General features: G+C 44.9%; 1 protein-coding gene across 1 annotated transcript; it reads right to left on the reverse strand.

The window, feature by feature from the left end:
* Window positions 1–28,070: 28,070 nt before the first annotated feature.
* PRSS23 (serine protease 23) lies at window positions 28,071–57,000 on the reverse strand. The gene is made up of 2 exons (XM_070944030.1): window positions 56,719–57,000; window positions 28,071–29,988 (listed from the first exon to the last, which is right to left on the reverse strand). Exon 2 carries the CDS (start codon window positions 29,973–29,975, stop codon window positions 28,857–28,859), a length of 1,119 nt encoding a protein of 372 aa, XP_070800131.1. The 5' UTR covers window positions 29,976–29,988; window positions 56,719–57,000; the 3' UTR covers window positions 28,071–28,856.
* Between the last annotated feature and the right edge of the window lie 3,948 nt (window positions 57,001–60,948).

Genomic DNA, 60,948 nt, shown 5'->3' on the forward strand with positions numbered 1-60,948 from the left:
GAAAAATGAACCACCAGCACAGTTGGGTAGCAATGAGCCTCTTCATTCTAAGCTTATCTCCAGAAGTTGTGAGTACTCCATCATTGGAGGTTTTGAAGAGATTCCATTTGTCTGGAACGAAATAGGGTCTCCTCAGCAGTGGGTTTCACATTATGTTACTACCGGTTCGCTGTGCGCATGCTCACTTCGAGAGTCCACGCCTTCCACGTACGTGCCCGGCCTTAAAAATGTGCCTAAATAGGACAGCATAGAGCCAGGGCGGATGGGCGGATGAATGGGCCCACCCGCGATTTCCGCTACCGGTTCGGGTGAACCAGTCCGAACCAACTGAATACCACCTCTGGGTCTCCTGCTTGAGTACTAGCAGACCCAAGATCCCTTCTAAACAGGGGTGAAATCCAGCAGGTTCTGACAGGTCCTGGAGAACCGGTAGTGGAAATTTTGAGTAGTTCAGAGAACTGGCAAATACCATCTCTGACTGGTCCCAGAGTAGGGTGGGAATGGAGATTTTGCAGTATCCTTCCCCTGGAGTGGGGTGGAAGTGGAGATTTTGCAGTATCCTTCCCCTGCCACGCCCACCAAGCCACACCATGTCCACCAAGCCATGCCCACAGAACCGGTAGTAAAAAAATTTGGATTTCACCACTGCTTCTAAACCCTATTATCTATGTTCTATACTTCCTTGCTCAAACTGCGTTAGATGCTGGTAAAAATTGTGGGCTCAAGTAGAGACAGTCACTATATTCATATTACATGGCTTGCTTAATTCAAGAGTATTGGATTTATACATGTGAACTACAAGACACAGGAAGCTTTTAAGAAGAGGTTGGACAACCATTTATCTGAAATGGTAGAGGGTTTCCTTCCTGAGCCGGAGGTTGGACTAGAAGACCTCCAAGGTCCCTTCCAACTCTATTTTAGAGTTCTATTATTCTATTCTATTCTATTCTATTCTATTCTATTCTATTCTATTCTATTCTATTCTATTCTATTCTAATATGGGCATTCCATTCCATTCCATTCCATTCCATTAATATGGGCAGGCTTATAACAAGACATATGAATATAAACTAGGGAATTACTCCATCAATGGAATCGTTCAACATTTGCAAACCATGTTGGAAGTCAGTATTTATGGGTGAATACATTTATATTACCCAGGTGAATATAATGGTCGGTGATACAATGGGGAATCCAGTCTTGTTGATGAAAGAGGCTGTACGAAGGAGTCTAGACCAATCTTGACTCAACAAGTGGCAGCTCCTGGCTGACCTTGTTTGAACTAGGAAATACAATCAAGGGTGGGAAACCTGGAAACAAAAATATATGAAGAATGGTTGCAGGAACTGGGTATGTCTAGTTTAATTTTTAAAAAAAGGGTGACATGATAGCAGTGTTCCAATATTTGAGGGGCCACCACAATGAAGAGGAGATCAGCCTATTCTCCAAAGCACCTGAAGGCAGGACAAGAAGGAATGGATGGAAACGAATCAAGGAGAGAAGCAACCTAGAATTAAAGAGAAATTTCCTGACAGTGAGAACAATTAATCAGTGGAACAACTTGCCTCCAGAAGTTGTGAATGCTCCAACACTGGAATTTTTAAAGAAGAGATTGGAAGATGTAAAAAGATGGGGCCACCACAGCAAAGGCCCTATTATTGCCATGACACATATGTGCTAGTGAGTGACCAAGGCACACTTCTTTGATTTACAAAGACGTTTATTTTTATGTACAGAAAAGGGGACCAAAAAACTCCTGATCTAATGACAATTAAACATCTGGCTGATAGGTCATACAACGCAGGTGGTTTAAAAACATATTGATGGGGAGCCAATTAAGTAAAATCTGTCAAATTCTACACATTTCTAGGGTGACATTTCTCTGCTTTTACTAGCATTCAGTGTTTTTTGTGGCTTGCTCTTAAAATAAACATTGGTTTTAGGGCATATCTCTCGTTGAAAGCCCACAGGAAGGAAAGAATAAATAAGTAATAAAAATAAAATAAAAGCCCAGGGCAATCAGATGCCTAGATAAAATCTGGTACAGTTCTTTGGAAGTCAAGAATAGAAAAAGATGAAAGAGGCAGGGGTGGGGACAGAGAGTAGTGGGATGAAATTGACCAAGAAAGGATAGATCGGAAGCAATCAAGGTTTTGACTTCTACCTTTGAAAAGGAAAAAAAGAAAATTAAAAGGAACCAAACCTGGAATAAATTGAACAAACAAAGCTATAAAAAGCTTTTCTACCATAAAGGGTTTCTAATTTAATCAGCTGGAAGGTACAGTCACTCTTGATCTAATACGGGCTGCGTACTGGAAAAAAATTGTGACATGCAGTGTTAAATCTTTTTTTTTTAAGTTAGTGATTTTTTTTTTTAAATATGCAGCTAAATTCTCTGTGTAGGTCTCGGAAGCTTTCCAAAGAGTGTCAACTAGTTGCCATGGTAAATAACACCCCCCCAGCCCCCCCCCCAAGTTCTATTACTGAGTTATATCAGAGTTTCCTAACTTGGCTTCCCTCCCACCACAATTGTGGGCATTGCCGTCCAACCTTTCTAGAAGGACCTTTGCTTATAAATCAGCTCTCCACAGCTAGGCTCCAATTTCTAGTAATTCTGAGTTAGCATAAATATGGACATAAAAATGGACAGCTAACTTCAAAAACATCATCAAAAGAGCACAACAAAGAATGTTCTTTCTGCGCCAACTCAGAAAGCTCAAACTGCCCAAAGAGCTGCTGATCCAGTTCTACAGAGGAATGATTGAGTCTGTCATCTGCATCTCTATAACTGTCTGGTTTGGTTCTGCAACCCAACAAGACAGACACAGACTTCAGAGGATAATTAGAACTGCAGAAAAAACAATGGCTACCAACCTGCCTTCCATTGAGGACCTGTATACGGCACGAGTCAAAAAGAGGGCTGTGAAAATATTTACAGACCCCTCGCATCCTGGACATAAACTGTTTCAACTCCTACCCTCAAAACGACGCTATAGAGCACTGCACATAACTAGACAGAAGAAGAGTTTTTTCCCGAACGCCATCACTCTGCTAAACAAATAATTCCCTCAATTCTGGCAAACTAGTTACTAAGTCTGCACTACTATTAATCTTCTCATCGTTCCCACCACCCATCTCCTTCCACTTTTGACTTTATGACTGTAATTTTGTTGCTTGCATCCTTACAATTTATATTGATACTGTTTCCTGATTGCTTATTTGTACCCTATGACTATCATTAAGTGTTGTACCTTATGATTCTTGATGAACGTATCTTTTCTTTTATGTACACTGAGAGCGAATGCACCGAAGACAAATTCCTTGTGTGTCCAATCACACTTGGCCAATAAAAAATTCTATTCTATTCTATTCTATTCTATTCTATTCTATTCTATTCTATTCTATTCTATTCTATTCTATTCTATTCTATATAATATGAACTCTGACAAATCCTTATTTCTTCAGGATCGGGCCAAAATCCAATGGGTGATGCAATCCAGGGTTCCAGGTGCTAGAGTAGACTCATCTGCTGTGTTTTGTCCACCACAAAGCTTGGCTGAAGGATGGAAATCCTGTTAGGAAATAGTGGACAATACAATTTCTTTATTCTTCGGAGGACAGAATACTTGAGGATGGAAAGAGTCTTTTATTTCTCAAGAAAGAAACAAGAAGACAATAGACAGAACCCACAGGATAATCAGATACATAATATGAAGGTTGGAAGGACCCTTGATAATCAGCTGGATGACCAATGCCATCTATTACAACAGCGTCCCCAAGAGATGACAGTTTAGCTTCTCAACATATCCAGTGAAGGAGGAAGCATTCTCAACAGACTACCAGGCAGAAGTGGGATTCACTTACCTTCCCTACCGGTTCGCAAATGTTAGCATGCGTGCACACACACCACCTATGTGCATGCCCACGGCCTCCTGCACATGCGCAGTAGTTGCACATTACGTCCAGGCGGGTGGGTGGAGCCTCTTGCAGTCACCGCTACCGGTTCGCACGATCCGGAGAGAACTGGCTGAATCCCACCACTGCTACCAGGTCTTATTATTAGGAAAATCTTCCTGATGTTCAACCAAAATCTATTTCTTATAAGTTAAAGGCATTGCTTCTGATTTTCATATTCTGGAACGATTTTGAATTATTCTGCTCCATCTGGTACTGGTACTTGAAGAGAGCTGTTATGTAGCTCCCCACAATCTTCTCCAGGCTATTCATAGCAACACTTAACGCAGTGGTGGGTTCCTCCCGGTTCGGTCCGGTTCGGCCGAGCCAGTAGCGGTGATGATATGACGTCACCGAACCAGTTCTCCCCCCCGCCCTCCCACCCCCCCCACCCCCCCATGTTATTCTTACCTTTTATTTGGTCCCACCCCCAATCTATTGCTGCCTCCTGAGTCCCAGCTGATGACTAGAGGGAAAAAAAACTGTTTAAACTCTTGCCGCGGGGCTTCAAAGGGCCGTCCTACACCTGATCAGTGTTAAAAGCAAACAAATGAGTCAGGTCGTAAGTGCGAGGACTGGTCGTAAGTGTGAGGACCTTCCAGAAATGACTCTGACCAGCTAGCCACACCCACCTAGTCACATGACCTCCAAGCAACACCCACAAAATAAGCCACGCCCACAGAACCGGTAGTAACAAAATTTAGAACCCACCCCTGACTTAACGCCTCTTATCATCTAGATCAGGGGTATCAAAGACAAGGCCTGAGGGATGGATCTGGCCCGCAGGGCCGCCTGGAAACAGCGAAGGACCGGCCCGTGGTGCATCTGCCTAGTGAATCGGTTGTTTAACCAGTAGGATCCCACACCTGTCCATAAAGATAAAAAAAAATCCAATTGTTTATGTTTATAACTTTATTTTAGCAAAAAGCCAAGAACGAAACCCAGAAAAACTTTACAAAAAGGATTCTAATAAAAGCATCTTTAAAAAGCATAAAACCCCCACAAGAAAGGAAGCAAGTATTAAAAAAAAGGATTTCTGCCACCAGACGGTGATTTAAGGAACGTGGGCACAGTAAAAGCGAAATGACCAAAACAAAGGACAAAAGTGAATTTTGAGAAACACATTCAAAGGACCGCTTTTTGAATCGATAATAATAAAGGACACTGTTCTCAAAATCAAAGCTAGTTAGGGTTTGTTTGTTATTGTTTTTTGTTTTTTGGTCTATTTGCAAATTCCATGCAACGACGTCAAGAAATATCATACCTAATTAGGACACCAGAGAAAAGGCACAGTGGCCTTCTGGTGAAAAATCTATAAAAAAAATGGATGTGTTGTGTGCCGGAGAGAAAGTAAATACTTTGTGAATCCAGGCACAGATGGAAAGAACTCCTGGGTGGAATCTGACATGCAGCAGGAATGGAAAAGAGGATCTGGAGAACAAATTGACTGGTGAAAAGATCTGAGCATAATAAAGGAGAATATTTGTAGCTTGGGGTTGAAATGAGGGGTCCTTGGAGGTCTCTGAGCTAGGGTTTTTTCCTTGCAGATGTTTCATTACCCAAATTAGGTAAAATCAACCTGTCAGAGTTTCTTGCAGAAATCACATCCAGAAAGCACACACAGATAACTGATTCAGCAGGATTCATTAACTTCTCTTTATATACATAATAACACATACAATACCAACAGCAGATTCTTCCAACGTGGTAGAGAGTTACAGACAAACACAGGCAGAGGAGAAGACAGCAGAGATGAGTTTCAGTTTCAATTCAGCAGTCAGACTAGTTTGCAGCTTCAGAGCTCAGAGCGTAATACAGAGCCACGCCCAGGCTCCTTCCAGTTTCAGTTTCCAAACAGTCCTCATTAGCTGACTTAGTTGCTATGCCTATTTATTGGCTGACCTTGTTACCATGCTCTATTCCAGTTCATGAATATTCTGACACAGCCAACCAACACTGGTGATGTTGCAGGTAGCCCTTGACTTACAACAGTTCATTTAGTGACAGCCCTGAAAAAAAATTGACTTATGACCAGGAGTGAAATGCTCCCGGTTCGGACCGGATTGCCTGATCCAGTAGTGATGGCAGCGGGTGGTTCGGAGAACCGGTAGCAAAATCCCTGCCCCCCCCCCCGCTCAGCTGAGTCGCACGATCATCAGAGGCTTTTTTTTTTTACTTTTAAAACCATTTTTTCTACAACCTCTTCCGACGAAAAAATGCTTTTAAAAGTAAAAAAAAAAGGCTCCGATGATCGCGCGGCTCAGCTGGGATCCTCAGAGGCTTTTCAAAGCATTTTTTTCTGCAACCTCTTGGCCGAAGAGGTGGTAAAAAAAATGCTTTGAAAAGTCTCTGACAATCCCAGCTGAGTTGCCTGATCGGCAGAGGCTTTTCAAAGCATTAGAAAAAATGCTTTGAAAAGTAAAAAAAAAGTTGGCCACACCCACCCAGTCACATTACCCCTCCCACACACACACACCAAGCCACGCCCACAGAACCGGTAGTAACACATTTTACATTTCACTCCTGCTTATGACCATTTTCTACACTTACAACTGTTGCAGCATCTCCATGGTCAGCTGAACAAAATTCAGATGTTTGGCAACTGACTCATATTTATGATGGTTGCCGGTGTCCTTGGGGGGGGGAATGTCATGTGATCCCCTTTTGCGAACTTCTGACGACGGGGGAATCCAGATTCACTTAACAACCGTGTTATTAACTTAACAGCTGCAGTGCAATTGGGGCAAGAAAGGTCGTAAAACGGGGCAAAATTCACTTAATAAATGTCTTGCTTTAGCAACAGAAATGTTGGGCTCGATTGTGATCATATGTCAAGGACGGCCTATATCAGTGATGGCTAAGCTTTTTGCCATCACATGCCAGGAAGGGGGAGGGGCAGGGGAGGTTCGCATGCACGTGTGCCCATACCCATAATTCTATGCGCGCGTGACTACCCCTCCCCTCCCCCCCACCCTTCCCCCCCCCCCGCTCTTGGCATGTGATGGCCCGTTTTTCTTTCTCACCTGGCTCCAGATCCTCTCTATGCATCTGGGGAGGGCGAAAACAGCCTTCCCCACCTCCTTAGAGGCCCTCCGGAGGCCTGAAACAGCCCATTTCCCAACTTCCAGTTGGACAGGAAGTGATGTTTTTTGCTGTCCCCAGCCTCCAGAGACTCCCGGAGCTAAGCTGGCGTGCCAGGCGACATAGCTCCACGTGCCACCTGTGGCATGCGTGCCATAGGTTCGCCATCACGGCCCTATATCAAGTTGGGTAAATGGAACAAGAAAATAACCAAGCTCAGCAAGCACCAAGGACCCTTCAGATCTGCATTTGAGAACAGTCCGGGGGTTAGCAAGACCCTGGAGTTCTGAAAATTCAGTAAAGAGTTATAATTTTTTTCCTGGTTTCCATCCTTCTAAGTTAAAAGCAACCCCAGATGTGAAAGTAATGGAAGTTGCTGCCTAAGGCAGGGAGCCTATCAAAGTCAAGATAACCATAGTGATTTGCGCTGATCAAAAAATCAGGAGGAGTCTGGGAGCAGCTGTTCAGCTAAGAGGTTTTATTAAAAGGTAGAAGCTTTTGCGAACTGTAGCTCTGTTCATCAGATGCATTTGCTTCCGAAACAAAGCATACCTTTTAATTAAAAAAGAAAAAGAAAAACAACCCATTTTGAATAAAAAGGGTTAGTTTGAAAAGATGTTTCCAGACTATAGGTAGTCCTCGACTGAGCCCAGAATTTATGTTGCTGAGCGAGACAGTTGTTAAGTAAGCGGTGTTCCATTTTTACAACTTTCTTCTCGACGCTGTTAAGTGAATCAGTGCGGCTGTTAAATCAGTAGCACGGTGGTTCAGTAAATCTGTCTTCCAGTTTGACTCCGCTTGTCAAAAGATTGCAAAAGTGAGCCAATTGCCTGAATTTGGTCTGAATTTTGATCACATGATCATAGGGATGCTGCAACAGTCATAAGTGTGAAAAATATGGCATAAGTCTTTTTTTTAAAATGAATTTTTGTAAGTCCAGGACTACCTGTATTTATTAGAGATTAGCATAGTTCTGCTCCTACACTGGCTCCTCCTGTCTGGTTTCCCACAATCCCTTGTCCCATTTCCCACCTTCTCAACAAGGGCAGTGGTGGTATTCAGCCGGTTCTAGCGAACTGGTAGCGGCAGCTGTGGGAGGCTTCGCCCACCCGCCCGGATGTCACCCGTTTTTGATGCACTGCACATTTGCAAACCGGTAGTGAAGGTAAGTGGATACCACTCCTGAACAAGGGTCTAAATCACCCTCACAGAAGGAACTGCTCGGCACCCTCCCCATACTGATTTTATTCTAGCAGAGAATGGCAAAAAAACCACCCGTTGAATATGCTGGATTGGTTTAAAGAGCGTGTGATTTGCTTACAACCATATAATTCACTTTATGACTGCAGTGATTCTCTTTGCAACCATTGTAAAAACGGTCATAAACTCAAATCTGGTCACATGGTGCCCCAAGTTAGCATCACAATGACTTACAACCGAAAGTCTGGGTTCCACTGTAGCATAAATTGAGGACTACCAGAATTGTAAAGATCATGTGGGAGAGATTCATTCATGTCATATTGCAACTGAATAACAGAATAACCCAGTTCAAAGGGACCTTGGAAGTCTTCTAGTCTCTGTATCATTTCAGACAATTGCTTGTCCAATCATCTTCATTTAATGACCACATAATCCCTTGCGGGGTGCAGTCTGGGCAACTGAATGGAGCTAGCAGAGTGTTTTAATGGCCGGATCCTTTCCTGTCGCCAATGCGGAGTTTTGTTCGGCAGATATATTCTCAGTGTGTCCAGAGAGAGAAATATCTGCCTCTACCTAGGATTGAACTCACAGCCTCCTGATTGTGAGGCGAGAGCTCCACCTCTAGGCCACCGCATCACTTCCCGATTGCTTGTCCAATCTCTTCTTTAAAAACTCCAGTGATGGAGCATCCACTACTTCTGGAGGCAAAAGTCATTCCACTGATTAATTGTTCTCACTGTCAGTAAATTTCTGACAAACTTTTTTAAAGTTCTAGGTTGGTTCTCTCCTTGATTAGTTTCCATTGCTTCTTGTCTTGCCTTTTGGTGCTTTGGAGACTAGGTTGACCCCCTCATCTTTGTGACAGCCCCTTAAATATTGGAACACTACTATCATGTCACCCCTCTCACACAAAGTTGTGTTTCTCTTGTCCTTAGGAGAGAACACCGAATTACCAACTTTCTCAGCGACAGGAGGATTTCACTCCGTCCTGGAAGGAACAGTCTCACCAGCCTTTAGTGCCACGGTGATCATTATTGTCACCGTGATCATTTCCGGAAGTGCCTACTTATGTTTTTTGAAGTACATCTGCACCGGTTGTTGTAAATCCTTCCAAGTGGGGCCATTAAGGAGACCGGAACCGGAGCAAGTCTGAAGAACAAGTATGACTTGGTGAACTTTCAACAGCTGAGGATCCGGTCAAGAAGAATTGATACCTAGACAGTTGAAGAAAAAGAACATCAAATCTGATCTTGAAGGTGGGACTTGGGAACTTCTTGACTGAAACGTGGTTTTGCTCTTCAGTGGAAATTGGGAGCGTCTCCAAATGAGCAACACTTAGGAATGGTGGGGAGGTTTCCTCTGTCACCCTGAGAAAGTCAGAAGGTTGTGCATTTGGCTCTTTCGGTCTGCCAAAGACATATTGTTTGAATGACCGAGGAGAATGAGAGGTAGTATTCAAAGTAGGGTTGAGGAATCCAAACTCAATGATGCTGGTGGAAGAAAAGAACCTTTTTTTGAAAACTAGTCCAGTGGATTTAGAATGTTCTAGTCTAAATCTGACTTTCACACTCATGTCTCATTCAGGTGGACCATTGTCTTTGGTGGTATCTCACCATGGTTTCTTGTCAACCTTAACATCAGTAAATAAACTTGCTTTCTGAGACCACAACTATGTTTTGAATGGTCTAGATGCTTTCTTGGTGGGTTCAGGTGCTATTGATGCAGAATTTTGTATTGACCTTTACACTTGTGTCTTATTTAGGTGGACCATTGTCTTTGGTGACATGTCACCATGGTTGTGTCATCCTTAACATCAATAAATAAACTTGCTTTCTGAGACCACAACTATGTTTTGAATGGTCTAGATTCTTTCTTGGTGGGTCAAATGCTATTAATGATGCAAAATTTTGCATTGACCTTTACACTTGTGTCTTATTTAGGTGGACCATTGTCTTTGGTGGCATCTTACCATGGCTTCTTGTTATCCTTAACATTAGTAGATAAATGTTAATAACAAGGTCCACAACTACATTTTGAATGATCTGAATTCTTCTCTGATAGGTTCAGATGTTATTAATGATGAAGAATTTTGCACTGAAAATGTGCAACAGAGATTATGCCCAAATTTATGTGTACACACATACCATACTTGGAAGGCTGATCCCCACCCCCACCCCTGTGATACCACATCCTTTTGAACAGATTTTTAACTACTCCTAGAAGAGCTTTTCTCTTGCTTGGCTTAATGATTTGTCACCCTGTGTTCCCTTCCAGGAGGGGTCATCACAGGTACTGCCGAGCTGTCCAATGTATCTTTTAGGTAGTCCTTGACTTCCAACCACATTTGAGCCTAAAATTTCCATGTCTATGCAAGGCAGTTGTTAAGTATTGGAATTCATTGCTGGAATGTATTTCTATGTGACAACTACAGTAGTATTCAGCCAGTAGATGGCAGTAATATACTGTAGCTGAGCAGTAAAACACATTGTGACTGTACTCTTTGCTCTGTGTGGTGCTTTATATAAACAGAATTTCTAACATTGTGAATTGTGCCCCATTTTATGAGTTTTGCCACAATTGTTAAATGAATGAAATGGTTTGAAGTTGAGAACTACATGTATATGAGGCTCCCAGTTAACTTGTATCTGTCACAGGTGCTTTTATCTACACCTAAATCTCTGGGATCCCCAACCCAAGCCCCCTTGGCCGTGAGGCAACACCTACACAAAAGGTAGTATCCGCTGTTCCTTCTCACACACTTCCCCCAGTCTAAATGTCTATGGAGATTCTCAATCATCCAGGTCATGGTTGTCCCAAAGATGCATTTTGCAAAAGTCAACTGGACTTTGTTGAGGTTTTTTTTTCTTTCAGTCAGAACTGAAGAAGCTTCTTGGATGAGAAGCAAATGTTTTCAAAGGGGGAAAAAAGGGTCTAGTTGCCTTTTGGAAAAAACATCTTTGATTTCCCCAGGTCTATTTCTCCTCCTAACACCAGACTACTACAATTTGTGAGCCCCAGTGCTGAAGATCAGTATTTGCCTTTTAGACTTATAAACTAGACTTCCTCCAGTTAATCTGTTTCCACAAAGCAACAGAAACTATCTTCCTTCTCATTCCCCAAATACCCAACTGGCTTTCATGACAAAGGCAGGACTAGAACTCACAGTCTCCTGGTGATTGATTCAGAGTCCCCCACCTGAGTTTCATGCATAAGGCAGAACTAGAACTCACAGTCTCTTGGTAATTGATTCAGAGTCCCCCACCTGAGTTTCATGCATAAGGCAGCACTAGAACTCACAGTCTCCTGGTGATTGACTCAGAATCCCCAGCTGGCTTTCATTCCTAAGGTAGGACTAGAACTCACAGTCTCCTGGTTCCTAGCTTGGTGCTTTAACCACTACACCTGTATTTAAATTGGGCGGCCATGAAGATTTAGAAATAATTTTGGCTGCCAAAATTTGAAACAAATTATGAATAGTCCTGTTGGGTGGGGGGAAGAAACTTTGTTGGGCAGCTCATATTTAATTTGACATTACTTTTATGACTCAAAGATTTTTAATCAAGATCAAAACATGAATACAAAACCCGGCTAGCATTAGCTGTTCCAGATTAATGGAATTGGAGAATAATAATAGTGATTCACTCCATATTCCAGGTGAGCTGGCAGCTCTTTTTAAGTGCTACATAAAAAATTCATGAGCTTTTTTCACTGACAAATGAGTAATTTAAAAATGAGAACTTTTTGGAATAGGGCAGAATTATTCCAAGGTTTTAGCCATCCAAAAAAAAAACCCCTTCCAATGACAAACTTTTCACATTTCAGATTTGTTCTCCTTGTCTTAGAGAAGCCTCTCTTCCTATCAACTAATTTCTGGTTGACTTTTCCTTCCAATCTTCAGATATTTTCCTTATTGAATTTGTTGCCATTATAGTATGCCTCTCGTGTAATTTTTTTTTTTTTTAAATTTGATTTATATGCCGCCCTTCTCCGGAGACTCGGGGCGGCTTACAATGTGCTCAGCAATAGCCTTCATACTTTTGTATATTTTATACAAAGTCAGTTTATTGCCCCCACAAACTGGGTCCTCAATTTACCTACCTTAGAAAGGATGGAAGGCTGAGTCAACCTTGAGCCTGGTGAGATTTGAACTTGCAGTAATTGCAGGCAGCTGATGTTAATAACAGTGCTTTAGTCTGCTGCGCCACCAGGGCTCTTACATAATTTAACGTAATTACATTAAAGATGCTTGCGAAATCTCCCTGAAGCCACAGAAACTTTTTGACAACAAAATTATTTTGTTGGACCTACAGCAGGGGGCAGGGGTGGGCTTCAAAAATTTTAGCAAGGGGTTCTCTGCCCGGTTGCTGGATGGGCGTGGCCATGGTGGGTGTGGCCTAGTTGGCCTACTGCACCACGGCATGGGGGGGTGTGCTTTTGCCCTCCCCAGGTTCCGGAGGCTTTCTTTGAGACTCCAGGAGGGCGAAAACGGCCTCCCCAGGCTCTGGAGGCCCTCTGGAAGCCAGAAACGGGCCCATTTCAGGCCTTCCTGAACTTCGGGTAGGCCCGTTTTTCACCCTAGCCTCCGTGCATGCCCCGCACTTACCTGCATCCAAAACGGGCCGCGTAGGGACTCCTGGGAGGGGCAAGGTGGGGTGGGCAGGGCCAGCCAGGAGTGGAATTTGGGGGTTCTCCGACTCCGAACTGCACGGAATCTTAGCTAGAGGTTCTCCCGAACTCTGCGAACCCCCAGCAGCCCACCCCTGCCCAAGGGTTGGATCCGGCCTGCGAGGTGCTTAGATCTGGCCTGCGGGGCCACCCTGGAAACAGCAAAGGACTGGCCCACAGTGCAGTGCTGGGTTCTAACCAGCATTACTACCGGTTCTCTTTGTGCGTGTGCTTCACGCGCAATCGCCTCTTCGTGCATACGCTTCGCCGCTGTATTAGACTCTTCCATAAATGTCCTTGTTAAAAAAACAACAACCCAGCAACAAGAAACCCATCTTTATTTGAATAATAGGCTAGAAAACCATTTTTGAGAGCCTGACTAAACAGAAACACATTCCTTTAGCCCTGAGTAAATACAGTTGATATTTAAGAACTTTATTTATGTTTTATGTTTTATGTTTTATTAAATTTGTATACCGCCCTACTCCCGAAGGACTCAGGGCGGTGAACAGGCACAGAATAAAATACAGAAATACAAATACAAAAGTTAATTTTATTAATTTTATTAATTATTACTTAATTAATATTAAATATTAAAAATATTTAATATTTAAGATGTTCTTTAAGCAACTCTGTATATCACACTGTGTATCAGACATTAATAAGATTGAGCGGGATTTATTTATTTATTTTATTTTATTTTATTTATGTAATTTGAAGGACTCAGGGCAGCTTACAAGAACGAACAAAACATTACATAAACATTAAAATCAATTTAAAATTAATTAGAATTAATTAAAATTATTTAAAATCACCCCTACGGATTCAGCCCATTTGGTGAAAAAGCCACGTCTTCAATTCGCGGTGGAAGGAGAGGAGGTCAGGGGCTGTCCTGAGGCCGGTGGGCAGCCCATTCCAGAGGGTCGGCACTCCTACAGAGAACGCTCTCCCCCTGGGGGCCGCCAGCCGACATTGTCTGGTTGACAGCACCCTGAGGAGGCCCGCTCTGTGTGAGTGCCCCGGACGATGGGAGGATGGCAGGAGATGATCCTGCAGGTACCCCGGGCCTAAGCCATTTCACGAGAAGAGTCCTCCACTCCTCTGCTCACAATAGAATGTGGCTCTTTCACCCCTCTGCTGCGGCTCCCTGTCACTCAAAATGTCACTCACAGCTGCCAATGTGCGACACTTGCCAGCAAGTGATTTATTGACCTTTTCAACCCCTGGTAGGCCAACCATGGATAAATCCAAGAAAAGAAAAGTTTCAGAAGAAAACAGAACGTTTAATTCAACTACATATGCTAGTTTTGTGGCCGCTCAAGAAATAGTCAAGCACGGGAAGGGTTTTGTGGTTCCCGGTGTTTTCCTTTCTGTGGGAAACAGGTCCAAATGGCTCTTTGAGTGTTTAAGGTTGCAGACTCCTGGCCTAGCCATCTATTGGTGTTCAAAAATTTCAGGATTCAATCACAGTGCAATCATCTCTAGGTTTATTTGGGAGAAATCCAATGAAGTTCAGTTGAGGTTTTTTCTCTTCAAAACATGGAACATAGAACAATAGGGTTGGGAAGGATCTTGGACATCTTCTAGTCCAGTGATGGCTAACCTTTTTGCCATCGCGTGCCAGGAGAGGGGGGGCGGGGGGGAGGGTCGCGCATGCACGTGCCCACGTGCATGCGCACGCAACCCCACCCACCCCCGCTCCTGGCACATGATGGCCTGGTAGGCCCATTTTTCTTTCTTACCTGATTCCAGATCCTTTCTATGGATCTGGGAAGGTCGAAAACAGCCTTTCCCACTCCCTTGGAGGCCCTACGGAGGCTGAAAGGGCCCATTCCCAACTCTCGGTGGGACAGGAAGTGATGTTTTTTGCTGTCCCCAGCCTCCAGAACCTCTCTAGGAGTCTCTAGGAGCCTCTCTAGGAGTCTGTAGGAGCCTCTCTAGGAGTCTCTGGAGGCTGGGGACAGAAAAAAACGTCACTTCCTGTCCCACCGGGAGTTGGGAAATGGGCCCTTTCAGCCTCCGTAGGGCCTCCGAGGGAGTGGGAAAGGCTGTTTTCGCCCTTCCCAGATCCATAGAAAGGATCTGGAGCCAGGTAAGAAAGAAAAACGGACCTTCCCCACCTCCCCCAGGCCCTCCAGAGGCAGGAAACAGCCTGTTTCCCTACTTCTGGTGGGCCCAGAAGGCCCGAAAATCAGCTGTCCGGTGCGCATGCGCCCCAGAGCTGAGCTGGCATGCCCGCTAATATGGCTCCGCGTGCCACCTGTGGAACGCGTACTATAGGTTCGCCATCACGGTTCTAGTCCAACACCCTGCTCAAAGCAGGAGACACCCCCCCATATCATTCTGGACAAATGACTGTCCAGTCTCTTCTTGAAAACCTCCAGTGATGGAACACCTGGAGGATAAGCATAGAACGAAGAGGTCAGTTGCAAAAGTGGGTTGTACATATTTTTACCACTGATTCGCTTTGCGCATATGCGCACCTTCCACGCATGCACCCAGCCTCAAAAACATGGTTAAATAGGCCAGCATAGAGCCGGTGCAGATGGGCCGGTTCACCCGCAATTGCCGCTACTGATTCACCCGAACCGGCTGAATTACCACCAATGGTCACATTGCTACCCAGCCGTGTTGGTAGTTCGTTTTACATCCATTGTCCTCTTTCATGTTTCTTGTGATTCCCATTTTGGAAACTTCTCCATATTTGGGATGGCTGAAGTATCTAGGGATTGTTCTCAAGCTAGAAGCTGACGGGCTGCCAACTTTGAATGTCAACATTGTGGCTTTTGCTGTGCTCTCCTTTATGAAGAACCGATTGTCTCCAATCGTGGTTATCTGAAACAGCGCAGTTACACTGAAAAGTTGGCAGTGAGCCAGACAATTAATGGAGAGAGGAAGATAACAGTCGGACTTCCTTGTTTGTGTGTTTCTGCAACACTTGGCAGAACAATAAAGAGCCCCCCAGCTGAAATCTTTCCTTTAGGAAAAGCAAAAGAAGTGTTCACATTCATTAAATGAGCATTATTCATACTATAGGTAGTCCTTGGCTTACAAGTGAAGGGCCATTTGCTGTACAAATGCAAGGTTATGGCATAAACTAAGAAGGAAGGGAGGAGATGGGAAGGAAGGGTATTTTCAAGACTTACATAACAGAGATAAAGGAAAAGGGAGTGGAGACAGATGAGAAATATGGGAAATCTGTAATACTTTAGAAAACAAGACTGTCAGGCACTTCACACAAGACTGGGGTTACCACAAAGAAGAGGGAGTCAAGCTATTCCCCAAAGCACCTGAGGGCAGGACAAGATGCAATGGGTGGAAACTCATCAAGGAGAGAAGCAACCTTAGAACTAAGGAGAAATTTCCTGACACTTAGAACAATTAACCAGTGGAACAACTTGCCTCCAGAGGTTGTGAATGTTTCAACACTGGAAGTGTTTAAGAAGAGGCTGGATAACCATTTGTCTGAAGGGGAGTAGGGTTTCCTGCCTAAACAGGGGGTTGGACTAGAAGTCCTCCAAGGTCCCTTCCAATTCTTCTATTCTATTCTATTCTATTCTATTCTATTCTATTCTATTCTATTCTATTCTATTCTATTCTATTCTATTCTAAACAGAGTCAAATTAGTATAGGCAAAGTGACAATTTCATTCCAAAACGCTGAAACAGTTTGAGAACAATGGCTCAGCCCTGACAGGCATGGAGGCTGTGAGGGGATGAATAAAAAGATCTTTCAAAGTGGGTTGTCCCAAAAATGCTTTTTTTCAAGAGGACTTTCTTGGTTTTTCTTTGAAGACGTTTCACTTCTCATCCAAGAAGCTTCTTCAGCTTTGACTGGATGGGTAATCAACCCCCTATCTATCCTGTCAGAGATGAAAAATCTTCTGTTCTGTTCTGTTCTGTTCTGTTCTGTTCTGTTCTGTTCCGTTCCGTTCCGTTCCGTTCCGCTCCGCTCCGCTCCACTCCACTCCACTCCACTCTATTCTATTCTACTCTACTCTACTCTACTCTGTTCTATTCTATTCTATTAAGACATATTGCTAAAATAAGGAATACAGCTAAGACACAGCCAATAGAAGACTTGCTAAAAATCTTCTAGGATGCCTGTTAGTTAACTTTTAGAAATTGGGTTGAAATAGAGCCAATAGAATACTTGTTAGATAACTTTTGAAGTGTTTATTAGTTGGAATTTAGAAATGGAGATGGCATGTGGCCAATAAAGGACCCTTTAGATAATTTTCAGAATGCCTATTAGACGATGTTTGTTTATTCCGCCTTGAAAAACTGCATAAAAGCTTGTTGAGTCCTTTGTTCTGGGGTCCTGGCATTTTGCTGGCTGGGCCCCCTTTCGCTGAAGCGTTTCAATAAGAGGAAACAAAACCTGCACCTCGTGTTTGGTGCTCTTCATCATCTTTGGCACCGGGTTCAGACCCGAACTGGAGACAACACAAGCATTCGTCCAGCAACCACTCAAAGCCACAACGACACTGAAAAAAGTGACCCCCTGATCACCTTGGACTTCAGTTCATAGCAACACAGATTGTTTTTATTTAGAATTATTGGTCATGCTGTTTGGGGGTTGATATTATTTTATTTATTGATTGATTTGATTTGATTTATATACCGCCCTACTCCCGAAGGACTCAGGGCGGTGAACAGCCAAACGATAAAATACATAAATACAAAATTTAAAAACAGAATAAAACCGAATTAAACAATTTGGCCCAGACAGATTTAAAACACCCCAATCATTTAAAAACAGGTTAAAATTTTCATATTAAAAAGAAAAAGGGAAAAGATTAGGTCAGGCCCGCCTGGTGGAATAAAAAGGTCTTGAGAGCACGGCGGAAGGTGCGCAGATCCGGTATCCTCCGTATCTCTGGGGGGAGCTCATTCCAGATAGTAGGTGCCCCCACAGAGAAGGCTCTTCCCTTAGGAGCCGCCAGTTGACATTGTTTGGCCGACGCCACCTGGAGGGAGGCTATTGGTGCTATTGAGTTGTTTTTCCTCCTACCAACCACAAAGGTAGATTTTCTCCATGACAATCTATCACTAAACTAATCTTTCTAATTCTAGCCAACTGATTTTATGACCAGAAGGCCCCAGTCAGAAAGCAAATGCCATGGTCGTAATGCAAATGGGACGGTCATTAAGCAAACCCATTGTTTGCTATGTGGTGTAAATTGAGGTTCTACCTGTACTCAATTGCATTAATGCCAGTGGTGGGTTTCAAAACTTTTTACTACTGGTTCTGTGGGTGTGGCTAGGTGGGTGTGGCATGGCTTGGTGGGCGTGGCAGGGAGGCCTCACTTCCCCGCCGCCTTGAAAGAAGCGGTGGTGAGGTCTCTCCTCAAGAAGCCGTCCCTGGATCCGGCAATATTGGCCAACTATCGTCCTGTCTCCAACCTTCGCTTCCTGGCGAAGGTTGTTGAGAGTGTGGTCGCGCGACAGTTTCCACAATTCTTGGAGGAAACATCCTATCTAGATCCGTTCCAGTCGGGTTTCAGGCCTGGACACAGCACGGAAACGGCATTGGTCGCGTTGGTTGATGATCTCTGGAGGGCTCGGGACAGGGGTTGTTCCTCTGTTCTGGTCCTGTTAGACCTCTCAGCGGCTTTTGATACCATCGACCATGGTATCATGCTGCACCGGTTGGAAGAGTTGGGGATGGGGGGCACCGTATTACGGTGGTTCTCCTCCTTTCTCTCCGACCAGTCGCAGTTCGTGTTGGCAGGGGGGCAGAGGTCGACCTCAAGGCCTCTTATATGTGGAGTGCCTCAGGGGTCGGTCCTCTCGCCCCTCCTGTTCAACATTTATGTGAAGCCGCTGGGCGAGATCATCCGTGGCTTTGGGGTGAGATACCATCAGTACGCTGATGACACCCAGCTGTACATCTCCACCCCAGGCCACCCCAACGATGCCCTTGAAGTGATGTCCCAGTGCCTGGAGGCTGTGCGGATCTGGATGGGGAGGAACAGGCTCAGGCTCAACCCTTCCAAGACTGAGTGGCTGTGGCTCCCGGCATCCCGATATAGTCAGTTGACTCCATCACTGACTATTGGGGGCGAGTCGTTGGCCCCCACAGAGAGGGCTCGCAATCTGGGAGTCCTCCTGGATAGGCAGCTGTCCTTGGAGGAACATCTGACGGCTGTAACCAGGGGGACCTTTTGTCAGGTTCACCTGATCCGCCAGTTGCGGCCCTTTCTTGATCGGGATTCCCTGTGCACAGTCACTCATGCCCTCGTCACCTCTCGCCTTGACTACTGCAACGCTCTCTACATGGGGCTCCCCTTGAGGAGCACCCGGAGGCTCCAACTGGTCCAGAATGCAGCAGCGCGGGTAGTGACAGGAGCAGCCTGGCGCTCCCATGTAACACCGCTCCTGCGCGAGCTGCACTGGCTCCCAGTGGTCTTCCGGGTGCGCTTCAAGGTGTTGGTTATCACCTTTAAAGCGCTCCATGGCATAGGACCTAGTTATCTTCGAGACCGCCTGCTGCCACCGACGATCTCCCATCGACCTGTGCGCTCCCACAGAGAGGGCCTCCTCGGGGTGCCATCAGCCAAACAGTGCAGGCTGGTGACCCCCAGGGGGAGGGCCTTCTCTGTGGGGGCACCTACCCTCTGGAATCAACTGCCTCCAGAGATAAGGAGAATCCAAGACCTCGGTGCCTTCCACCGTGCCCTTAAAACCTTCCTTTTCCAGCAAGCCGGGCTGGCCTAATTTTTTAAGTGTTTTTAAGTGTTTTGTTTATTGTTTTTAATTAATGGGGCCAAATTTATATAGGTATATTTTAACTGTATTTTAATATTTGTACTTGATGTTTTTACTTGGCTGTTCACCGCCCTGAGTCCTCAGGGAGAAGGGCGGTATACAAATTCAAAATAAAAAAAAAAAAAAAAATCTCCATTCCCACTCCAATCCAGTGGAAGGTTACTGCAAAATCCCCATTTCCTCCCGATCAGCTGAGACTTGGGAGGCAGAGAATAGATGGGGGCGGGGCCAGTCAGAATTTTTACTACCAGTTCTCCGAACGACTCAAAATTTCCGCTACCGGTTCTCAAGAACTGGTCAGAACCTGCTGAAACCCACCTCTGATTAAAGCCATTTCTGACTTGCAGAGTTCATCGCCATGCAACTCAGGGCCATGAAATCAGGGATCAGTGGGACGGATCCACTGGTGGGATTCAAATTTTTCTACTACCAGTTCTGTGGGCGTGGCTTGGTAGGCGTGGCTTGGTGGGGCGGCACCTTGCTGTGAGTGACATCGAGTTGGCCACGCCCACTCAGTCACATGACGGATCCATGCTTGAGCAGAGGGGTGGACTAGAAGACCTCCAAGGTCCCTTCCAACTCTGTTACTCTGGGTTCTCTGTTCTATGAAACATCTGCTTCGGATTCGGAAAGAGAGGTCGGGTAGACACATGGGAAGGGGAGAAATGCTTGCTAGTAAATAGTTGGACCAGGGTCTGACTCTGATTACCACTGACTGGCTAAGTCCTTATTAAATAGTAGTATGCTGATTCCAAGCAAGCTGGAAAGCAAAACATCTCAAATTCATGTAATCTGCAACAGTCCTTAGCATGCTGGCTTCCAGAACTGTTATTAACCGCTGAATGAAAAGGAAGATATGTGTTTATGAAAACCAAAATTTTCAATAGATTTTAGATTATATCCTTTTCAACAAGAAATAATATTGTAAGAAATGAGATTCTTGCGTTTACAGCATGTGGCAGGAGATGCAGGGAAATTAATGTTTCCCGCCAGCGTTTCTCAACCACAGAGACTTTAAGATGTTTGGACTTCAAGTCCCAGAATTTCCAAGAAATGAAATGCTGGCTGGCTGGGGAATTCTGGGAATTCTAGAAGATGAAAGCCATTCCTCTTACAGCTGCTAGTGTTGTGAACCACTACGTTAAGCTAATATATCAAAAATAAGGGAAGGAAGGATTCAAGGAAGGAGGAAAAGAGGAAGGGAGAAAGTGAGAAAAGAGGAAGAAGGGGGGAACTGAGGGAGGGAAAGAAGGGGAGGGAGGGAGGGAGGAGAGAGAGGGGGAGAGAGGGAAAGAAGGGGGAGGGAGGGAAGGAAGGAAGGAAGGAGAGGGGGAAAGAAGGGAGAGGAAGGGAGGGAAGGAAAGAAGGAAGGAAGGAGAAGGGGAGGGAGGGAGAAAGTGAGAAAGGAAGAAGGAAGGAAGGAAAGAAAGAGGGAGGGGAAGAAGGGGAAGGGAGGGGAGGGAAGGAAGGAGGGAGGGAGGGAGAAAGGAAGAAGGGAGAAAGTGAGGGAGGGAAAGAAGGGGAGGGAAGGAGGAAAAAAGGAGAGAGAGAGGGAGAGAGGGAAAAGTAGGAGGGAGGGAAGGAAAGAAGGAAAAAAGGAAGGAGAAGGGAAGGGAGGGAGGATGGAAAGAAGAAGGGAACAATTGAGAAAGGAGGGAAGGAAGGAGAGAGGAGGAAGAAAGGGGAGGGGGGAGGGAAGGAATAAAAAAAGGAAGGAAGGAGAAGGGGAGGGAGGGAGAAAGTGAGAGGAAGAAGGAAATGAAGGAAGGAAAGAAGGAGAGAGGGAGAAGAAGAAGGGGGAGGAAAGGAAGAAAGGAGGGAGGGAGAAAGGAAGAAGGGAGGGAGAGAGAACGGAAGAAGGAAGGGAGCAATTGAGAAAGGAGAGAAGGAAGGAGGGAGGAAGGAAGGAAGGAAACCATAAAAAAGAATGATCCTAATCATCAAAGAAAGGTGAATGAGAGAAAACTAATGACCATTTAAAGTCATTGTATATAAATACATTACAATAAAATACATTCCTTAACCAGATATCTTTATCAGGAGCTGATAAATGCTGAAGTGCCCCAAGAATAGACGAGTTCAAAAGGCTGGAGTTCAAAAGGCTGGGATAGAGAAGCTTAAGATAAGATTAATCAGGAAAGATTTTGGAGGTCAAGTGTTTTTCCCCCCTGCCTTTGTAAAAAAAAAATCCTAATCACTTTATCTAACCAACGGAAGAGCTTTGCTAAGAAGCCTTGAGGCCAGATGGGAAATATGTCTAAACCAGAAGATAAAAGAGTTGAATACATGTATAGTTCAAATTAGGTTTAGCTGCATGTTGAGCTGCACACAGACTAAAGTGTATTGAGGACAGAACAAGCGATGAGGGACAAAAATGTGGGTTATTATTATTATTATTATTATTATTATTATTATTATTATTATTATTATTAATTTAATTTGTATACCGCCTTTCTCCCAAAGGGACTCAGGGCGGTGAACAGCCAAAAATTAAAATACATACAATACAAAAGTTAAGATAATTAAAAGAGATTAAATCAATCGGCCACCCAATTTAAAACCCCAAGTCTATAAAATTTAAAAATTCCCATTAAAAAAACCATTTAGGCTAGGCCGGCTTGCTGGAATAAATAAGTCTTCAGGGCCTTACGGAAGGTCCGGAGGTCCGGGATCAGTCGTATTCCAGGAGGTAGCTCATTCCACAGGGCGGGTGTCCCCACAGAGAAGGCTCTGTGAAGGCCCCACAGAGAAGGCCCCACAGAGAAGGCTCTCCCCCTGGTTGTTTGCACTGAGTGCAAACTTAATTAGTTTGCACTTAAAATTAATTAGTGTGAAATGTTCAAACCATGAAAACCTAACTCTCGTTTGAAATTTGCACTTTTCCAAATTCTAGCACAGTCTGCCCTTTGATGATAATCCTATTTATGTAAAAAGGGCATATGTTCTTGAAGATAATGCATTGTATGCAAGGAAAGTATTGACCCTCCCATGCTCCCTCACACCCCTGTGCATGCACATGTGACCCCCGTACTCCCCCCAACCCTCCGCGTCTGCACACATGACCCCCCTGCCCCCTGTTTTGGGCCTAGTAGGCCATTCTGCAGCCTCCTGGGCCCAAAAATGGGCACGCCACACACCCCGTGCTCCCCCTGCTCCCCCACGCATGCGTCTGTGACCCCCTGCGCATGCATGCGTGTCTCCCACGTGTGCCCTGCCCCCCCCCCGTGCATCCCAAAAAACAGCTGGCTAGTGGGCGGCACACGCATATGCATGGTGGAGCTGAGCTGGGTGATGGCAAGTATGCCCTCAGAAAGGGCTCTGCATGCCAGCTGTGGCACATGTGCCATACATTCGCCATCATGGAACTATAGCAACTTTATGACCTGTGGACTTCAACTCCCAGAATTCCTGAGTCTGCATGTCCAGGAAGCCAGGAATTCTGGGAGTTGAAGTCCATAGGTCGTTGAGTTGTCATAGTTCCCCTCTGCTGAGTTAGATGAATATTGTATGTTGTTCCTAGTAATCCTCCTTCTTTATGACACAAAACCTCAGATTTTCCTTAGGTCTCTACGGAAATGTGAACATCGTCCTTGTGCCGATTCCCTTGCTGTCAGTCTTCCTTATGTTTCCCCACTCCTCAAATGCTTCCCTTCTCAAGCACAGCCTGAGTGTTTCCCCGCAACGGCGGAGAAGAATTTCAAGTATGTCGTGTTTGCTGGCCAGTAAAATTCAAGCTGGACAATTTCCAAGCACCTCTGGAACAATAAATAGAGGCATTATGAATTCACATTATTATAATAAGGGGATTGGAAGTGGGGAATTTCTGATCTTACAGCTGATGGCCTGTCCTTCTCTTGGCAAAGCCCGGTCTTCTTGGGAAGGATAACCTACTTTGCACGTTCAAAAGCCAACAAATAGAGGTGAAAAGTTCATGGAAAGGTGCAAGGAAGAAAAAAAAATGAGAAAGCTTAGGTTCTTTTTAGGGAAAAAACAGTGAATTGTGGGAAATGAATGGAGCCATATGAAATTAGACACAGCCCGGAGAAAGTGGGCAATGAGAAAGTTTTCATCTCCCCAAACACTAGAACCAGTGAATCTGACGAAATAGTCTGTTTCCCCCAAAATAAGACATCCCCTGATAATAAGCCCAATTGGGCTTTTGAGTGTATGGCAATAAGGCCAAAAGCTTATTTCAGGGTTCAAAAAAATATAAGACAGGGTCTTATTTTCGGGGAAACACGGTATTAATGTTGAGAAGTTTACACAACCCGTGCCCTATCAGATCATCATTTCGCAGGTATTTCCTTACCTAGACAGAGAAGCAGAATGACCAAAAAAAACAGTTGGATTAGAAGCGATGTCTGATTTCCTGCCGGCTTCCCCATTGACTTTCTTTGTGGGAATACAGTAGAGAGCATCAGGAAACTAACTAACTTCTTTCCTTCCTTCCTCCCCTCCCCTCCCTTCCCCTGCTCTCCCCTCCCATTCCATTCCCTTCCCAAGTGGCTGCTGCTGGGTGTGGAAGGAGCAAGGGATTGTGAGATTGGCTGGGAAACTGTCACAGAATTTTGAAAATGGAGATCATGAGCAGCCACAGTAATCCCTGAAGCAGCCACAATTCCCCAAATTTCTTTACCTCCGGAATCACGGGTCCCCGGTTTTGTACACATCCTATAGGTTAGATCACTTGAGGTACCTTGGTTCAAAAATTATTGCTCTTTGATGTACCATTTTGCCCAGTTGAAGGTCACAAAAGAATTTGGCAGTATATAGATAAAAGAAGGCACTTCTTCGCAAAATGCATCACTAAATGATATCATGCATTCCCACAAGATCTGGTGATGATGGCCACTAGTTTGGTTGCCTTTGAAAGAGTTTTGGACAAATGAAGACAAAGTGATAGAGCAGGGATCCCCAAACCAGTACCAGTCTGTCATCCGTTGGGAACGAGGCAGGGGTGGGATTCAGAAATTTTAGCAACCGGTTCTCTGACCGGTTGCTGAATGGGTGTGGCCATGGTGGGCGTGTAAAATCGGCCTCCTGTGCCACCGGGGGGGGGGGGTTGCCCTCCCCAGACTCCGGAGGCTTTCCTCAAGCTTCCAGGAGGGTGAAAACGGCCTCCCCTGGCTAGGGAGCCCCTCTGGAGGCCGGAAACAGGCCTGTTTTCGGAATTCCAGTACTTTCTGTAGGCCTGTTTTTCACCCTCCTCAGGCTCCAGAGGCTTTCCTAGGACCTCTGGGAAGGCGAAAATGGCCTCCCCTGGGCTCTGGAGGCCCTCCGGAGGCTGGAAATGAGCCCATTTCTGGACTTCCGGAACTTCCGGTAGGCCCATTTTTCACCCTCCCAGAGCCTCCACACAGGCCCTGCAGTTACCTGGCATTCAAAACGGGCTGGGTGGAGACTCCTGGGCGGGGCGGGGTAGGCGGGGTCAGTCAGTCCTTGCAACAACCAGTTCGGCGAACCAGATTAAAATTAACATCCGGTTCACCCAAACCGGTCCGAACCAGCTGAATCCCACCTCCTGGACCAGGCTATGCAAGCGGCAGGTGAGCACACAAAGTTCCACTTGGGCATGTGTGGGATTGGGTTGTGTGTGCAAAACAATCCCCTCCCTCTCCTGCCGCTGCCACCACTACCCATGGCTGCTGTCTCTGCCAATCTATAGAACCGGAAAGGTTAGGGACCGTTGTTATAGTGGGCTACCTACCTTGAAGACCCAATGTTACCTCTAGGTTGTCTAGATCGGCCTTGCTTTGATCTAGCCGGGTTGTCCTTATCTCCTCAACTTTTCTCACAAGAAGAAAATGAGGAAGCAAACCAGGACACACAACAAGAAACAGACGAGGTGTTAAACACGTGCTGTATTTGAACATCCTTACAAAATGAGTAGAATTACAATGCATGTTTCCATTTCTAGCGAAGGTTTATAAATATTTACAAGAAGATCCTATGTAGGCCGAGGTGTCTTCGACCGTTTGTGTCACGTTTCAAAGCAGGAGGGCTTCAGGGGAACCGCTCAATACATTTCTAAATGCTTAGAAATAAAAGAAAAAGATTTCATAAAATACAGAGAGGCGTACTGTGGGTATTAAAGTGTTCCATTTTAAGGGTATTAAGAATGTCCCGTTCTAATGCAGTACAGGTAGTCCTTGACTTACAACAGCTCATTTAGTGATTGTTCAAAGTTGCAACGGCACTGAAAAAAGCGACTTATGACCGTTTTTTTACACTTATAACAGCATCCCCCATTTGAGCATGTAATCAAATATGTGTTTCAATACTGTATTGGATTTATTGCTGACATGACCTTTGAAGAAAGCTAATGCACATCAATGGTGGGTTTCAAATTTTTTTACTACCGGTTCTGTGGGTGTGGCTTGGTGGGTGTGGCATGGCTTCATGGGCATGGCAAGGGAAGGATACTGTAAAATCTCCATTCCCACCCCAATCCAGAGGAAGGTTACCGCAAAATCCCCATTTCCTCCTGATCAGCTGGGGCTTGGGAAGCAGAGAATAGATGGGGGCGGGGCCAGTCAGAATTTTTACTCCCGGTTCTCCAAACTACTCAAAATTTCCACTACTGGTTCTCTAGAACTGGTCAGAACCTGCTGAAACCCACCTCTGATGCACATCCAGAGCTCATATTTTGATAGGCCCTTAAAAAAGAAAGCAGAGAAAGTAATGGCACTCTACCTTAAAACATGTATTCAGGGTTCACTCAATTTGGTCAAAGGTTTGTATTTTGTTGACCACTTCTTGTAAAAGAGTACCAGCCTAAGTTCCTCTTGTCTTTTGCTTTTCAAGCACTTTTGGTGTCCCATTTCTACCTCTCATTGATTCTTATTGGGAATTGAAGAATGGAGGAGGAGCGGGGGAGGAGGACTGTGGGAAATCACCAACCACAGAGGAAGGAGAAATGGTGAGAGAAGGAGAAGGAGAAGGAGAAGGAGAAGGAGAAGGAGAAGGAGAAGGAGAAGGAGAAGGAGAAGGAGAAGGAGAAGGACCACTGTGGAAAATCTCCAACCACAGAGGAAGGAGAAATGGTGAGAGAAGGAGAAGGAGAAGGAGAAGGAGAAGGAGAAGGAGAAGGAGAAGCATCACTGTGGAAAATCTCCAACCACAGAGGAAGGAGAAATGGTGAGAGGAGGAGGAGGAGAAGGAGGAGGGGGAGAGGGAGAAGGAGAAGGAGAAGGAGAAGGAGAAGGAGAAGGAGAAGGAGAAGGAGAAGCACCACTGTGGAAAATCTCCAACCACAGACGAAGGAGAAATGGTGAGAGGAGGAGGAGAAGGAGAAGGAGAAGGAGAAGGAGAAGGGGAAGCACCACTATGGAAAATCTCCAACCACAGAGGAAGGAGAAATGGTGAGAGGAGGAGGAGGAGGGGGGAGGGGGAGAGGGAGAGGGAGAGGGAGAGGGAGAAGGAAAAGGAGAAGGAGGAGGAGAAGGAGAAGGAGAAGCACCACTGTGGAAAATCTCCAACCACAGAGGAAGGAGAAATGGTGAGAGGAGGAGGAGGAGGAGGGGGAGGGGGAGAGGGAGAGGGAGAGGGAGAAGGAAAAGGAGAAGGAGGAGGAGAAGGAGAAGGAGAAGCACCACTGTGGAAAATCTCCAACCACAGAGGAAGGAGAAATGGTGAGAGGAGGAGGAGGAGGGGGGAGGGGGAGAGGGAGAGGGAGAGGGAGAGGGAGAGGGAGAAGGAAAAGGAGAAGGAGGAGGAGAAGGAGAAGGAGAAGCACCACTGTGGAAAATCTCCAACCACAGAGGAAGGAGAAATGGTGAGAGGAGGAGGAGGGGGGGAGGGGGAGAGGGAGAGGGAGAGGGAGAAGGAAAAGGAGAAGGAGGAGGAGAAGGAGAAGGAGAAGCACCACTGTGGAAAATCTCCAACCACAGAGGAAGGAGAAATGGTGAGAGGAGGAGGAGGAGGGGGGAGGGGGAGAGGGAGAGGGAGAGGGAGAAGGAAAAGGAGAAGGAGGAGGAGAAGGAGAAGGAGAAGCACCACTGTGGAAAATCTCCAACCACAGAGGAAGGAGAAATGGTGAGAGGAGGAGGAGGGGGAGGGGGAGAGGGAGAGGGAGAAGGAGAAGGAGAAGGAGAAGGAGAAGGAGAAGGAGAAGGAGAAGGAGAAGGAGAAGGACCACTGTGGAAAATCTCCAACCACAGAGGAAGGAGAAATGGTGAGAGGAGGGGGAGGGGGAGAGGGAGAGGGAGAAGGAGAAGGAGAAGGACCACTGTGGAAAATCTCCAACCACAGAGGAAGGAGAATGGTGAGAGGAGGAGGAGGAGGGGGGAGAGGGAGAGGGAGAGGGAGAGGGAGAAGGAGAAGGAGAAGGAGGAGGAGAAGGAGAAGGAGAAGCACCACTGTGGAAAATCTCCAACCACAGAGGAAGGAGAAATGGTGAGAAGAGGAGGAGGGGGAGGGGGGGAGAGGGAGAGGGAGAGGGAGAAGGAGAAGGAGAAGGAGAAGGACCACTGTGGAAAATCTCCAACCACAGAGGAAGGAGAAATGGTGAGAGGAGGAGGAGGGGGAGGGGGGAGAGGGAGAGGGAGAGGGAGAAGGAGAAAGAGAAGGAGAAGGAGAAGCGCCACTGTGGAAAATCTCCAACCACAGAGGAAGTGGGAATGGTGAAAAGTGTGTCATGACATCCCAAAGTAAATTAATGCCTTATAAACTAATAACTGATGATAAAACACACATCCAGAAGCGCAGAGCTTGCACTGTGATGTCACAATCCTCTATTTGCTATTTTGGCATCACTGGATTTAAGAACAGATGCCCGTGTCTCTGTCCAGTTATCTTCCTATCAGATTTAACTAATCCTGCGCTACATGAATGATGTAAGAGCCAGCCAATCAGCATCCCCGTTGGCGAATGACGGCCCATCCTAAAAGAGGGTGCAAAAGGGAGATACAGATACTTTGCTTCAGCCCCAACCCTTTTACCTCAAGCTATTGCTTATCCTAAGGCACAAACTATGCAGAAATCCAGGATCTGTGTTATGGCATGGACACTGTGCTTATTGCCAAACACTAACACTGGTTGAGCTCTTGGTCAACTCCTGCAGCCTGGCATTTCTAAAAACAGAACTGTGCCCACAGAACAGTTAAGCGTATGCTTTCCACCATGCCTCTCCCTTTCCCTGCCCCTCCCCAGCAAGCCGCTGAAGCCCCTCTGGGACATCAATTGGCTCTATCCATCTCTACACTGTTGGTAGTTCCCCGTGATCCAGAAACAAATCTGTGCGTATTTGAGGGGTGTGATACGAACAGCTACATTGAAATCCTGGGGGGATCCATTGGTGTCCACCCACTGGTGCCCAGAGAATATCCCTATAATTTTACGCTCCCATTTGTGATTCTGTCTCTTCCACATCCTCACGTAGACTCCAGAACCGCTGGCCCCAGGCTGGGCGTCGCACTGCTGATACAAGAGATCGTAAGTTTCATCTTTGACATCGCAGAACCGGTAAACCAAGTTTCCAGGCCGATCATTGTCATAGCCCGAGAAGTGAATCCTTCCTTTGGGCAGCTGACGTGCTGCTGGGCTCACTCCGATCTTCATGAACTTTCGCTTATGGGGTTTCTTGAGCTCCAGCAGGGCGTAGTCGTAATCCATGCCAATGTCGTTAGCGTTCCCTTTGATCCATCCTTTAGGAACGTGTGTCCGTTTCACCCGAATCCACTGGAACTTCATTTTCTCAGGCTCAGGGGCACTACTGTTGTTGGTCCTTTTGATGCCATCTTTCGGCTTGGGTCTCAGGAACCCAACCCGTAGCTTCTTGGCTCCCTTGACGTAACTCTTCCCATCATGGATACAATGAGCAGCCGTCAAGACGTGTTTTTCAGCCACTAACGTTCCGGTGCATCCCGTGGACAACTTCACGGAAGTAGAAAATGGGTAATTCAGCAAGAAGTCCTTGCCAAAAATACTAAATCTGGTGTCATAGCCGTAGATTTGCCTCTTTGTCCGCGATCGGCTCCGTTCCCCTGTGCTGGTCCTGCTAACAATGTAGATGCCGACCTCGGTTTCAGTGCGGGATCCATTGGAGTACAGCGTCTCATAGGACAAATAATCTTTTGCTTCTTCGTATGTTGGGAGTGGGGAGCGTTTGTGGCAAGATGGGCCACATGGGGAGACCACTTCCAGTTGGGCTTCTGCGTCAAAGTGTGGTTTGTCCAAAGGGATTGTTAACTGGGGTAGAACGACGGGCACCTTGTAGGTTGGCCAAGTTGGCTTCCCATGAGGATGTGAGGGCACAACTCCTTTTACTATCCATAGGAGTAGGAGAAAACCTGGCAATGCCACCATGATGAGCAAGGATCTGGAGAAAAAGAAAAGAAGTCTTACAATTAATGAATAAAGAATTAACAACTATTCTACTTCGGTCCTGAAGAAATAAAATTTGGGGGGATCAGCAACAGAATAGATCCGTACTGGTTTTCCACTTCAGTTATTACAACCTGGAGCTATGATTTAATAGAATAGGATTCTTTATTGGCCAAGTGTGATTGGACACACAAGGAATTTCTCTTTGGTGCATGTGCTCTCAGTGTACATAAAGAAAAAATAAAATATATTCGTCAAGAATCATATTAATATACGTAAAAGATTTGAATTAAGAGATATATGTATGGGGGTGGAGGAAATGGGTAGATTATGAGTTGAATAAATGCCAAATTAGGATTTATTATATAATTTTACAGCTGAATGTTGCTCTGAAATGTATAGTATAGGGGGGATATAATAATAATGTTAGAAAGAAATGGTCAGCATATGGGGGGGTGTAAAAGGATGGTAAAGTATTATATAATCTGATATCAATTTGGATTTTATTTTGGAGAAGCCATGGGGGGAGGGGAGGGGGAGGGGGGGTTAGGGAGGAGGGGGGGAAAAGGGGGAAAAATCTGTATTTGAAAAACTTTTTCAATTTAAAAAAAAAAAGAATCATAAGGTACAACACTTAGTGATATGACTATCACTAAGATACTAATAAGCAATCAAATCATACTAGGAAACAAACAAAACAATATAAATTGTAAAGATACAAGTAACATGGATATAGCCATAAGTGGGAAGAGATAGATACTAGTAAGGATGAGAATAATAATAATAATACAGTCTTAGTAGTTAATTTGACAGTGTTGAGGGAATTATTTGTTGAGCAGAGTGATGGCGTTCAGGAAAAAACTGTCCTTGTGTCTAGTTGTTCTGGTGTGCAGTGCTCTAGAGCGTCGTTTTGAGGGTAGGAATTGAAATAGTTTATGTCCAGGATGTGAGGGATCTGTAGATATTTTTACAGCCCTCTTTTTGACTCGTGCAGTATACAGGTCCTCAATGGAAGGCAGGTTGGTAGCCATGTTTTTTTCTGCAGTTCTAATGATCCTCTGTAGTCTGTGTCTGTCTTGTTGGGTTGCAGAGCCAAACCAGACAGTTACAGATGTGCAGATGACAGACTCAATAATTCCTCTGTAGAACTGATGAATTAATTTATTTTAGTTTATTTATTTATTTTATTGGATTTCTATACCGCCCTACTCCCGAAGGACTCAGGGCGGTGAACAGCCACAGAATAAAACACATAAATACAAAAGTTTAAAATAGAATAAAAACGAATTAAATAATTTGGCTGAGACAAATTTAAAATGCCCAATAATTTAAAAACAAATTAAAATTTGCATTTAAAAGGGGAGAAGAATTTAGGCCAGGCCAGCTTGATGAAATAAGAAAGTCTTGAGCGCGCGATGGAAGGTGCGCAGATCCGGGATCCTCCGTATCTCCGGGGGGGAGCTCGTTCCAGATCGTAGGTGCCCCCACAGAGAAGGCTCTCCCCCTAGGGGCCGCCAGTCGACATTAATGAATAATGAACTAATAATAATAATGAATAATAATGAATAATGAACTAATGAAGGTAGAGACTTTAAATTCAAGGGCCTGAGGAAGAGAGGATCAAACTCATAATGGATAATCGCTTAAATAGGAGGCAGCAGTGTATGGTGGGACAGGTAACAAATAAAATAAAATAAATAAAAAACACGGATCCAGTTAGATAGTCACTGAAGGGCCCTCTTTGTTCTTAATATTGTAAGAGAGAAATTGCTTGCAATTATATTCAGAACACAGGCAGGGACATTCCTTTGCCAGGATGCTTACTTCAAGGCCTCTCAGTTGTCACAGATAAGAACAGTCTACGTGATTTACACCTTGAGGTTAAAGTGACAGAGATGTCCACTTTGTTGTTTCAACAAAAGATAAAAGATATGCTTCAGTAATCTACAAAAAGAATTATGACTGTTTTGCAAAGAAACTCTGTAATTAGGAAATGTCAACTAAAATTGATAAATGTATATGACCATATGAATTGCTGAGTTAACAGAATCCTTTGTCTAGAAGGGTATAAAACCATTGTACCTAATTCCTGTCTTTGTTCAACGCTTCATGTATAGAGCCTTGAACCTATTGCGCAATATATAAAATCTGTCTCTGATTAATCTAAAAGTTGTGTTTGTCTTATTAAATCCACAACAAGTGTGCTGCATCTCTCAAAGAAGCCAATGCAGTCTCAGGCTGCATCGACAGAGGGGTAGTAAACAATGGATTTGCTTAATGATTACACTGCCGGCTTAACAACCATGGTGTTCACTTTATGACTACAGTCTTCTCTTAACAACTGCTGCTGCAAAAAAAGATCCTAAAATCAGGCATGTGAAGACCTGCTTAACAACCATCACAACTTACAACGGAAACGGTAGACTCGTGTGTCCCTTCCTTCCAGATGCCTCCTACATCAGCTATTAACTAAAAGAATCAGAAACAATTCGAAACAATCCTCTGCAAATGTGTGTGTAGCTTACCCACTGCGGATCATAGCACATTCCAACTCCACCCCACACAGACAAACACACACTCACATACACACTCCCAAGCCACAAAATAGGCTGTAATCAAAGCGAAATTCGAAACTGTAAACCTTTTGGACAAAGCCATGTTATTTCAGCAGATAAATGTAAATGTTTTCTGTAAATTCACAAACAGAAGTTCATCTGAAAGTAACACTCTGTACCATAATAATCCAAGCATATACCACAGGTTGTTTTTTTGCAGAATTCTTGTTCTTCTTGTTCCATTATCTTCTCTATTGGTATCATTATCATTATTATTATTACTTCGATATTATCATTATTACCTGGTTGTTTTCCATGTAGACTTGAGAGCTCCTGCACCGGAGACAAATTCCTTGTATATCTAATCACACTTGGTCTATTCTATTCTATTCTATTCTATTCTATTCTATTCTATTCTATTCTATTCTATTCTATTCTATTCTATTCTATTCTCTCTCCTTTCCTCTATTCTATTCTATTCTATTCTATTCTATTCTATTCTATTCTATTCTATTCTATTCTATTCTATTCTATTCTATTCTATTCTATTCTATTTTCCCATTCTCTCTCCTTTCCTCTATTCTATTCTATTCTATTCTATTCTATTCTATTCTATTCTATTCTATTCTATTCTCTCTCCTTTCCTCTATTCTATTCTATTCTATTCTATTCTATTCTATTCTATTCTATTCTATTCTATTCTATTCTATTCTATTCTCCCATTCTCTCTCCTTTCCTCTATTCTATTCTATTCTATTCTATTCTATTCTCTCTCCTTTCCTCTATTCTATTCTATTCTATTCTATTCTATTCTATTCTATTCTATTCTATTCTATTTTCCCATTCTCTCTCCTTTCCTCTATTCTATTCTATTCTATTCTATTCTATTCTATTCTATTCTATTCTATTCTATTCTCTCTCCTTTCCTCTATTCTATTCTATTCTATTCTATTCTATTCTATTCTATTCTATTCTATTCTATTCTATTCTATTCTATTCTATTTTCCCATTCTCTCTCCTTTCCTCTATTCTATTCTATTCTATTCTATTCTATTCTATTCTATTCTATTCTATTCTATTCTATTCTATTCTATTCTCTCTCCTTTCCTCTATTCTATTCTATTCTATTCTATTCTATTCTATTTTATTCTATTCTATTCTATTCTATTTTCCCATTCTCTCTCCTTTCCTCTATTCTATTCTATTCTCTCTCCTTTCCTCTATTCTATTCTATTCTATTCTATTCTATTCTATTCTATTCTATTCTATTCTATTCTATTCTATTCTATTCTCTCTCCTTTCCTCTATTCTATTCTATTCTATTCTATCCTATTCTATTCTATTCTATTCTATTCTATTCTATTCTGAATCCTATTCTGAATCCTATTCTATTCTATTCTATTCTATTCTATTTTACCATTCTCTCTCCTTTCCTCTATTCTATTCTATTCTATTCTATTCTATTCTATTCTATTCTATTCTATTCTATTCTATTCTATTCTATTCTGAATCCTATTCTATTCTGAATCCTATTCTATTCTATTCTATTCTATTCTATTCTATTCTATTCTATTCTATTCTATTCTATTCTATTCTATTGAAAACAGACCAGTAAATTATTAATATTCAGAAGTCTGAAATGCCTTATGATGCTTAAGGTAATGTTTAAAAAATTTTGCAACCCACCCCTTCCCTTTTAAATTTCCCCCAAACGCACAATTTGAGAACCTCCACATGATTGGGTTGCTCGTTTCCAAGAGGCTGGAAAAACATCGTGAAACTCGAACCCGCTACCCACATTTCTACTCATCATGGTGGGGTGGGGTGGGGGGTGGGAAATCAATGCCACATTATCCAAAGTATTGTGAATACCCAAGAGGAAAGAAAACTGCTCAGTAGCAAAGAACGAAAAAGCATGAAAACAGCAGTATTGAGAGGGAGGGGAAATGAAAATTTAATATGAAAATTAGCCAGGCAGCTAAAGCACCGTAGGCATCCAAATTCCCACCGCAAAGCGGGAGGAAATCTCGCCCACTCCCTGGACAGGCTTATTCAAACAAACCATAGCTATTAGGTGCATCTTATGCATATTTAAACCCAGCTGGGGTTAAATCAATAATAGTTGGAGCGGCTTAGCTTCATTCTTGAAATGCCGCAAATGAATGGAATATACAGCCAGTTTTTAAGAAAGGGTCTCTGGCACTGGGTGAAGAAGGAAAAAAATTCAATGTACTCATTGGAGTGTGGTAAGCAGTGGTGGGTTCCTCCCGGTTCAGTCCGGTTTGGCCGAGCCGGTAGCGGTGACGATATGACGTCACCGAACCGGTTCTCCCCCCCCCCACACCCACGTTATTCTTACCTTTTATTTGGTTCCACCCCCAATCTATTGCTACCTCCTGAGTCCCAGCTGATGACTAGAGGGAAAAAAACTGTTTAAACTCTTGCCCTGGGGCTTCAAAGGGCCGTCCTACAGCTGATCAGTATTAAAAGCAAACTAATGAGTCGGGTCGTAAGTGCGAGGACTGGTCGTAGGTGTGAGGACCTTCCAGAAATGACTCTGACCAGCTAGCCACGCCCACATAGTCACATGACCTCCAAGCCACACCCACAAAATAAGCCACGCCCACAGAACCGGTAGTAAAAAAATTTAGAACCCACCCCTGGTGGTAAGGTGTATCATATTACATATTACATATTAACAGAGTTGGAAGGGACCTTGGAGGTCATCTAGTCCAACCCCCCACCCAAGCAGGAGACCCTACACCATTTCTGACAAATGGCAATCCAATCTCTTCTTGAAAGTCTTCAGCGATGAAGCTCCCACAACTTCTGAAGGCAACTTCTGTTCCATGGGTTGATTGTTCTCACTGTCAGAAAGTTTCTCCTTACTTCCAGTTTCCATCCATTATTCCTTGTCTGGCCTTCACGTACCTTAGAAAATAGCTTGATGCCCTCCTCTCTGTGGCAGCCCCTCAAATATTGGAAGCCTGCTATCATGTCTCCCCTGGTCCTTCTTTTCACTAGACTAGCCATGCCCAGTTCCTGCAACCGTTCTTCATGTTTTAGTCTCTAATTCCCTAATCATGAAATGTAGAATAATAGGGTTGGACGGCACCTTGGAGATCTTCTAGTCCAACACCCTGTTTGAGCAGGAGAGCCTAAACCTCCAGGGATGGAGCCAGAGGTGGTATTCAGCTGGTTCATACCAGTTCGTGTGAACCGTTGGCGGAAATTTGGCCAAGGTCACGGAACTTGAGGACCCAGTTTGTGGGGGCAATAAGCTGACTTTGTATAAATATACAAAGTATGAAGGCTATTGCTTAACGCATTGTAAGTCGCCCTGAGTCTCCAGAGAAGGGTAGCATATAAATGAAATTTTTAAAAAAATGGTAGCGATGGTCGGCTGGCCACGCCCCCAAAGTGGTCCCCCGGTCGCCACTCGGTTACCTCACCCGCCATGTTTGTTGCTGCCATGTTCTGGGGAATGCAAGGATTTATATTCCTTGCAGACAGCTGGTCATTTGTATCCTTTTAGCGGATTGTTGAAGTACTTGGAGGTTTATCTATGTCCTCAGGGGCACCTGAGTGGTGCTCCTGGTTCCTGTAGTCTGCAATTTTTTCTCTGGAAATCCATTCCTACTCCTACACCATTCCAAGGGGGCTCATCCCAAATTCCCTAAACCTCCAAGTGCTTCAACGACCCTCTAAAAGGATGCAAATGACCAGCTGTCTGCAAGGAATATAAATCCTGACATTCCCCATTGTCCTGTCAAAGCAGAAGAAGGTTCTTGGATGCAAAGCGGGGAAAAAAAAAACAAAAAACCCCAAGAACGTCCAGTTGCCTCCTGAAAAAGCACCTTTGGGGTAACCATGACCTGGATGACTGAGAATCTCTACAGACTTTTAACTATACAATTTGGGATGAACACCTTTTGAATGGGGTGGGAGTAGGAATGGATTTTCAGAGGAAAAATTGCAGACTACAGGAACCATTTGCACTACTCAGGTGACCCTGAGGACACAGATAAACCTCCAAGTGTTTCAATGACCCACTAAAAGGATGCAAATGACCAGCTGTCTGCAAGGAGTATAAATCCTTCCATTTCCCCGCTATCCTGTCAGAGCTGAAGAAGCTTCTTGGATGAGAAGTGAAACATCTTTAAAAGAAAAAAAACCCCAAGAAAGTCTAGTTGCCTCCTGAATACTACTGTAACGCTCTCTACATGGGGCTCCCCTTGAGGAGCACCCGGAGGCTCCAACTGGCGCAGAGTGCGGCCGCGCGGGTGGTTATGGGAGCGACGTGGCGCTCCCATGTAACACCTCTCCTGTGCGAGCTGCACTAGCTCCCGGTGGCCTTCCGGGTGCGCTTCAAGGTTTTGGTTACTACCTTTAGAGCGCTCCATGGCTTAGGGCCTGGTTATTTACGGGACCGCTTCCTGCCACAAACGGCCTTCCACCGGCCGGTACGCTCTCACAGAGACTCCTCCAGGTGCCGTTGGCCAAACAATGTCGGCTGGCGGCCCCCAGGGGGAGAGCCTTCTCTGTGGGGGCACCTACTATCTGGAACGAGCTCCCCCCGAAGATACGGAGGATCCCGGATCTACGCACCTTCCGCCGCGCTCTCAAGACCTTTTTATTTCACCAGGCTGGTCTGGCCTAACCTCTCCCATTCTCTTTTTAATGTAAATTTTAATGTAAATTTTAATTTGTTCTTAACCTGAGGTTTTAAATTTGTCTTGGGCTAAAATGATTTAATTCGATTTTACTTCTGCTCTTAAATTTTTGTATTCTATGTGTTTTATCTTGTGCCTGTTCACTGCCCTGAGTCCTTCGGGAGTAAGGCGGTATATAAATCAAATAAAATGAAAAAAATGAAAATGAAAAAATAAAATCACCTTTGGGACATAAGCCTGAAAAATGGTCATAAGTCACTGAATTCAGTGCCGTTGAAACTGTCACAAAATGAGCTGTCGTAAGTCGAGGACTACCTGTAATATTTTATGCAATGCCACAGCTTTCATTTTGATGGGATTTTTTGGGGGGAGGGGGGGACGGGGGGGACGGGGACACTGCTGTAAAATACGTGGCTTGCTGCAGAGTGATCTACAGAATTTCAGGCACCGTTCCAAATGATGACGGCATCCTCCCTTCGTGATGGAAGCTCCACCCACTTTCTATAGGCGTGACATGCCCCGTGTACAAAAGAGTGGAATTTGCATAAGAAAGGCACCGTGTTGCCTTATTCATTGGCATCCCCTTGACCCTACCTGCGGTTCTGCTCCAATATTTCCCAAAGTTATGATAAAAGTTGTTACGATTACTTCTGCCTTGCCCCAGGCATCTATCGCCTTGATGGCGAACGCAATTTACAGGATGAATAATATCAAATGTGTCAAGTATTTGTAAGCCATTGGCACATGTGTCATATAGACACCAGTGGAGGCAGAGAGTGTCTCCACCCCTGTGTGGAAAGGAGGGGCTGTTCTGTCCCCAACCACATGCACACACACCAACAGACGTTCAAGAGTTAAAGACCAAACCAGCCGGCAAAATCCTTTTCCTTATGATAACGGAACTTGGCAACAACCTAGTGGCTGCCTGCCAAGAGTTTATTATTTACAAAGAGGAGAGATAACTTCTCCCCACTTCTGATACATCAAAAGAAACAGCTCAATAATTACGGAGTTAATCAAGTCCAGAGATAATCCAGCAAAGTCTATAGCGAAAGTCCGGCAATGCAGAATGGCGTGGAAGCTTTCAGCTTTGTTCGTCACAAGGTTTGACTGGCCACCACGCTCCCTTTTATATCCTGTGGGGTGTGGTCCAGTGACTCAGCCTAATCTCGGGCAAGCCTTTTCTTCTGTTGCGTGCGCTTATCTCTGTGACGCTGGCGTGGATCCAGCCAAGACTCATTACCCTCATCACTGTCCATCTGTGGCTGCGTGGACGTGCTTGGCCCCGGCCCTATCTCTTGCCCTTCGGCGGACACCGAAGGCATTGCCAGAGAGGAGGGTCCTGGAGAGGGAGGCCTTGCCAACTCCTCTTCTTCACTCTCAGAGTCCTCTCCTGCCGATGACACAGGCTCAGGTAACAGAGCCACAACAGGCACTCTCTAGCTTCTTTTTTGTATCATCACTTATTATTATCCTTTCTGAAGTTTAGCTGTGAGCGCCAAGGCTTATGAGTAGACCAAACAGGAACACCTGCAGTCCAGGGAGGGGTCTATTAGCATATGTCAGAACCAGGGGTGAAATCCAGCATGTTCTGACAGGTTCTGGAGAACTGGTAGCGGAAATTTTGAGTAGTTCAGAGAACCAGCAATTGCCACCTCTGGCTGGCCCCAGAGTGGGGTGGGAATGGAGATTTTGCAATATCTTTCCCCTAGGAGTAGGGAGGGAATGGGGATTTTGCAGTATCCTTCCCCTGCCACACCCACCAAGCCACGCCCACCAAGCCACACCACGCCCACCACGCCATATCCACAGAACCGGTAGTAAAAAAATTTGGATTTCACCACTGGTCAGAACCCACCACGTCCAAGCAGTAGTTCTCAGCTGTGGGTCAGGAGCAACCCAGAGTGAAAAGGTCATACAAGCAAAGCCCTGTGTTAATTCATTTGTTATTTGGGGGTTATGCAGAAGTGGGATTCTACCGGTTTGGACCGGTTTGGGCGAACCGGTAGCTCCGACGATCAGTTGGGAGCGAACCGGTTCTCCCCCATGATCAGATGGGCCCACCCGTCCGCCTGCACTATTTTCCTACCTTTATCTTCTCAGCTGATTCATGCGGCAGAGCAGATTGCCTCGCCTCAGCTGTGTTTCTCCTCCGAAGAAACGCGGAAGTGAAGATTTCTTCAAACTGTGCGCGCGCGCAAAGCACACAATCACCGAACTGATTGTTAAACCGAGAGGATCCCATCACTGGGGTTATGATACAGCAAGCATTGAGAACCCACTGTAGTGGAATGTAATCTGGATTCCTAGGAGGGAGGGGGTGCATTCCAGAGGAGCAAGAGACAATGCAGCTTAGATACTCTGTGTGGGAGAAAGAGAGTGAAGATGGTTCCTCCCTAATAGTTCCCAGAGTATGCGTTCAATGGGGCAGGAAGTCTACTTTAGTTTGGCAAGATCTCTGTCTATAAGTGAGGAGTCTGCTTAGAAGAACTTCAACATCTCCTTTTGATTTTCAGAGCCCAACACCCACAGCCTAAAAGCTATAAGTCAGTGAAGGATCAAAGGAAGAATTCAAAAGATGGGTGGATACAACTGAACTGAGTTTTTTGGAAGCTATCCATCTGTCCGTCCATCTATCCATCATCCATCCATCATCTATCCATCCATCCATCTATCCATCCATCTATCTACCCATCTATCCATCCATCATTTCTCCATCCATCCATCCATCATCTATCCATCCATTCATCCATCATCTATCTATCTATCCATCCAACATCTATCCATCCATCCATCCATCTATTCATCCATCCATCCATCATCCATCATCTATCTATCTATCTATCTATCTATCTATCTATCTACCCATCCAACCATCTATCCAGATAGATAGATAGATAGATAGCTATCATCAATCAATCGATTGATCGATCAATCAATCTAATGTGTGTGTGTGATGATGTTATCTAGTTTGGATAATGAAACTAGGGCCTTGGATGGGACTTCAGAGGTCTTCTAGTCCAACCTCCTGCTGGATGGTGGGCCTGGTGGCTCAGCAGACTGATAGCATTGTGATTAACACCAGCTGTCTGCAATTACTGTAAGTTCGAATCTCACCAGGCTCAAGATTGACTCAGCCTTCCATCCTTTCTAAGGTAGGTAAGTTGAGGACCCAGTTTGTGGGGGCAATAAGCTGACTTTGTATGAATATACAAAAGTATGAAGGCTATTGCTTAACGCATTGCAAGCCGCCCTGAGTCTCCGGAGAAGGGCAGCATATAAATCAAATTATATATATATATAAACATCTCAAGAAAACCAGCAAGGGACCCATAATCTCACCGCCCTGAGTCCCTTTGGGGAGAAGGGCGGTATATAAATTCAATAAATAAATAATAAATGATCTCTCTCTCTCTCTCTCTCTCTCTCTCTCTCTCTCTCTCTCCCTCCCTCCCTCTCTCATATTCATTGTCTGTCTGTCTATGTATCTACCTACTTCAATCATTCCATGAATCGCTTTTCAACAAGGGACAGCATGTTGTGCGTCTGTTTTCTTTTTTTTTAAAGTCATTCTTTAGGAGGTCCTTTTCCAAACCCACCCCCTGGATAGATAGGGGAAGGGGTCTGAAAGCCATAATCTCCATTACAGCTCACGACAAAGGCAGTTTTTCTATGGTAAACGGTAGAGGAGAAAATGGATCACGAAGGGGACGAAAGAGAGATTCCTAAAATCAACGGCAGAGTGTACACCGACCCCCAACTCTCTTCTACCTTTGCCAAGTGAGACAGACCTTTACTGCAGTTAGTTAAGCGTGCAATCAACGGAGCCAAATCCCCCTTTCTAAAATCTGGGAGGGTGGGATGTTGCATTTTTAAAAACATAAGCTGTATCGATTACAACCGATAGGAATGATGCTGAAAAGCAGACTCAACTGCTTTGAGGGTTACAAGAGGAGACGAGCCAGGGGGTAAAAACACCCAAAGCCGTCTGGAAGTGTATGGGCTACGTGCCAGCAAATACAGTAGCCGCACAGCAGATATATAGGGCTCAACTGCACCCCCACCACACAAAAATAATAGGATCATGATGTTATTGGGTTAGCAGTTGGCAGGGCAAGTTGAATGGCTTAGTCTGGCTTGCCGTCCTTCTCCCCTCCTTCCCTTTGAAAAAAGAGCTTGGATATGCGCTGGAAAAGACTTGGATATAATAGAAGATGGAAATGTTTAACGATGGAGAAACCTTCATGTCTTATGAGACGATTGACAGTGATGTCTGCTTGTCAGCTGTAATAGATTTCCTACCAGATGCCGGGAGAATCTAACTAGAGACTGATCTCCAGCATCCTCTGAATGGATATGTTTGGGGATTGTTATGTGTGTTGGACCTAGTCTTTGGGTATTAGGTGAATTTCGTTGTATGGGTATACTGTGTATACACGTACAATAACAATAAAGTTATTTATTATTTATTTGGGGCATTTACCTGCCCCAAACTCATCAATTTAACAGAATAACAGAATAGCAGAGTTGAAGGGAACTTGGAAGTCTTCTAGTCCAACCCCCCCTTGTTAAGTGAACGTTGCCCCGTTTTAGGACCTTTCTTGCCACGGTGGTTAAGCAAATCACTGCAGTTGTTAAGTTAGTAACACGGGTTGCTAAGTGAGTCTTGTCTTCCCCACGGACTTCGCTTGTCAGAAGGTCGCAAAAGGGGGTCACATGATCCCAGGGACATTGCAATCGACATAAATACGAACCAGTTGCCAAGAGTCTTAATTTTGATCGCATAACCAAAGGGGATGCTGCAGCGGTCGTAAGTGTGAAAAAGTGGTCAGGACACTTTTTTTCAGTGCTGTTGAACAGTCACTAAATGAACTGTTGTAAGTTGAGGACTATCTGTAGTAGTAATATTATTATGATCAGTATTATTCTGTTGCTTTGCCTGTACACTGAGAGCTTCTGTACTGGAGGCAAATTCTTTGTCTAATCACATTTAGCCAAATAAAGTGTTTTGTTTTGTTCTGTTCTGTTCTGTTCTGTTCTGTTCTGTTCTGTTCTGTTCTGTTCTGTTCTCTTCTCTTCTCTTCTCTTCTCTTCTCTTCTGCTCTGCTCTGCTCTGTTCTGTTCTGTTCTGTTGCATTTTTTCTGCATTGCATTGCATTCTATTCTATTCTGTTCCTGTTCTATTCCTATTCCTATTCCTATTCCTATTCCTATTCCTATTCCTATTCCTATTCCTATTCCTATTCCTATTCTGTTCTGTTCCATTCCGTCTATTCTATTCTATTCTATTCTATTCTATTCTATTCTATTCTATTCTATTCTATTCTATTCTATTCTACTCTACTCTACTCTACTCTACTCTACTCTACTCTACTCTACTCTGCATTTTCTGCATTGCATTCTATTATATTCTGTCCCTGTTCCTGTTCCAGAAGTGGGCTTCATATTCTGTCACCACCGGTTCACCCAACACCGGAAATGTAAGCACATATGTGCGACTTCAAACAACATGGGAATTCACTCTCGCGCGCCATCCACCCATACATGTGATGTCAAATGACACGAGAATTCATGCGTCCACACATGCATACACAATCAAAACCACAGCGTATAGGACGGGATTGAGCCTGGGTGGGTGGGCAAATAGGCGGGGCCACCCGCAGGTCGCTACTACCAGTTCACCCGAACCGGTCCGAACCAGCTGAATACCACCTCTGTCCTGTTCTTGTTCTATTCCATTCCATTCTACTCATATCATGCTTTCCTTACTACTGTTGTGACCTAGGCTTACTGAGTCATTACAAGACAAATTAGTCCCAAACAAACCTATTTTATTGTAACAGCTGAGAATTACGTTCATTCCCAGCTGAGTCCCAATTAGTTGCAAAACAAGTCCTTCGGAAGAAGTCCTTCCGGACAATCACCAACCTTTATCTTCTTTGACACCCTGCCAAAGGCCTTACTTGGCAAAGCCCCACGAAATTCAGAAACAAACAAGAGATGCTGACTGGAAACAGAGTTAGCAACGTTACTTTCCTGCAAAAGGCCCAAGTGCCTTTGTTTCTCTTTTAAGCCTTATGGGAGGGGCCAATCATCTCCTGGCCTTACTCCTGAGTCGACCCTTTTGCTTTAGCTGCTCTTGCCTTCTGGCAGCTCTGCGCATGTGTGCACTAGGAACAGGCTCCTCCTGTTCCTTTGCCTCTCTGCTGTCAGACCCTGGGGGCTCCGGAGTTCGCGCATCATTCCCAGATGGCCCTGGCCCCATCTCTGCCTCCGAAGCAAAGCCCTTGTCCTGGCTTTCCCCAGACTCCAGGACTGTCCCAGGTTCCTCCCCATCCTCCTCACTGTCCGACTCCGCTGCCAGCTCTGCAGGCTGCTGTTGGACCACAACAACTACTCAGCTACAGACACATAGTTTGTTACCTCATTAAATGGGCAAATTTTACCTCTTGACCATAGTTTTTCATCTCTTATCTAACCTAGAAACAAGGATATTTTCCCGACAGCGAGCACAATTAATCAATGGAATAGCTTGCCTCCTGCAGTTGTGGGTCCTCGATCACTGGAGGTTTTCAGAAGTAGATTGTACAACCATTTGACCCAGATGGTATGAGATTCCTGCCTTTTTTCTTTTTTAAAATTTTTTTATTTATATGCCGCCCTTCTCCGGAGACTCAGGGCGGCTTACAATGCGTTAAGCAATAGCCTTCATACTTTTGTATATTTATACAAAGTCAGCTTATTGCCCCCACAAACTGGGTCCTCAATTTACCTACCTTAGAAAGGATGGAAGGCTGAGTCAACCTTAAGCCTGGGGAGATTTGAACTTACAGTAACTGCAGACAGCTGGTGTTAATCACAATGCTATCAGTCTGCTGAGCCACCAGGCCCACCAACCAGCAGGAGGTTGGACTAGAAGACCTCTGAAGTCCCGTCCAGCTCCATGATTCGTTCTCCTATTGCCTCAGCCGACCTCAGTCAGCAACCAAAAACAAAGAAAATGCTATTTGTTTTTTGGGCCAGACCAAAAAGGCAGTTGGAGAGAATGGATTGGAGAACGAATCCGGGTGTGCGTTCACGGTCATTCAGATAAGAAGTTAAACATTAATTTCTCTCCAAAAGGAACCGTTTTATGTAACGCTCTGTAAATACCTAAATGAAAAACAGAACCCAGCGAAATTAAACCTGTAAGCCGAGCTTCGCCCTCAACTTCTCAAACCACAAGGATATATTCCCACCCCCCACTCCCCACCCCCCCCAAATCTAGCCATGCCAAAGAAAAGTCCACATTTATAACCAAAGAGCAAACTGATTCCATCACGCGTCTAATGTATAGCTTGGAAGCTTGGGCCATTTTTGAATAAATACGGTTGTAAAAATTGGAAAGTTATTTTGGAGCGGTAGTAGTAACTTCTTGAGCGCCCACTAGGAAAAGAAAAACCACTCGGCAGAAATTTGGCACGTCAGAAAGATCAGGCAAAAATCCAAACCTGCTAATGGTGGCCCAGTTCCCACAACCACATGGTCACAATGCTTTAACCGAGAGTTAGGTAAGCCAGAAATGCCTAGGTTTGCATATTGTTCTAAGCCATAATTTATAAATTTATTTAGTTATTTATTTTATTTCCAATTTATATACCACCCTTCTCCCTGAGGACTCAGGGCGGTGTACAGCCAGAATTAAGAACATGAAATACAAATATTAAAAAAACAATTAAAATTATATAAATTTGGCCTAAAAATTAAAAATCACAAACCAATTAAAACATTTAAAAATTTCTTCTTAAGCCAGCCCGGCTTGCTGGAAAAAGTGGGTTTTAAGGGCACGGCGGAAGGCACCGAGGTCTTGGATTCTCCTTATCTCTGGGGGCAACTGATTCCAGAGGGTAGGTGCCCCCACAGAGAAGGCCCTCCCCTTGGGGGTCACCAGCCTACATTGTTTGGCTGATGGCACCCTGAGGAGGCCTTCTCTGTGGGAGCGCACGGGTCGATGGGAGGTCGTCGGTAGCAGCAGGCGGTCTCGAAGATAGCTAGGCCCTATGCCATGGAGCGCTTTAAAGGTGATGACCAACACCTTGAAGCGCACCCGGAAGACCACCGGGAGCCAGTGCAGCTCGCGCAGGAGCGGTGTTACAATGACAAGAGTTGCATTGAGGGGCATCAGCAACGAGCTAGAAACTCATCAAAACAATGAGATTGCATCATGACCCAACCATCCTTTATGTATAGGCAGTCCTCGACTTACGACCGCAACTGAGCCCCAACATTTCTGTTGCATGATTCATGTTTATGCTTGTTTCAGTGTCCTGGGGCCATGGGATCGGTCACCTTTTCCGACCTTCTGATACGCAAATTTCAATGGGGAAGCCACTTTACAACGATGTTACTAACTTAACAAGTGCAGTGATTCACTCCACAACAGTGGCAAGAAAATTTGTAAAATGGGGCAAAACTCACTTAACAACTGTCTCGCTTAGCCACGGAAACTTTGGGCTCAAGTGTGGTCGTAAGTCGAGGACTACCTGTAATGCAACCCACTAAGAAAGTCTCCGTTATAATGATCTAAAACTGCAATTACAGAATTGGAAGAATTCAATCCCAAGGGCTCTGGGATTCAATATTCATTTGGTACAAAATTCCAAGTGAAAGCATCTCCGACCAGGTTTCTGTCCAACTTCTACTTGAATACATCCAGTAAGTAGGAGCTCCTCACTTCTTTCACTGGTGTCAGAAAAGCTCAATTGTGGTCGTAAGTCAAGGACTACCTGTATACCCATGTTTCCCCAAAAATAAGACCCTGTCTTTTATTTTTTTGAACCCCGAAGTAAGTGCTTGGCCTTATTTTCAGGGAGGTTTTGTTATTTTGGGGTGCGTGGAGCAAGATGGGGCTCCTCTTGCCATCTTACCTGATTTCCAGCTCTGCATTTAAATATTTTCGGGGAGGGCTTATTTTCAGGGGGAAGCTTATTTTAGTACATGTGCTCAAAAGCCCGATTGGGTTTATTATCAGGGGATGTCTTATTTTCGGGGAAAGAGGGTAGTTTTTTGGAAGACTTAACTCAAGGGTGTGAAATTGTGCTTGCCAAAGTTGCACTCCAAGATCTGGCGAGGCTAAGAGGTTTGGGTGTGTTCCGAGGGTGAAGTGGGTACCTTAAGCGGTTGCAAGGCTTAAGACGCCCATTTAGCCCTAAAGGTCTTCAGAAACAGAGCCTGGATAGCTCAACAGACAGAAGCACTGTAATTTAACACCAGCTGTCTGTAATTAAAGTGAGTTCGAATCTCGCCAGGCTCAAGGTTGACTCAGCCTTCCATCCTTTCTAAGGTAGGTAAATTGAGGACCCAGTTTGTGGGGGCAATAAGCTGACTTTGTATAAATATACAAAAGGATGAAGGCTATTGCTTAACGCACTGTAAGCCGCCCTGAGTCTCCAGAGAAGGGCGGCATATAAATCAAATTAAAAAAAAAAAAAGAACAAAAGCAGAGGTGGGCTGCTGCCGGTTTGGACCGGTTCGCCCGAACCAGTTGTTCTGATTCTGCGCAGTTCGGAGAACTGGCAAATTGGACCACCAGCTGGCCCTGCCCCCACCCATTTTTCGGGCTGTTTTCGGGACCATTTTCAGGTCATTTTTCTGGCCAAAATCAGCCTGAGAACGGCCTGAAAACGGCTCGAAAAACAGCCTGAAAACAGCCAAAAACCAAACCATTTTCCTGGCCAAAAGTGGCTTGAAAAAGGGCCTGAAAAACAGCCCGAAAAATGTCCCAAAACAGGTTGTTTTTTTGGGGCCGTTTTCAGGCCATTTTGGGAAACGGCCTGAAAACGGCCCCCAAAAAAGCCTGAAAATTGCTCAAAAAGAGCCTTGGTAGTACAGTGGTCTAGGGCACCCTGTTATTAAGCTGGTTATTAAGACCAGCTGCCTGCAATTACTGCAGGTTCGAATCTCGCCAAGGCTCAAGGTTGACTCAGCCTTCCATCCTTTCTAAGGTAGGTGAAATGAGGACCCAGTTGTGGCGGCAATAAGCTAACTTTGTATAAATATATACAAAAGGATGAAGGCTATTGCTGAGCACATTGTAAGCCGCCCTGAGTCTCCAGAGAAGGGTGGCATATAAATCAAATTAAAAAAAAAAAAAGCTGGCTGCGAGAGGAAGAGAAGCCAGGTGAGCTGGACTCAACATGTCCCCTCATCCCAGAAGCAGCAACCTCGCACTTGTCCCCTCTCTACTAGCCCCCTTCTTCACACTGGATCACCCAGCAACGGAGACGGAGAGGGAGAAGGGGGTGGCATTTTTGTGTGCTCCTGTTTCTGTGTGGCGCTCTCCCCTCAATGCTAGCGGCCGCCGCTGCCCCCTTCTCCAAAGAATGGGGCTAGCAGAGAGGGGAGTGTGAGAAGTTGCTGATTCTGGGATAAAGGGACCCGGGAAGCGTCTGGGTCCAACTTACTCAGCTTCTCTTCTTCTCTCAGCCAGCTTTCCCAATCTAGCTTGACGCAGTCTCTCTCTCACACACACACACAAACACACACACACACACGGACACAAACAGGTTGGATCTTTCTTTCCTCCCGCTCCACCACCACCACCAGAGACCCCTGGATTCCATCCCCAACCCTGCCTGTCCCATACAGGTATCACTCACACAAGTGACGTAGAGTTGGCCACACCCACTCAGTCACATGACCCACCCAGCCCCGCCCACCCAGCCAGTCATTAGGGCAGAGAACCGGTTGTTAAAAAATTCGGAGCCCACCACTGAACAAAATTGACTTAAATGTGAGGCCCCACGCATTCTAGAGTTTGTAGGAAAAAAAGTCATCATAATCCAGAATCAGGAGAAATCTGGTATCACCTCTTCTAATGTGTTTCCCCAAAAATAAGACCCTGTTTTATATTTTTTTTGAACCCTGAAATAAGCGCTTGGCCTTATTGCCATGCGCTCAAAAGCCCGATTGGGCTTATTATCAGGAGATGTCTTATTTTGGGGGAAACAGGATAACAGTTTTCATTTAAAAGCATACCTTTTGTGAGGTAGGCCTCACTTAATCCCTGCCCTGTTGAGCAACCATTTTGAATTATAACGGTGCTGAAAAGCTAACTTTACAACTGGTCCTCATGCTTAACACACATTTTGATTTTTTTTATTCGTTTATGTTATAACATACAAAAATACAAAAGCAAATAGTAGGAAAAATAGGGAAGGGGAAAGGGAAGGAGAAAGGGTGAAAAAGGGGAAAAAAGAAAGAAAAAGAATTGACTTCTGATTCCTTTTGGTGCAGTAGACTAAGGCATTAACATCAAACCTCATTTTTTTTACTTTTCCATAATAGTTTAAACTAGCCATTTCTATAACAACAAATCTATCTAATTGGTAAAACCCAAAATCGAAGTTTCGGTTGTTTTTCCATCTCAAGCACAAAGTCCAGAAGTGGTTTCCAAGTAGAAATAAAAGTATTTGTATGTTTTTTTACTTGGATCAAAGCCGTCAATTTAGCCATCTCTGCTAATGGTTTGCTATACACTTACAACCATTGTAACATCTCTGCGGACAAATGATTGACATTTGTACTCTTCCAATAAGCGTCAATGGAGTCAATGGAGAAGCCGGCGGTAAAAATGATAAGACACAGTCGTGTGATGTCTCGCTTCACGACTACATTGCTTAACAGACTCCCCATTGTCATTAAACAAGGACTACCTATAATTCATTCTCTCAGAAGCAGTGGAGAGCACCTCATTTATCAGATCTGTCGCATCAGATGAAAATGAGCAGGAGCTCACAGAAGCTTATGCCTTCAAATAAAATCTGGTAATGTTTGAAAGTGTGCTTCTTAGACTCCTGATTTTTGGAATCCATTCTCTGAAGATCACTACAAAGAGTCTTGCACTCTGGACTTTTTTGTACCCAACTAAGGTAAACACTTTCCTGTGTTTTCCTGGCATTTGGCTCACTGCCATAAATGGATACCAAGTGGGGTGACAAATGATAAAATCTTTCCTTTTTCCACCACTACACAAACAGTTGTTATTGTTCAGTCACTAAGTGGCATCTGGCTCTTCACAACCCCACAGATCAGAGGATACCAGGCTTCCTTGCCCTCCACTGTTTCCCAGAGTTTGCCCAAATTCATGTGCATTGCATTGATGACACTACCTACAAAACTACAAAAACAGATGCTGAGACTCTAGAAAGAGTTCAGAGGAGATCAACCAGGATGATTAGGGGACCGGAGGCTAAAAGATATGAAGAACGGTTGCAGGAACTGGGCAGGGCTAGTCTAGTGAAAAGAAGGATCAGGGGAGACATGATAGCAGTCTTCCAATATTTGAGGGGCTGCCACAGAGAGGAGGGGGGGTCACACTATTCCCTAAAGTACCTGAAGTCCAGACAAGGGCTAATGGATGGAAACTGAACAAGGAGAGATTCAACCTGGAAATGAGGAGAAATTTTCTGATAGTGAGAACAATCAACCCATGGAACAGAAGTTGCCTTTGGAAATTGTGGGTGCTTCATTACTGGAAGCTTTCAAGAAGAGACTAGATAGCTACCTGTCAGAAATGGTATAGGATCTCCTGCTTGGGTGGGGGGGGGGGTTGGACTAGAAGACCTCCAAGGTCCCTTCCAACCAGTGGTGAGTTGCTACCAGTTCGCCCTGGATCGGGCGAACTGGTAGCGGCGGTGGGAGGCTCCGCCCACCCGCCCAGATGCTTCTGCGCATGCAAACTAACCGGTAGCAAACTAAATTGAAACCCACTACTGCTTCCAACTCTGTTATTCTATTCTGTTCTGTTCTGTTCTGTTCTGGTCTGGTCTGGTCTGGTCTGGTCTAGTCTAGTCTAGTCTAGTCTAGTCTAGTCTAGTCTAGTCTAGTCTAGTCTAGTCTAGCCTATTCCATCCTCTGCCATCCCCTTCTCCTTTTGTCTTTGATCTTTCCCAACATCAGGGTCTTTTCCAAGGAGTCATTAAAAACATATGAGCATTAAAAGTTAAACCATTACAATTAACAACAACAACTGAGTGAAAGGGACCAATACTTTAATGGGAAGGAGGTGGGGTCTACCAACCATCGCTCTGTAGTTTCTATCTGCTCCACTACCATTGAACTGGCTGCAGGTGATATTTTAATGCCCTTCTCCGATTAAAGAAGATAAGCGGGATGAGACCTGGAGACTATTTGAATGGGAGACCTTCAAGGGTTCTCAGGGCTTTAGACTAGCCTGACAAGTTGGGGAAATCTCCTGGAAGAAAGAAATATTCCGTATTGTCATAGAACATAGAATCATAGGGCTGGGAGGGACTTCAGAGGTCCTCCAGTCCAACTTCCTGCTCGAGTCAGGAAGTTTCTTACTCAATCAAATGGTTGTTCAGTCTATTTTTGAAAACCCCCAGTGTTGGAGCACCACAAACCCCAGGAAGCAAGCTATTCTACTGATTAATTGTTCTCACTGTCAGAAAATGTCTCCTTATTTGTAGATGGTCTCTCTCTTTGACCAAGCTTACATTCATTGCTTCTTCTTCTCCTGCTTTCTGGTGCCCTAGACCAGTGATGGCTAACCTTTTTGCCATCGCGTGCCATGAAGGGGGATGGGGGAGGTTCGCGCGTGAGCATGCCCACACCCATGATTCTATGCGCCCCGCCCCGTGCATGCGCGTGTGACCCCCCTCCCCCCAGGTCCTGGCACGTGATGTCCCGGTAGGCCCGTTTTTCTGTCTCACCTGGATCCAGATCCTCTCTATGCATCTGGGGAGGGCAAAAACAGCCTTCCCCACCCCACCCGCAGGCCCTCCAGAGGCAGGAAACAGCCTGTTTCCCTACTTCTGGTGGGCCCAGAAGGCCCCAAAATTAGCTGGCCAGCGCGTGCATGCGCACCCTAGCTGAGCTGGCGTGCCAAGCGACATGGCTTTGCATGCCACCTGTGGCACGCGTGCCATAGGTTCGCCATCACGGCCCTAGACAATAATAGAATAACAAGAGTTGGAAGGGACCTTGGGGGTCTTTTAGTCCAACCCTCTGTTCAAGCAGGAGACCCTGTACCATTCCAGATAAATGGTGTACAGTCTCTTCTTAAAAACTTCCAGTGTTGGAGCATCCACAACTTCTGGAAGCAAGCTGTTCCACTGGTTAATTGTTTTCACTGTTAGGAAGTTTCTTCCTTAGTTCTAGGTTGTTTCTCTCCTTGATTAGTTTCCATCCATTGTTTCTTGTCCTACCTTCAGATGCTTTGGAGAATAACTTGACTCCCTCTTCTTTGTGGCAGCCCTTTAGATACTGGAACGCTGCTATCATATCACCCTAGTCCTTCTTTTCATTAAACTAGACCTGTCCAATTCCTACAACCATTCTTCGTATGTTTTATCCTCCAGATCCCTCATCATCTTTTCTGCACTCTTTCTAAAGTTTCAACAAGAGCCTTGGTAGTACAGTGGTCTAAAGCACCCTGTTATTAAGACCAGCTGCCTGCAAATACTGCAGGTTTGAATCTCGCCAGGCTTAAGGTTGACTCAGCCTTCCATCCTTTCTAAGGTAGATAAATTGAGGACCCAGTTGTGGGGGCAATAAGCTGACTTTGTATAAATATACAAAAGGATGAAGGCTATTGCTTAGCGCATTGTAAGCCGCCCTGAGTCTCCGGAGAAGGGCGGCATATAAATCAAATTCAAAAAAATATATCTTTTTTTTATAGTGGTGATGATAACTCGATCTCCTTTTCTTTGTGACAACCTGTCAAGGACTAGAAGACCGTTCTCATGTCTTCCCCATCATTCTCTTTGATAGACTAGAACTATACCTAGTTCCCTCAACTGTTGATCATACAATTTAATCTCCAGACTGTCTATCACCCTTATTGTTCGGGAAGTCACAAGAACTTCACTTGAACTGGAAGGAGATTTTATGTACTCTTGAAGTACCTTTTCTCAAACCTGTATTTTGAGAACTTCAGCAAAACACCAACGAGAGAGAGAGAGAGAGAGAGAGAGAGAGAGAGAGAGAGAGAGAGAGGGAGAGAGAGAATGATTTCCTGGGCAAACATTCATGATCCTGCGGCCAAAAGGACTCATTTAATTAATTGCTTTGAGAACTTGCCAGATTGGAAAAGCAGGGTGTAAATCAAATTAGGAAACAAACAGATAATATAACTCAAATGGGTGGGTCAAACGGGACATGTCTCCTTAAGTGGAAATAATCTCAAAATCAGTCTGCATGGAAACTGCAAGATCATACAGTGGCTTAGAATCCCATTGTGTGCAGAAGTTGTGATTGGCAGCAATTAAACCAATAGACACTTCTTCAAAGAAATAAGAATAATTGTGTATTTCATCATCTGTAAATCTTGCCCTTTTTTTCTTGAGCTGTGGTTTTTTGTTTTTTTTTTAGTCTTGGCTTAGTATAATTAAACTAAAATAAGTACACAAATTATTCACATAGAGAACATATGTTTCCGTAGAAAGCCCTTATCTCCAGGAAGGAAAAATATGCTGTCGTGCCTCATTAAAAACACATTTAAAACAAGCACTCCCAAATAAACCAAGAAGTTCCAGACATACTGTATTCTGATGTAAGAACCCAAAGACTCAACCAAGATAAACGAAACCACATCATTTAATGTGAGCTGTAAGAGCACGAATTAGACAATAGTTTCAAATGATCTTTTTTCTGAAAACTGACTGGTTAGTCATCTTGGTCACAAATAACATTTGTTGCCATGTTGCAGTATTGTGCTGGCCTACTTTACAGGGCTGTTGGAGAAGAGCAAACCAAATTCCAGAGAGATTACAGAATAGCAAGCAATCAGCTAACAAGATAAGGACTAAACATCTGGTGGGAGGTGCCTAATTTTGTGCCAATTTTTAAAAGGATGAAAGACTATCTGGTTCATGACTTAGCAATCATCAGAAGCATTCCTAATTTTAATGCAACACTCTTTAATTTAATTTCCAGTGTACCTACTAAGTCTTGCTGGGTGAGTCACTGGGCATGCACAGAGCAACGTTGCTTTCTCACAGAGAGAAGGAGGGTAACCCAGAGCAAAATCTAGATTTTGCTTGCAAAAGTTTCCCAGTTGAATACGCGTCCTGCCCACAAGACAGGAAACTCAATAAAACAATCCTAGAGAGACCAAAACTTTGATCTTTACAGAAGTAGCTTCTTAAATTCCTTAGCAAATTCAAAGAATAATAAGGGGAAAAGAGCAAATTCATACAAATCAGGTACCCTGAAGTTTAGATAAGTGGAAAGAGAAGAATGTTATCCAAGATGAAATACGTCTCTGCAGGTTTCTCCATTCTGGTGCCGTCTAAACATCGCAGCTTCCAGAATTCCCAGGCGTGCTAGAGGAATTCTGGAATGCTTGCCTTAATCAGGATGGGGGAGGCTAAAGCCTGGGTTATGAGATCAACCGCTTTTAACTTTGGCAAGTCACATTTTTGGACAATTAAAGGTGTGTACACAACCTAAGTTCAGGCAGGCAGGAAAGAAGTACAGGTAGTCCTCGACTTTACAAACATTTGTTTAGTGACTGTTCATGGAACATCAAATATAGAATAGAGTTGGAAGGGACCTCGGAGGTCTTCTAGTCCAACCCTCTGCTCAAGCAGGAGACCCTGGCTTATACCATGTCAGATAAATGGTTGCCCAGCCTCTTTTTGAAAGCCTCCAGTGGTGGAGCACCCACAACTTCTGAAGGCAAAGCTGTTCCATTGGTTGATTGCTCTCACCGTTAGGAAATGTCTCCTTTGTTCTAGGTCGCTTCTCTCCTTGGTAAATGTCCATCCATTGTTTCTCATTGTGTGTATCTATCTACGGTATGTATCTATCATCTATCTATCTATCTATCTATCTATCTATCTATCTATCTATCTATCTATGGTAGCTATCTATCTAATCTATCTATCAATCAATCATCTATCTATATATCTATCTATCATCTATCTATGGTAGCTATCTATCTAATCTATCTATCAATCAATCATCTATCTATATATCTATCTATCATCTATCTATGGTAGCTATCTATCTAATCTATCTATCAATCAATCAATCATCTATCTATATATCTATGGTATCTATCTATCAATCATCTATCTATCTATCATCTATCTATCTATCTATCTATGATATCTATCTATCAATCATCTATCTATCTATCATCTATCTATTTATCTATCTATCATCTATCTATGGTAGCTATCTATCTAATCTATCTATCAATCAATCATCTATCTATATATCTATCTATCATCTATCTATGGTAGCTATCTATCTAATCTATCTATCAATCAATCAATCATCTATCTATATATCTATGGTATCTATCTATCAATCATCTATCTATCATCTATCTATCTATCTATCTATGATATCTATCTATCAATCATCTATCTATCTATCATCTATATATTTATCTATCTATCATCTATCTATGGTAGCTATCTATCTAATCTATCTATCAATCAATCAATCATCTATCTATATATCTATCTATCATCTATCTATCTAATCTATCAATCAATCATCTATCTAATCTATCAATCTATCAATCAATCATCTATCTATCTATCTATCTATCTATCTATCTATCTATCATCTATCTATATATCTATCTACATCTATCTACGGTAGCTATCTATCTATCTATCTATGGTATCTATCTATCTATCTATCTATCTATCTATCTATCTATCTATCTATCTATCTACATCTATCTACGGTAGGTATCTATCATCTATCTATCTATCTATCTATCTATCTATCTATCTATCTATGGTATCTATCTATCTATCTATCTATCTATCTATCTATCTATCTATCTATCTATCTATCTACATCTATCTACGGTAGGTATCTATCATCTATCTATCTATCTAACTATCTATCTATCTATCATCTATCCAATCACCCAGCTCACCAAAAGAGACTCTGGGCAGTGCACAACAATGAGATAAAACAACTTTGCTGTTGTTCCTATTCATTTTCACGCTGTTAATTTCAGCCCACTGAATAGTCCAACAACCTACTGAAAACTTTGGAAGTGCCCTTTCTGTTTTCTAGAGCATTAGCTGTGCCACCAAGTTTGACCCTGTCTAGTTCCTTGGATTCGTTGTCCACGTTTCCTTGATACCCACTAAGTAGCCACCTTTCCAATGAATCGAATACAGCCACTTTACCAAAAACGAATTTTGTTTCATCCAGAAGTCGCACCGGCAACCATCACCGGTAGCGGCCGAAAGGAAGGACCCGCCTTCGATCGGGGGTATTTTGTCCTCCAGTGTAGCCCCTGGAAAGACTTCCTCCCCATTGGAGGCTTCCAGCTGCTTTTTCAATGCAAAGAGGGATTTCCCAGTGGGAAGACTCAGGGCGCCCCAAGGGGCTTCGGTGCCCCCGCAAAACCCGCACGGGAGCTGCAGCTGTGGTTCAGACGGCGGGGGCGGGAGAGGGTCTTTTCATCGCGGTTGGACCCTACCTCCCATTATCCCTGATCACTGGCCATATCGCCCGGGAGCCTCGAGGGATGGGGCTTTCCAGAGCATCAGCTGCGGGGGTCGCCGGTCCCCTCCGCCCATACTGCGCGCTCTCTTTCTCTCTCTCTCTCTTCCTCCTTCCCCCCCTCTCTCTGTATCTCTCTCTCTCTCTCTGTATGTATCTCTCTCTCTCTGTGTATTTCTCTCTCTCTCTCTCTCTCTCTCTGTGTGTGTGTGTGTGTGTATGTATCTCTCTCTCTCTCTGTGTATCTCTCTCTCTCTGTGTATCTCTCTCTCTCTCTCTCTCTCTCTCTGTGTGTGTGTGTGTGTTTGTGTGTGTGTATGTATCTCTGTATCTCTCTGTACCTCTCTCTCTCTGTGTGTATCTCTCTCTCTCTGTGTATCTCTCTCTCTCGCTCTCTCTCTCTCTGTGTGTGTGTGTGTGTGTTTGTGTGTGTGTGTATGTATCTCTGTATCTCTCTGTATCTCTCTCTCTCTCTCTCTGTGTATGTATCTCTGTATCTCTCTCTCTGTATCTCTCTCTCTCTCTGTATCTCTCTCACTCTCTGTGTATGTATCTCTGTATCTCTGTATTTCTCTCTGTATCTCTCTGTATTTCTCTCTCTGTATCTGTGTGTGTGTGTGTGTATGTATCTCTGTATCTCTCTCTCTCTCTCTCTGTGTATGTGTGTGTGTTTGTGTGTGTGTATGTATCTCTGTATCTCTCTGTATCTCTCTCTCTCTCTGTGTGTATGTATCTCTGTATCTCTCTGTATTTCTCTCTCTGTATCTCTCTCTCTCTCTGTATCTCTCTCACTCTCTGTGTATGTATCTCTGTATCTCTGTATCTCTGTATTTCTGTATCTCTCTGTATTTCTCTCTCTGTATCTGTGTGTGTGTGTGTGTATGTATCTCTGTATCTCTCTCTCTCTCTCTCTCTCTCTGTGTGTGTGTGTGTGTGTGTGTGTGTGTATCTCTCTCTCTGTATCTCTCTCTCCCTCTCCCTCTCCCCCTCCCTCTCTCTCTCTCCTTCGCCACTTACCTCTGCCGCAGCTTTTAAGGGCGCCGAAAGTTTTCTTCTGAAAGCAAAGTTTGGTCAGAGTTGAAAAGTGATGATAACAAAGATCAGGCAGGTGGGTACCGACAGCCCATCCCGTGCAGGTTTCCCCGCACTGCCGATCCCGGCTCCCTCTTTCCCCAAAATAAGATTTTTTAAAAAAATAAAATAAAATCAGAGGGTTTTTTTCTCCCCGCGAGCGCAGGGAGAGCCCAGTTCCCACGCGCGAGGGAGTCCGAGGGAGTGGGCGAGCGCTTTTCTCCCGCGGGTGGATTTCTTTTTTTTCCTGGGTGGGTGGGAGGGAGGGGAGCCCCCGGAGGGGGAGGAGGAGGAGGAGGAGGTAAGAGGGCAACGCGATCCGCGGAGGTGCGAGCTGGGAGCCCCGCCGCGCTCCTTCTGCGAGCTCCGGGCTTGAGCCCCGCTTGTCAAGGCGAGGAAGGCGGAGGCGGAGATGCTGGGCAGGCGGAGGAAAAGTTCAGGACTGCTCGGCAGCCGGCGGCGTGGCGCAGGCGCCTTGTGACCCAACCCAGCCTTTTTGTCAAGACTTTTTTTTTTCTTCCCGGCCGGGCAAATGCCCCTCCCCCGCCCCCCTAATAACCCCCCCTTCCCCTTCCCCCTTCTCCCCTCCCCATCTTGGTGCACCGCCCGCCCCTCCCTCTGCGCATCCAGAGGCGGATTCGGAGCCGGCGCTTTCAGTCGCCGCTTTTCTCAGGTCCCCAAAACTAATCCAGGCGTGTCTGGGGTGGAAGCAAGAAAGAAATGGATGCAAAGACTCTGATCCCCCTCGCTCAGAAGCAACAGAAAGTAGCCCTCCCGCCCCCGACCACTTTCTCCGACTTTCTCTCCCATCCACCCCCCTTTCTCTCCCCCCCATCTCCGACACACTTTCTCCGACTTTCTCCGACTTTCTCTCCCATTCACCCCCCTTTCTGTCCCCCCATCTCCGTCCACTTTCTCCGACTTTCTCTCCCATTCACCCCCCTTTCTCTCCCCCCATCTCCGTCTACTTTCTCCGACTTTCTCTCCCATTCACCCCCCTTTCTCTCCCCCCATCTCCGACCACTCTCTCCGACTTTCTCTCCCATTCACCCCCCTTTCTCTCCCCCCATCTCCGACCACTCTCTCCAACTTTCTCCGACTTTCTCTCCCATTCATTTCCCTTTCTCTCCCCCCATCTCCGTCTACTTTCTCCGACTTTCTCTCCCATTCACCCCCCTTTCTCTCCCCCCATCTCCGACCACTCTCTCCGACTTTCTCTCCCATTCACCCCCCTTTCTCTCCCCCCATCTCCGTCTACTTTCTCCGACTTTCTCTCCCATTCACCCCCCTTTCTCTCCCCCCATCTCCGACCACTCTCTCCGACTTTCTCCGACTTTCTCTCCCACCCCCTTTCTCTCCCCCATCTCCGTCCACTTTCTCCGACTTTCTCTCCCATTCACCCCCCTTTCTCTCCCCCATCTCCGACCACTCTCTCCGACTTTCTCTCCCATTCACCCCCCTTTCTCTCCCCCCATCTCCGACCACTCTCTCCGACTTTCTCTCCCATTCACCCCCCTTTCTCTCCCCCCATCTCCGTCTACTTTCTCCGACTTTCTCTCCCATTCACCCCCCTTTCTCTCCCCCATCTCCGTCCACTTTCTCCGACTTTCTCTCCCATTCACCCCCCTTTCTCTCCCCCATCTCCGTCCACTTTCTCCGACTTTCTCTCCCATTCACCCCCCTTTCTCTCCCCCATCTCCGTCCACTTTCTCCGACTTTCTCTCCCACCCCCCCATCTCCGACCACTTTCTCCAAGTTTCTCTTTCCCCCACCCCCGATTTCTCTGACTTTCTCTTTCCCCCACCCCGACCACTTTCTACGATGGTCACTCCCCCCCCACCCCGACCACTTTCTTCGACGTTCTCGTCTCCCTCCACCCCACCCCTCCGCTGTTTCACTTTCCCCAGCCTGGTTCACCTCCCACCGCTCCATTGACAGCCTGAGCTGCCTTAAAAGAACGCACGACATTTGGGGACCCTTCCCTGCTCCGTCTCGACTCTAGGAGGGTCGCCGGAAGGGGGAATGCTAAGGGAGAGAGAGAGAGAGAGAGAGCGAGAGAGAAAGGAAAAGAGAGAAGGACAGGGAGAGGGAGGGAGGGAAAGAGAGAGAATAGAATAGAATAGAATTCTTTATTGGCCAAGTGTGATTGGACACACAAGGAATTTGTCTTTGGTGCATATGCTCTCAGTGTACATAAAGAGAGAGGGGGGAAGGGAGAGAGAGAGAGAAGGGCAGGGAGAGGGGGAGAGAGAGAAAGTAAGGGAGAGAAGGACAGGGAGAGGGAGGGAGGGAGGGAAAGAAAGAGAGAGAATAGAATAGAATAGAATAGAATAGAATAGAATAGAATAGAATAGAATAGAATAGAATAGAATAGAATAGAATAGAATAGAATTGAATTGAATTGAATTGAATTGAATTGAATTGAATTCTTTATTGGCCAAGTGTGATTGGACACACAAGGAATTTGTCTTTGGTGCATATGCTCTCAGTGTACATAAAGAGAGAGAGAAGGATGTAGGGAGGGAGAAAGAAGGACAGGGAGAGGGAGGGAGAGAGAGAGAGAAAGAAGGACAGGGAAAGGGAGGGAGGGAGAGAAGGACAGGGAGAGGGAGGGAGAGAGAGAAGGACAGGGAGAGGGAGGGAGGGAATGAGAGAGAGGAAGGGTGGTAAAGAGAGAGAGAGAAGGACAGGGAGAGAGGGAGGGAGAGAGAGAGAAAGGAAAGAAGGAGAGGGAGAGGGAGAGGGAGAGGGAGGGAGGAAGGGATGTGTGTGGGAAGCAGCCTTTCGTCTTCTATTTTAAGGAACCGGGATCGGGATCGTTAAAAGGGGACATTCCACCAGGAGCGACGGGGGGGGGGGTGCGAAGAGGGAAAGGAATGAATGGCGCTTGGAATGCCATTCGGATCCCCTTCCTTCCCCAAGGACGCATAGGACGGCATCGGGGTCCCCAGCCTTGCTGCAGGTTTACTGGGAAATAAGTCCCATGGAAATGGGGCGGGGGGGGGTAAATAGGCGCTGGGGTTGGGGGGGCACTACTAATGGAAAGTCACGCGCCCTTGATCAACTACTAGGCCAATGGATCAACCGCCTGGCTGGGGAAAAAGAGAGGGAGAGAGAGAGAGAGGCGACAATGCGCATCTACACTTGCGGTTGCAATTTTGGGAAGGGGGACCGCGATGGCGGGGCGGTTCACCCTTCCAGGGTCTCTAAGGAGGGGAGAAAAATTCGTTGCCGGAAATCCAGAGATGGGGCTGGGGCTGCGGCTGCGATCATTGCTTGTCGCTGCTGCAGCGCAACCTGGACAGGTGAGATTGAAAGGTGACTTCTATGTTGATCTCAAAAGGATGGAGGATGCCACCTAGGAAGGTCCTGTAGAGTTACCCAGCAGAGCAGAGGTCTTCAAACTTGGCAGCTTAAAACTTCTGCACTTCAACTCCCAGAATTCTCCAGCCAGCATAGCTGGAGAATTCTGGGAGTTGAAGTCCACAAGTCTTAAAGCTTGCCAAGTTTGAAGACCTCTGCAGTAGAGTTACGCTTGATCTCTTGGCATGACCCACCCGCCAACAGCAGCTTCAAGGAAAAGCTGTTCGGTTCTATGCCTCAATTTCTAGACTGGAGAAATTTGGAAAACTCCAAAGCAGGGTGAGCCAGATGTATCACTGAAGGAAGAGCCAACTTAATCTAAATCGCAACAGGCAGGTTAGTGGGGAACAGGGTCCTCGGCTCCCACGGTCTCTTATTTGTGGCATAAGGGAAATGAAATAAGGAGTTCTACAGTTCTACAAAAACTCCAGTGGGACAACAGCATGAGTCTGTAAAGCGATGCAGTGTCAGGAATCGAAAGATAAGGACCATAAATTAAGTTCCAATTAAACTGATTTATTGCTTATGCCTGTGCACAAGAATCTACTCAACTAATGGTCAGTGCTATTTGGGACTAGGTAAGAATTAACCAAATCCAAGCAGAGTTGGATTTAGTCCCTTTCTGGCTACATAGAGATTCTAGGCTGATTCCTTTTTTGACTCTGCCATTCCTTCTCCTACATGCAGCTTCTTTAAGGGATTACAGATACAGACTAACAGAGTTGGGAGGGACCTTGTAGGACATCTAGTCCAACCCCCCGCCCAAGCAGGAGACTCTACACCATTTCTGACAGATGGCAGTCCAGTCTCTTC

The sequence above is a fragment of the Pituophis catenifer genome, unplaced genomic scaffold, assembly GCF_029215685.1.
Source record: "Pituophis catenifer annectens isolate HBS135680 unplaced genomic scaffold, rPitCat1.0.hap2 SCAF_4, whole genome shotgun sequence".
NCBI classification, from domain to species: domain Eukaryota; kingdom Metazoa; phylum Chordata; class Lepidosauria; order Squamata; family Colubridae; genus Pituophis; species Pituophis catenifer.

Excerpts from the sequence above, each read along its gene's own strand:
- PRSS23 (XM_070944030.1), bottom strand. The coding sequence starts at position 29,975 with ATGGTGGCATTGCCAGGTTTTCTCCTACTCCTATGGATAGTAAAAGGA.